A 72,089-nucleotide genomic window follows, 5' to 3' on the forward strand; every position below is an offset into this window, starting at 1 on the left:
GCCCGTTTAGTGTTTGTGTGAATTACTTGAAGCTTTGCTGGTGATGGTCGGCTCAGCGTGTCGTCACAAACTGTTTCTCTGTGCTGGGTTTTTAGGCCTGCAAGGGGGAGGGAGGCCAGTCGGCCAGTAATCACACAGACCCACAGGCCAGTCCTGCCAAGAGGAAACGCACTGCCAGCCCAGCGAAGGTACAGCCGAGAACATTAACACTATGACTCCACTGGAGGATACAAAGATGAGCGCTGGCTCAGACCTGTTCTTTCTGTCTCACCTCCAGAGTGTCGCCGACTCGTGGACAAACAGCACCAATCAACAGCAGATCCCCAGCTGGTACCTGACGCCACAGAAGCTTCAGGTGAGGAAATGACTCAAGTCTGTTTGATGTTCATGATCTGATGGTATTAGCTCCTCACAGACACTTTCCTGAAGGAGTCGGATCCGTTTTCATTCTCTGGTTTTGCCCCAAAGCTGGATTTTCATCTACTCCTACATTAAAATGCAGAACCAGGCTTCTTTGGAAACACACTGTAACGTGACCCTCCTCAGAAATTCATTTTCATCTGAATGACAAGATAAAATGTCATCGGATTAATTAGTTCCCTACTGAAGATACTGGGTCAGCCCGAGGTCTCTCTGATGTCAGGAGCCCAATTTGTTCCTGATGGATTATTGATTAAAGCACAGATTTCTTTTAGATTAATTCTTGGGGACATGTGATGAATCCTTATCTGTGTTTTTACATTCGTAAAGTGTTTTTTGAGCCAAAACAATTAATGAAAGAACAGAATTCATAATAAATCATCATATTTGTTTTGAGATTCAAATGATTGTTTCCATGTGCAGAGGCCTCTTTTAATGGTATTCTCCATGTTTTGGTTTTCCCTTACACAACACTTCCTCATCGCTAAACTTTTTATTTAGCTTTAACCACGATACCAGTAATAACAATTGAAAGATACATGTAAAAATACAAAAACCCTGTTTATGTAGACCGGAGAACTTAACATCAAATGACAACAAACCAGCTCCATTCAGCCTTTTAATGAGAATCATGATTCTTGTGAAACCTGCAGCTCCTGGATCACCTGCGGACCAACCGAGCGAACCTCAAGCCCCCCCAGGTGCAGATGCTGGAACAGCTGGAGAACCAGTTCTCTCTCATGCAGCAACACCAGCAGCAGCAGGTAAACACTCGCAGCACTGACGGTGCAGAACCACAGTGAGTGCAGAGTTTGATTCTTACCGTGTGACCTGAATCTCTCTCTCTCTCTCTCTCTCTCTCTCTCAGATGAGGCAGCAGGCGGCAGCGGGTGTCCAGCCGAGGCTCAGCCTCCCCAACGGTCCGTCGGCTGAGCCCTCTCACCACCATGCAGACCTCCCCCGCGCCTCCCCTCTCAATCACACCGCCCCCCGGCCCCCGGGTTCCACCCAGCCCACAGCCAACGGATCCTGTTCTTCGAGTCCGTCGGCGGGGCCGCTGGGACACCTGGACAAAAATCACACCCTGGGCCTGGGAGGTGGCGGCGCGAGCAACGGAAACGTGCCTTACCCGCAGCAGAACTCTCTACCTCACAACTGCACAGCCGCCAGTCACCCCAGCACCAGCAGCACTACCAGTAGTCCCAGTCATGCAGACGAGACATGGAGGAGCCAGCAGCGCAACACTACCACTCAGGTACCCGCGTGGTCCTTTGAGTTTTTATGCTGACGTGTCGTCTGTATGTTTTCTGTATAATATGAATAATTTCATGTGTCACCTTCTCTGATCAGGGGCTTCAAAAAGGTCCAGGTTCTCATTCGGCGGGTCCAAATGGAGAACCCCCTTTCTCTTCCTCCTCCTCCCCTCAGACCTCGTTCTCTTCCTCTGGCATTCTGAATCAGGTTGGACATTCCTCTGGGCTCTGCACTGCCTCCTCCTCAGCCTCATCGTTGTCCCCCACCTCCCCCCAGACCACACCCAACCACTTTTCCTCGCCTCCCCACTCCGCTACTACCTCAGGGGTCCACACCAAAGACACCACGCCTTCAGGGGGCAGCAACGGCAGCAGCAGCTCCGTTGCTACTTTGCCATCAGGTCCGGAGGCCGCCGTCAGGCATTCTGCAGGGACTCCCCTTAGTCCCAGCACCGCCCCCGCGCAGGGATTGACTAATCACGTCCAGCCGCGGGTGACGGACAGCTCCACCGGCCCGTCTCAGCCTGGCTCTCCTGCCCCCGGCGTGCTCAGTTCAGACAATCCTCAGCTCTCAGCCTTGCTAAAGGGAAAAGCCAATACTACCAGTAATGACGACAACAATAACTACAGTAACCACGGAGGGCCTTCCTCAGAGAAAATCAACAACGTCCACCCGGGTCTCCACGGTGCCGCCAAGAAGCCATCGGAGCCATCGGCGGCGTCCTCGCCACCGTCAGCCACTGCTACACCCTCTCCTCGCTCTGCAGACGCTCACGCCACCAACAGCCTCTCCTGCCTTAACAGCCCATCTGCCACTAACAGCCAGGGGCCCACGCTCAATGGGAAGGGGCTGGACGACTCCCAGAGCCCCATGAAGGTGGAGCCTCCTGGAGGAGCTCATAAACACAGCGCCCCCGCTGGTCTGGCACCCTGGTCCTCGTTCTCCATCTACCCCAGCTCCAGTGAAGTCCTCAAAGCCTGCAGGTAAGGTGTGTGTGTGACTCTGTGAGTGTGTGTGTGTGTGTGATTGTGTGAACGTGTGAGGTGGTGAATGCTGTGAAACTGGAACATCTTTTGAGATTGAGTGTTTTTCTTTTCTTTATTTAAAATCATTTAAAAAAAGTCGCCTGTAGTTTCTGCGGTTGTGACTTAAATATAAACCGACTCCAGCGAACAACCAATCAGAAGCTGTGTTACTGAGAGTGAAGGGACGCAGGCGTGTGTTCAGTCCGTGGTTGTTACGAAGCAGCAGAAACATTCAGATGTGAAATCACGAGTAGAAGTGAATAATGTGCTGCTTCTTTAGTTCAGCTGGAAAATGTCATGGCAGTGTGACCGTGTGCTCAGGGCTGGTGGTATTCTTCATCATCTTCATCATCTTCATCTTCTCGTTTGGATAAATGCATCACTAATGAAAATACTTTTCACGAGACCCGAGCTAATGATTCATTTGATCAGTTCATCTCTTTGTGTTTGAATCTTCTTGGATTTTCACTCCTGCGGCTCCTGTCGCCATCTTTCTTTCTCCCTGATTCAAATCTGTATCGTTGGCTTTTACTTTCACTTCATATTTCACAGAACACAGTTACATGCAGCCGAGTCATGAAACGGTCACATGATGGATTTTACTCCAAACGCCAAACTTCCCAAAATATAAAATGTAGTTTCAGTTGGAGTTCTGGTTTGAATAAGACGTGTTGATCAACGTTCTCCTGCTCATTCATTGGTCACAATCAGTAAAGACATCAGCTGTCTGGTTTGAAGAGGCTGCAGACATGAACTAGAAACAAGCGTCTCCTCCCTCCATCTGCAGGTTTGGAAGAAAGTCTTGTCCATTCATGCATCTATCATCAATCTCCTGCTTGTCTGGGTCCATTTCTCTATTAATGAAGATATTAGGAATCATTGTTGCACATAGTGAGGAAGATAAATAATTCAAGGTTTCCCTCCTGGTTCCCATTGATCTCTTTCATTCAATCAGTGAAAGTTAATGAACCTGCAGAAACTCCGATCAGAGCATTGTAGGTGGAGCGTTATGTTCCTGAAGCACTTGTTCCACGACGAAGCCTTTGAGTGGCTCTAAATGTTCCTGTCAGATTCACGACTAACGTTTGTCTCCAAGTTCTGTCTGAAAAGTCATTTATATCACGTGCTTGTTTCTGTAAAGAATCTCGTTCTGCCCTTGGAGCTGTTTCTCTCCGATTTTTACCTGAGTGAGTTTCTCCTCCGCTCACGCTGCAGGTACCTGGGGAAGAACGGCCTGTCGACGAGCAGCGTCCTCCTGGACAAGTGTCCCCCGCCGCGACCCCCTCGCCCGCCATCTCCTCCGCTGCCAAAGGACAAACTCAACCCTCCGACGCCCAGTATTTATGTACGTACAGCAAAGTGATCTGAAGGAGGAGGGAGTGGATTCTCCCACTGAGTCTGGAGTCGGTCTTAGTTCCCTGACCAATCCTGTGTCTCCTCTCTGACTTGCAGCTGGAAAACAAGAGGGACGCTTTCTTCCCGCCGCTCCATCAGTTTTGCACCAACTCCTCTAACCCAGTCACCGTCATCAGAGGCCTGGCCGGAGCTCTCAAACTGGGTGAGACACACACACACACACACACACACACACACACACACACACACACACACACACTCCACTCTGCTGAAGTGCGTCACAGACATTTCATTTTTATTGTTCTAGTTTAGTTTTTGAGTTTCTGTCACGACAGCAGCAGGATGTTACTCTCCTCACGTGGCTCTGTGGGCGTGTCTCTGTGCTTGTGTGTGTTCTGTGAATGAGTTTGACATGTATGACAACAGCACCACCTGCAAGTGGAAAACGTTACTGCACGTGTTTGCTGTAGAACTCGTGTGCTCTTCTATGACAGCGACCCTGTGCTCCTGTTACGTCTCCTGAGAGACTGGTCACTTGTTGCTTTGACTGTTTAGGAAGTTTTATTTCTTCAGTCACAGTTTCAGTTCTGTGAAGAAACACTTTGGTTTGTTACGTATGAAAATGAAACAGGTTTATTCAAATACTACTCACTCACTTGCAGACTTGGGCCTGTTCTCCACCAAGACTCTGGTGGAGGCCAACCCAGACCATCTGGTGGAGGTGCGGACCCAGTTAGCTCAGCCCACCGATGAGAACTGGGACCCCAGCGGCAGCAGGAAGATGTGGCGCTGCGAGAGCAGCCGCTCGCACACCACCATCATCAAATACGCCCAGTACCAGGCCTCGTCTTTCCAGGAGTCTCTGCGGGTCAGTGCGAAACGGACGCTCACACCACAGACGCTCATGTGCAGCCGGAGCTCTATTAAAACATTGTGATTTTTGTTTTAGGAGGAGAACGAGAAGAAGAAGGAGATGGAGGCAGAGGCAGGTTCCTCAGACAGGTGACATTTCTTTTCTCATTAGATGCGAGTTTTTCAGATTTTATTATTTTTTTCTCGCACTGACTTCATCGTTCTCTCATGATTCGTCAGTGCACTGCGGCGGCGGAAAGGTCAGTTCAAACACCTGAAGTTTGGCACCAACATCGACCTCTCGGACGATAAGAAGTGAGTGAAAGTATCAGCTGCGGAGCGAACACGTCTTTTTAAATGTTGTTTTTGAACGTAACTCACACGTCAACTGTCCCAGGTGGAAACAGCAGCTTCAGGAGCTGGCCAAGCTTCCGGCCTTCTCCCGGGTGGTGTCGGCCGGGAACCTGCTCAGCCACGTCGGACACACCATCCTGGGCATGAACACCGTGCAGCTCTACATGAAGGTGCCAGGGAGCCGGACGCCAGGTAACACAAACACACGGCAAACTACCACTGCTGTCGCTTTTTTCTTACTCTGTTAGTAAAGTCTCGTCTCTGCAGGTCATCAAGAGAACAACAACTTCTGCTCGGTCAACATCAACATCGGTCCTGGTGACTGTGAGTGGTTCGCTGTACCTGAACCTTACTGGGGCGTCATCAACGACTTCTGTGAAAAGTACGTCACCGATTACTTGAGTTTCTCAGCTGAACTTCGGAGGAGATACTGAAACCTGCGTCTCCTTTTTACAGGAACAACATCAACTTCCTGATGGGTTCCTGGTGGCCAAACCTGGAGGACCTGTACGAGTCCAACGTGCCTGTTTATCGCTTCATCCAGCGTCCAGGAGACCTGGTGTGGCTCAACACAGGCACCGTCCACTGGGTTCAGGCCATCGGCTGGTGCAACAACATCGCGTGGAACATCGGACCCCTCACAGGTGAGACAGAAGAGTTGGACATGAAGGGGGGGGGTGCTTGGTGCTGAGATAACGTGAACCCATGGATCTGACATCTTACAATCGCAGTTTAAGAGATAAGATTTTTAAAAGGTTCTCCAGAAGGTTTGGTCTGGTTTCATGTTGGGATTAAAATACTGATGAATATGGAAAGTAGCTTTAAAACACGAGACTCATGTTTGTGACCTGTATTATCAGACCTGAGGCGCTGAATTAAAACTCTGGAACCTGAGAGGTTCATTAAGAGCTGAAGCATTTAAAAAAAAATCTTCAATCAATGAAACGGCTGTGATCTGCTTCATCATCACTTTAAAACCTTCTCACAGACTGGTTAACAAACTGTCGGCCTCCTCAACACGAAGGATAAAAGAGTTTCTCTGGTTTCCCCTCAGCTCACCAGTACAAACTGGCAGTGGAGCGTTACGAGTGGAACAAACTGCAGAGCGTCAAATCCATCGTTCCCATGATCCACCTCTCCTGGAACATGGCCAGGAACATCAAAGTGTCCGACCACAGGCTGTTTGAGATGATCAAGTGAGAACAAACCTCCGTCATGACTCCTGTGTTGGTTTTTGTGTTGCTGCTGTGGACTCGCTCATGTTTTGTGTTTCTCTGCGTCAGGTATTGTTTGTTGCGGACTCTGAAGCAGTGTCAGATGCAGCGGGAACTGCTATTGGCTGCTGGGAAGGAGCTGGTGTGGCACGGGAGGACGGCGAACGAGCCGGCGCACTACTGCAGCATCTGCGAGGTATCGACCGAACGTTCTCTCAACCTTCACTCTGCTGCTGCGGCTCGTCGTCCTGTTTTAACTCTTCTGTCTCTCCGGCGCTCAGGTGGAGGTGTTCGACCTCCTGTTCGTCACCAGCGAGAGCAACAGTAGGAAAACATATGTGGTGCACTGCCAGGACTGCGCCCGCAGGGGGAGCTCTAACCTGGACAACTTCGTGGTGCTGGAGCAGTACAAGAACGAGGACCTCATGCAGGTTTACGACCAGTTCACACTCGTAAGTGTCCGACGCAAAAAACGACCCGAAGCACGAGTCAGACCCCAGAGCTCAGTTTGAATCAAGGACCGGATGAAGGAGGACGACATGACGCTCCAGCTTTCAATTCAACCGATAATTGATTTGATCGTTTGAGCTTCTAAATCTTATTCTCCAGTTTCTCTGATTCTCTCATGACAAAAGTAAAGTGAGTGTCTCCGGTGTGTGGACAACACACGAGGAGACCTTGTTGAGATCTTTGTGGGAAACAGGTTTTTAAGAAAAGAATGAACAGATGAATGAAAAGGTTGAATTGCTGCCTGATCATCCGTGTTGTCAGACGGGACATGGACCAAACTCATCAAACTGCACATTAATTAAAACGTTTCAAGTTCAAGTGTTTTTATCCATCGCGACTCCAAATGACGTCATTGGCTCAAGATGGCAGCGTTCCTGTCCACGATATGTTGGCCTCACGTGTGGCTGTCGTCTTAATTTACACCCAGTTTGTTCTTCTCTCCGCAGGCGAGTCCCCTCCCTTCTTCCTCTTGATGCTAAGAGGAGGAGCCACATCGGACTATTACCGGAACCATCTCCGGAAACTTTTCTTTGTCTCTGATATTCAGGAAGTTAAGCCGGCAGTCCTCCAACTGCGCTCTGTAGCTATCCCATAAGGCAGCTGCGTGAAAGCTGTGTGTCTATGCAACCTGCCCAGAGGGGTGTGTGTCTCCCCCCGGTGGCCTGGAGGGGGACAGCAGCTCCTTCTGTCATCATGACCAGACTGTTCTACTGCTGGACTTCATTAGAAAACACACACACACACACACACACACACACACACACACCAGAGGAAAAATGATGAAATAAAGTTTTGTACATATTAAGTTTCAACACAAAGACTACTGACATGATCATTTTCTTTTTCCAGTTTTGTAATTCTGTTTGTGGGTTTGACACCAGAGCTCAGCCCCCCCCCCCCCCTCATCAGACGAGTCATTAGCATAGCGGGTGTTTCTCTATGTCCGACCCCCCCCCCCAGTCAGGAAAACATTTAAAAACTCTTTTGTAATGTGAAAAGTTGAGTGACACATTTCTTTACAACATTTCCTCCACTTTTCTTTTCTGTTTTTGAATCAGTTGAACTTTCGTCTCGCTGAGCGCTTGGTTACTTCTGGGTGCGAGAGGAAATCACACGTAGACAAACAGCCAAGTCACAGATACAAAGGGTTGCACACAGAGAAAAGAGTGAACTTTCATTTGTGTTTTTTTTTATTTTGATGTAAATTTACACTATTTATAAATGCATATTTATTGCTTGAAAATATTTGTTGATGGAATGCTGTAATTTTTTCCAGAGTACCTGCCATTAAATTTGAAGGAGCTGTGTGATTTTAAACTCGGCCCCTCGTACGTTTTCTATATAAATAAACTGCTCAGTAAGCGTTGTACAGAGACTTTAACCTCGAAATGAGTTTATTGTTTGAAGGATGTTTTATGCGTCAATAAACAAAAACTGTCTTTATTTACATCTGCAGTTGGTTCCACTTATTCAGGAGGATTCTTTTCTTACACTTATTCTTTCACCTCCGCTCTGTTTGTTTTGGTTCTTTGTACGATTCCAAAAGAAATGAAGACAAGCGTCTTCAGATTTGATCGTATCACGTCTCGATTCTCTATATTTTTCAGCTAGTTATGATTTAATGGATTTTGAGTTGAGTGAAAATAGTAAAGTTTCAAATCTGAAATATTTTTTGTACTTTCACTCCTAAATGAATGAAATAAAACTGTAAATGAAGTTTTTTAGCTGCAGGGTATATTTACTGTTACTGTCTGACTCTGTCCTGAGTCCACAGCTCCTGACGGGCGACGCTTGTGCAGGAGGTCGGTGCAAAGCATTATGGGAGCATCATGTCACCACATCACTGAGAGGTCGTTGGGAGCAGGAAGAGGAGGAGGAGGGGGTCGTCTTCATCACCCTGGTGAAACCGGTGAGTTCCTGCTGTGACTGAGGTCACTGTTGATCTGTTCACTGTGACAACGACAAATAACGAAACAACCTGAATGTAAATTACAAGAAGGATTTATTTATAATTATTTACAAGTAAATAAGAGATTTCATAATTAGACTCCATTACAGAAACTACAGGTTAATGTGCACATGAGCAGTTGAATCCTTCATTCCTCCTCCGTCCTCTTCAATACGTTTTATTTTCCTTCAGGGTTTTAAAGACGGTATTGAATCCTACTCTCCAGCAGGAACACGAGTTTCTCTTGTGTTTGATTCAAGTGTTGAACAAACATCGTATTCTTCAGTGGCTCCGGCTCGTTCGGCTTCTTGGACGAATTGCCTGCATTTCTATTTATTCATTTATACACAAAAGAAGTGAATTATTACAACGTCAATGTTCTTCAAACAAGAAACAAACAACAACAACAACTGCGTCTAAATCCTGATCGGCCCGCGTCCACCACAGATTTTTAATTTCAGATCATTTACTTCAGAAACAAACCTCTGTTCCTCCTCCTGTAATGTGAGCTTCATCACAAAGAAATCAAGAATCTGCATCTTTCACAGACAAACTGGAAACTTCCTGTCTGTGGTTCTCAGTTGGTCGTCTCATTTGCAGCAGGCGAAGTTCTGACGCTGCCAAGTGGGTCGACCAGGAGAACTGTGAAAGCTCAGCTCGCTGCTCGTGTTGGGTTCAAAAGGAAACTTCCTGATTTGTCATCTTCTCCGTGCTCCCTGGTTTTCATGCACATCATTCAGAGGCGCTTGTTGTTCTGTGTCCTGAATTCACGCCGTGTGAAGTCTGAGACCTTCAGCACCACAAACACACAACGCCTCATTAAATGCCCCCATGATGCATCACGTCCGGCGGCTCCATGGGGAACTGTTTTTATCTGAATAAAAAAAAAAAAACAACATCTAGACCAAAGCAGCCGTGAGGAATCAAACACTGTTGTGAAGTTTCTGTCTGTGATCAGCAACGAGGTCTGATCCTCATGTGAGGTCATTAAACCGTGAGGCTCAGTTTTTAGGTTCAAACGACCTGACGAGGCTCCGATTTACTGGAGACGAGAAGAGGAACTGTGACAGTTTGTCGGTTTGTAAAAGAGGAACAGACGACGTTTCCTTCCTCCGTCAGTGAAAGGATGAAACTGACTCATTTAATAATTAGGAGATTTCATCAGATTGTGACGCCACAGTCTTCCATGTTTAGAACAAAGCAGCTGCACGTCCACTCGTCATGTTTCTCCTCCACTGTTTCCTGCGGCGTGGACGGACACTACTTTCTATTTTCAGGTTTTTTGCCACAAGTGGTTTCAAGTAAAGAACTAGAACATCAGCCAGTCGAGCGTGTTCCTCCGCCAACACCAAACAGATTCAACCAAGCCTGTTGACTAAGTTTCTCTTGAAACCGCTCACACACACACACACACACACACACACACACACTGAAAGAGACGGGAGCTGGAACCAAGAGTTTGAGACAGAGGCTGAACAGAGGAGCTGCAGCGATGGACAGGCTGATCTCTGCAAGTTAAACAGTTTTACAGTTTTCACACCGATTCTAAAAACCTGACGACGAGCGCAACGTTTCATTTAACGCTTCAACAAACATCCGTAATATGAAAATGAAGAAAGCCACAGTTTAAAACAGGCCCTGGTGTCCAGCTGTGTCTCCCTGAAAGGAAACATCTGTGTCACAAAGAAAAACAAATTAAAAGCATCAGGACGTCAGGACAGTGTTGGGTGATAACAGCCCCCCCCCACCTGAACCTCCTGTGACGCTCGGACACTGTCGTGAGCTGCACGAATAATAATCTGATAAAAACAGTGAGATGGTTTTGTTCTTTATCTCCGGATCATTGAACAACGTTTCCCTTCACTTGAGTCTCTTTCTGCCAAAGTTCCCTGACGGACGTGTTCCGTCGAGCTCGGTCAGACACAGACTGAGGCATCATTCATCTGATCACAACCGCAGGAGGCTGCACTTCAGTCAGAACACCTCCCGTTCATTCAGGACCAGGTTTCCATGGTTACCTCTGACTGAACATCCGACAGCGACAACAGGGAGGAGGTGACATTTCAGAAAACACCAAACCTGAAGAGGAATGTTTTCATGTGAGGGACAGACGCGTCCTTCAGACAAACACAGCTGGACACCAGGACCTGTTTTCATCCGTTCATCCATATTCAGGTTGATCATCTGAATTAGTGGAGAGGACAGAAAACCCCTCACAGTGTCTGCACGTGTCCTGTGGTCAGTGTCTGTGGTGCAGCAGATTGTCCGACTCGTTCACAACAACAGGAAACGATTTCCAGAAAAGTTCCAGAAAACATCTGGAGCTTGTGACTCGGACGTTGTCACATGCAGAACCTGCAGAACGTTTCAGGAACATGTTCTGACTTCAGCTCAGAGACTGGAACCAGTTTAACCAGGATCCAGCAGATGTCACTGTAGTTATTAAAGAGATGGATGCTAACTTGTGTTTGTAACACACACACACACACACACACACAGATCAAAGATGAAGGTGTGTTCCTCATGTCTTAGTCACTCTTGTGACTCAGCTCGTATTTATTCCGTTCATATTTGTTTTTACTCGTCGGTGACTCACCGTCGAGTTGACAGAGAAAACACATGCAAGTATTTTAGAACAGGAAGTGGACGTACAGAAAACCCCCGATGTTTTCGGTGGATGTGTGGAACGTGTGTTTTCAGCAGCGGAGAGGAAATCATGGTGATTTACGAAGGCGTTGGGTTTTTAGAGGAAAGTGACAGGACGTGAAAAACTCTAATCATATAAATATATATGATAATATTCCTCTAAGCAACATGGATTCATTTGATTTATTGTCTCTAGTACTTGTTGATTTAATGTGAACTAATGTGAATGTTTTATATATTTATTAGAGAATATTGATCCTGCAGGACCTGGATCATCATCATCATCATCATCACGAGTCCATCAGTCAAAGTCATGTCACGACTTTTATAACTAGAAGAGAGTTGATTATAAACTAGAGTTTCAAAATAATCAAATGTTCACGTGTCACAAATATCCAAATTAATTAATAGTGTTCAGTTTCACAATAAAACGTCTTGTGATTCAACAAACAGCAGAAGTATAAAATAAAGTTCTTCAGTAAAATATAATAAACACAAGTTGAGGAGGAAACAGTCAAACGCCCGATACGAGTATGAGAAATGAAATGATGAAATATATGTTTACGTTATAATTTTATACTTTATGGAATCTTAACGTGCAGCAGCTTCAGAGTGAAAACTTTACGTGAACTGAAGTGACACAAAACAACAGAAAGTGAAAGTACAAGTACTTTAAAGCTGTACATGTACTGCAGAGGAGTAATACTGATACAAACATGGCCTGCAGACTGTGTGTGTGTGTGTGTGTGTGTGTGTGTGTGTGTGTGTGTGTGTGTGTGTGTGTGTGTGTGTGTGTGTGTGTGTGTGTGTGTGTGTGTGTGTGTGTGTGTGTTCCTCGTTCCAACAGCAACAATCCTCCTCGTGGTAAAAGTCCCCTGGATTCCACCAGGATGAGTCTGAGGATCCAGAGCCGTGAGTCACAGGAAGTATTGAGTTAAATCAACCAGCGTCCCGTGATCTTGTTTGTGTGTGTGAGTGTGTGTGTGTGTCTGTGTGTGTCTGTGTGTTGCTGTGACAGCAGGGCTGTGGGTCCAGGTGGTGATTAGTCAAACTCTACACACCCACAGGTTCAGATCATTTCACTCGAACATTTCATACGACACAGTTTGTTCTCTATATTTAAAGAACACAGTGATCGTCCAGGTTCTCTGCGGACGCGTGAACGTTATGAAGATCTCCGTCACACCATCACAGTCCAGGATCTAAAAACCATTTTTAGTTTCAGACTCTTCAGTTGAGTCTGAACCCTAAAAATGAACGTGAGGTTCCTCAGACTCGGAGCAGGAGGAGAGAGAAGAACCACTGAACCTCTTCTCGGCATCGTTGCTGCTTTTATTAGTTTCTGTGTTTCTGTTGATGGAGATTCATTCGAGCTGCAGCTTCAAGTGCTGAACAACGTTAAAGTCGAGCGTGTGGTTCTCCAGGAGCGAGAAGTTCACGAGGATCTGCTCATCTGGACTCTTTGAATCCAAGTGGTTCCAGTCGGAACACGACTTCCTCTCGGAGTGATTGAAGCCGACTGACTTGCTCCGACGTCTCCTTCACGTTAACCCCCGATGTCCCGTCTCCTCCTCAGGTTCATCACAGAGACGCTCTGTCAAACTGGACATGATGAAGATCAGTGTGGTGCTGCCTCCTCTTCATCACACTTCATGGTGCGTTTGTTTCCTCTCGTAAATTAACCTTTCGAACACGAGGGTGAATCAGTGGGTGTGGAGCTCGGAGCTGAATCACACGTTAGAAATGTGCAGAGGGAAATTATTCAACTGCTCGTTCTCCTGGTCTCAAACAAAAAGACTTACTGCGACGTCCCAACACAACATATACCAAACTGTATACTATACCATATACTATACCGTATACTATACCAAACTATATACTATACCAAACTATATACTATACCAAACTATATACTGTACTATATACCAAACTATATACTATACCAAACTATATACTATACCAAACTATATACTATACTATATACCAAACTATATACTATACCAAACTATATACTATACTATATACCAAACTATATACTATACCAAACTATATACTATACCAAACTGTAAACTATACCAAACTATATACTATACCAAACTGTATACTATACCAAACTATATACCAAACTATATACTATACCATATACCAAACTATATACTATACCATATACTATACCATATACCAAACTATATACTATACCAAACTATATACTATACCATATACTATACCAAACTATATACTATACCATATACTATACCAAACTATATACCAAACTGTATACTATACCATATACCAAACTGTATACTATACCATATACCAAACTATATAATATACCAAACTATATACTATACCAAACTATTTACCAAACTATATACTATACCATATACCAAACTATATACTATACCAAACTATATACTATACCAAACTATATACCAAACTATATACTATACCATATACTATACCATATACCAAACTGTATACTATACCAAACTATATACCATACTGTATACCAAACTGTATACCAAACTATATACTATACCAAACTATATACTATACCAAACTATATACCAAACTGTATACTATACCAAACTGTATACCAAACTATATACCGTACCAAACTATACCGTACCAAACTATATACTAAACCAAACTATATACTATACCATACTATATACCAAACTATATACTATACTGTATACTATACCAAACTATATACTATACCAAAGTGTATACCAAACTATATACTATACCAAACTATATACTATACCAAACTATATACTATACCAAACTATATACCAAACTATATACTATACCAAACTATATACTATACCAAACTATATACCAAACTGTATACTATACCAAACTATATACCATACTGTATACTATACCAAACTGTATACCAAACTATATACTATACCAAACTATATACCAAACTATATACTATACCAAACTATACCGTACCAAACTATATACCAAACTATATACTATACCAAACTGTATACCAAACTATATACTATACCAAACTATACCGTACCAAACTATATACCAAACTATATACTATACCAAACTGTATACCAAACTATATACTATACCAAACTATACCGTACCAAACTATATACCAAACTATATACTATACCAAACTATACCGTACCAAACTATATACCAAACTATATACTATACCAAACTATATACCAAACTATATACCAAACTGTATACCAAACTATATACTATACCAAACTATATACTATACCAAACTATATACCAAACTATATACCAAACTGTATACCAAACTATATACTATACCATACTATATACCAAACCAAATCATAACATACATGTGTATCATCCCTTGTTTTAATCCTCATGTTCATATAATCAGTAAAGAACTGAAATGAGATTCACAGAAACGTTAAACTGCAGAAATGTTTGACCAGAAGAGACGATTTGTTTTCTGATCAGTTTGACATTTGTCCATTAGGTGAACTTCAGATCACGTTAGCTTCCTCCCACCTCCTCTTCTGTGAGGGACGGACGTCTCCTGATATTTGTCCTCTGATTGTTAAGTGAAGACGTGAGGACCCTCCTCTGCTGCTGGGATCAGAGCCACATGGTGGCAGTGTCCACAAATACTGTCCACACACCTCATACAGTGTGTGTCCAACGCTCGTCCTCACACCATGAAACTACGTCCCTGAACTGTCTCGTCTTCATCCTCCTGTTCTCACGTCTCAGACACTTGTGGAGCTCCAGTGTCCGAGCGACAGAGGTGATGAAGTAACAAAATACAAATACTTTGTACAGAAGTAGATTTTTCATTGATCTGTACTTGAGTATTCGTTCTTTTGAGGACTTATTACTTTTACTTTTATTTAACACAGACATCTGAACTTTCTTCTCTCATCTGTTTTTATTTTATTTTGCTGCATCGAGCGTCGAAACAGATTTCAACCTTAACCAAGGCAGACAAGACGATTCGTCTGTCAGGGGTGGAAGGACGCATTTGAAGGAGCCTTCAAAATGAGACAAAGTCCTCAAAATGAGACAAAGTCTTCAAATGAAGCCTCTGAAGGATTCGTCTCAGAGCTTCAAGTTGCTTTGCACAGAAACGACCTTCAGAGGAAACGTTTCACTCGGAGCCTGAACTTTACTCGTACTTCAGTAAACAGGGTGAATCAGTACTTTCACTGGTTATTACACAGTTTCTGTACTTTATGTAGTCACGTATATTCGACGTCGTGTATTTAAAGTCCATCCACCTGAGCAGCGTGGACGAGGGAGGAGACAAGTGTCTTCAAATCATGTCTGAGCTGTGATTGGCCGAAGAAAATGAACACATGATCATTTTCACTGATGGATGGATCTTTCTGTGTAGGAAGGACGAGTGTGTGTGCACGAGTGTGTGCGTGTGTGTGTGTGAGGCAGATACCCGAGGCTGAATCTGGGGTTGTGTTACTTCCTTTTACAAACATACCACAGTGTTTGGTCATCTCAAGTGCGTCGAACACTCATCGGATTATCTGGCTCGGGCCGCTCGGTGCTTTCCACCTTCTATCAGTCACTGGGCCTCGACTAACCAGCGGCTCTGCCCCGCTGCCTCTGCACTGACCGCAGCCTCCATGTGACAGATGTTGTTTGGAGGTGGACCAGCCGGCTCCCGGCTTCGACCTGCTGTTGTCCCGGTGCACAGTGACGCAGGTATTGCACAACATTTTCCTTGGTTATGACTGTGTGACATCACCAGCTCCTCTTAGCGCTCGCCGTTTCCCAGTTCCCCTGATGCGTGATGCGCTCACACTAACGATTGCACTGTTATGTGTAAACACGGCAAACAACCCAAAGGCGTGCACACACACACACACACACACACATACACACACACACACACACACAGACACACACACAGACCTTTGCTGCCTGTATACCCACGCAGGCACCTGCTGCACGTGACGTCATGTATGCGTCAGGTGAATGCATGTGCAGAGGCTGCTGCTGGCTGCGGGATGTTTGCATAATCAGCACGGCAGCACACCTCGGTCACAAGGTAAACTTTCCACTGTCCCTCGAAAAAAAGACACGTCCGCTTCACAGTCGAGTAGCCGGGGAACGGCCTACTTTCCCAGAGGAGGCGTGAGCGGCAGCAGAGGACAGTCAGGGTCCGAGTGTGTCTTCATTTGTTGCTTCTTTATTGTTGCTGTATTTGAGGCTCAGTCACCACTCGACTGAAAATGTGTTTCCATGATATTTATGTTGTAATCACGCACACAAACACAGACACACACACACACACACACACATACACAGTCTGGTCAACTCCCTCTAATGTGATATGAACATGGTTATTGATAAATCTAGATTCACATGCAGTAAGTATCAGTATAACGTGTATTTGTACATGTTGTACTTTGTAAAATGTTTTTTTTTTGTAACTTGATGTGTTTCTGTTTCTGTTAGATTTGAAAAGTTAAAGAGTTTTGTGTTATTTTGTGTAATTTGCCATCGTCTCTCCTCAGGCCTCACGTAGCTGCCAGAACGGAAACAAACGGTTTCATGCATTAAAACCACAATGAAGAGGCCACTGCAGCTCTTCAGAACCACAGCGGACAGGTGAGAGGAGGAAGTGTGTGTTTCAGTCCTGCGTGTTTCATGCATTATAAATAAAACCTGTATATTACCTGCAGCTTTCATGAGTTAATGCTAAAGACAGGATGTGAAGACGTTTAACAAACCCTGGTTCTGAAATGAATCCACTCTGGTCTGAAGGATTTATCTCATTGATCCTGTTTGAAGAACGACAGAGTGGTTCATGGTTAAAGGTTTGTTTTTCAGTGATGAGGTAGAGTCCAGCTCGTTTCTCCTCATTAATCCACATCGTCACGTCTGCTCAGAAGTTTTTATGCAGATTAAACAGGTGATTTAAAGAATTTAGAAGTTGTGGACATGAGACAGACTAAATGTTAAACTAAGATAATTATATAGATCTTTTATTCTCATTCTAAGTTTTGTGTTTCACCAGTTTAATGGAGGAGAAATCGAAAGTGGAATGTTTCCTAATGTTGTGATGTGTTGATCAGGACTTTAAATGAATCTTTGCTGCTTTGATTTTTCATTCATCATTAAGTCAAATCTCCGTTTGAATTCACAAACGTTGCTCCTCAGTGACGGAACATGTTGGTTGTGCAGTAATTTCACCGGGCAGATATTTATCCAGACAACAAAATGATTGAGTAGATTTTATAAATAATGAAATAAATAAATGTAAAATGTGGAAATCTACAAACTAAAACTACACAATTCAAATATGGTGAAAGTTTAAATATTGATAAAATATGTGAATTCATGTGAATATGAATGAATTCGGCCTCATGTATCTGCTCTGTTGTTCTGTGTCTCTGAAAGCGTTGAACTGAAATTCTCTCAACACAATTCATCTCTGACGTCGGAGTTTCAAGGACAAACATGTGGGTTCTCAGCTCGATGATAGGAAATGAAAGCTCCTGCTACATTTTCTATTTTCCCACATGTTCTCAGTTCTATTCACACACGAGACTCCACATGAATTCACACAACTTAGTCTGCAAAAAATACTTCAGTGCTCGATGAGCAGCTCAAATCAGGCAACTGCTCAGAGGAAGAGAACTCATTAACTCTGAGTCTCCTCATCTGATTAGTTTGATTAATTAGAAATGTGTCACAACTGAAGGACATCGGCTGTGACTCGTCCTCTGACCTCCATCTTTATCTCTTTAGTTTTCGGGGTCAGTGTCCGTTCTGAACCCGCCTGTTAGAAATCAGCTGTGTTCTTGTGCTGATGCTGGTTCTGGTTTCCTGCAGTGATGGAGCCGCAGTGAATAAAGAGCTGCTCACAAAACCTGAGCCCGAGAATCAGTCGTCGTCCTGAACCAGCATCTTGTTGACAACGTGTTGTCCAGATGGACGAAGACGCTTGTGTTGATAAGTCCGGAGGAAAAGGACGATTTCAAACGAAAACGTTTTTCTAGAAGTATTTTGGATGAAGCCTCTAAGTCACTGTGTCGTTGTGATGGACGATGTCACTTCAGCTCATAGATCCCGGTCGTCGCTGCTACAGAACATCGATCACGTGTTCACAAGTTTATTTTCACGTGTTCATATCACACTTCTCTCGATCTGTAGAAAAACACATGACAAGTGTGAAGCTGATTCTCAACATGTGAGATCCAGAAGCAGAAAGGTGAAGTGTGATATTCCATCAGATGCTATTTACGTACTGAAACTCGTGATCAGTAAAGTACCTTTACATCGATACTTCTACACATGTGACTGAGTTTTATCATTGATTGAGCGTCAGCGAGTAAAACACCAGAAATGAATCAAGTTGATCTGGATGTTTTTCTCTTTAATCCCACTAAACAATAGATTCACGATCTGCTCTGTAGTTTGATTATTGTCCTCCACACTGATGCAAACTGTCCGTCCACCTGCCTCAGAGACGTTTGTCACAGGGACTCTTCTGTCCTGCTGCTGTCAGTGATCATGAGGCCGAGGACGGCAGCGTCTAAATATAGACGGACAAATTAAATTCAAATGACTCAGACGCTCGATGACTGAGACGAGTGACTTATCCGTCCTCAGTCAGTCGGTCAGTGTTCTGCCTCTCGGCAAACATCCACGCTCGCTCGCCGGGACTCACTTATTCCGCTCGGGGTCACCTCTCCAACCCTCGGTCGGGTGGTTCGGCGGTGGTTGTCAGTAGCGAAGGCGGGGGAGGAGGATGGGTGGAGGGAGGGAGGAAAGGAGGGGGAGAGAAAAGGCAAAATCAGTTGGCGCAGGAGAGGAAGCTGTCATATCCAGGAGGAAGTGTGAGTCAGTGCCTCGTACATTCTTGGAGGCTGATTCAGCGCTGCACAGGAAGTGGGAAACGCTTACTGCTGAGCTTTAACACCGGGAGGGAGAGAACCTCGTCTGGAGCGGTGCAACTGGAAAAAGAGTCCCCCCGGCAAAAACAGCCAAACAAACATTCATGGTCACGGTTGTTTGTGTGTAATGGTCTGCATAGAAAACGGTGCAGGAGCTCGGAGGAGGAGGAAGAAGCTGAAAAGAGGAGAAAGACTCCAGGAGAGAGGAGCTGTCAGAGAGGGGGAGGAGGCCAAAGGGTCGCACTCTGGGTCTTCCTCTTTTTCTTTGGTCCCCAGAAATCTCCCCTTGAATCTCCCTCTGCCGTCACTTCTCAGATTTCACAGTTCCAGCCACTGCAACTTAACCCTGTCCTCGCCGGGCAACGATTTACAAAAGACATGTGAGAGCCCGACGTCACCCACAGGAAGGAGGAAGACACTTTTAGCTTTTAGACGTGTTTGAGTTGTGGCGTCACAAAGGGGGAGGTTTTCCAGGTCCGGGGGCCGTGGTGGGGGAGAGAGGATGTTCTCCCCCGTTCATAAACCCACGGACAGTCTGTCCCACCCAGACGCTCATGGTCACTGCCCCTGTCCTCGTGATAAAACACCAGCTTATCACCAGTTTCCATTCAGCTTCTAACGCTTACGTAACGTCAGCCCGGGGAGGAAGTGCTGTCCACTGTGAATGAAGAAGTGTGTGTGTGTGTGTGTGTGTGTGTGTGTGTGTGTGTGTGTGTGTGTGTGTGTGTGTGTGTGTGTGTGTGACGGAGGAAGAGGAGCGAGGCGACGGCTGGAGTGGAACAGGTTTCCACATGAGAGTAAACTCACCAAACGTGTACGACAGTGGAAAAAGCGTGCTCAGCTGATTAGTGCACGGACACACACACACACTCTCCATGACTTCAGAGGACATCACATTGACTTACATTGAATTCCTGGAAACTAATACTAATAATCCTAATATCTAAAATCTTTAACCAAACTTTAAACTTGAGTTCTGAGTCGCTCACACAGAGAAGCTTGTTGCTGCTGGACCTGTTCTAGTTTCAAATCTCTGGGGCTGCGTTTTATTCTGAAGGAGCAGAAACTGAGACGTTTGGAAACGATGACGGAGACACAACCTCTCGCTGTTTGGATCTTTTCCGTTCATGATTGGTCGGGTTCCTGTCACGTGACCCGGAACACAACATGGAGAATCCATCAGAAGAGTTACTGACCCTGTTGTCTCTGCTCACAGCTGCTGTTCACTTCAGCTCAGTGTTTTATTATTGGAGGAATCCGACGTTAGCGTCATGTGATCTGTGTTTTCAGGCGCGTTAGTACGAACGAGTTGAAACTGAGTCGGAGCCAAAACAAGATTGTTATTGTTTCTTTTGGGACGAAGCCCGAAACTTGATTCTAATCACAACGGAAACGTCACCTTACATTAGTCTGACCCGAAAATGTGATGATTCATGTTGGACTCTCCTCTGGTCCCCATAACGTAACACCTAGATCCACACACACACACACACACACACACACACACACACACACACACACACACACACACACACTCTGTGAGTCTGCTCACAGGACCATGTTTTATTGCACGAGGTTGTTGCTAGGAGACAAACTAATTCCAAACCTCGAGAAACAGAACGACTAAAGGAGAGAAAAGGGTGAGTGAAAGGGGGGGGAGGAACAGTGGGGGTGTGTGGGAGGTGGGGTTGGTTGGCGGGTGAGACAAGGATCGCTCGTCTTCGTCGCTCGTCTTCATCGCTCGTCTTCACCTCGCTGAAATGCAGCCGCCTCAGAGGAAGAGCACGACAGCTGAGGCCAAAAAGACTTTCAGGATTCATGGAGGACAATTGAATTGTGATCTGTTATATTTTGGACGTGTCCCTTCAGGACGACTGTGTCTCCAACACAAACTCACATTCAAGCTGAACGTCCTGAACTGAAGGACGAGCTCTGATTCAGCCGAACGCGTAGAAGACGAAGACGTCCACATGGATGGACGAGGAGATTCCAGATCTGTTGGTGACGCCGGTGTGGACGAGCTGTAAACCACAACACTGATCTTTACACAGCAGAGTGTAGACGTCATGTCCCGCCTCCTGCTGCTGCTCTGAGAGTCATGAAAGACAAACTCCGGAAAGATTTAGGTTTAATGTCTGAAACGCAAAAACTGGACGCGGGGTTCAAGCGTACAAACCCTGTGGTCACGATGCTGCGTTGGAACCAAATCAACGATCTATCCGCGTTAAGACGTGATTCCAGATTCTCGCTGACACGTCATCTCAAACACAACGAGCTGCGGAAACATTCATGCCAGGTTTCATTTCTTACAAGAAGCGTATTGTTCTTGAGTCTCTGTTGAGTCCAGACTGAAATAAATTCAAATATCGTGACGATTGAGACGATCCAGACGTTGTTACCTGAACCTCCAGGATAAACCTGACTGAGCAGCTGCCGCCCTTAAGCAAGGCACCTCGTCCCTGTCTGGTCCAGCTGGTCAGGGGACGCTGTGTGAGCACATGTCCCCCTCCCCTCTTCCTGTTGCTCCGTGTCAATCACTGACGGTCAGGTGCTTCTAATGTCATTACCGAGGTAGAGGAGGCCTCAACACACACACACACACACACACACACCCTCAGCCTCCTGTCATGTGCTCCTCATTTCCATCATGTCATCTCCGCTGGGCCACTTACTCCCCCGTCACCCCCCCCCCGCCTCACCTCTCTCACACTGTGAAATACTGAAGCTTCATTTCACAACCGAGTCGCCCTCGACGGCTCCGCCGCTGACACCGCCTGCTCCTCCAGCCCGTCGTGTCACATGCCGCGGTGGCGAGGGGTCAGCTGGCTGTCTGTCCATCTGTCTCGCCCTGACAGCGGACGGGCTGCATTTGTAGTTTTATGCGTCGTCAGGGTTTCCTGCAGCAGATCTGAGCAGAATGTCGATCTCACGCTGGAGTCAGTGTTCGTCTCCTCCGAGCTGTGAGCTCGCGGGGTCACACTCAGAGGTTTGCTGCAGGATGCTGGAAACTGAAACTTCACCTCTGACCTGCAGCAGAAAGAACTCGTATGTCCGAGTGTGAATCATCGACAGAGCAACTATTTCTAAAACTGAACCTGGTGTTGTTTTATTACTAAGATCTAGAGCTGCTTTCAGACCTGCACGGAAGTCTGAGCATGTTCCTCACATGTTCCTCACATGTTCCTCACATGTTCCACACATGTTCTGGAGGTTCTGTTTGTAAGAACATACAATGTGAGTCCGTGTGAGAAAACATCTGACGCGCCCTCGTCTGTTTTACATGAAACTAATGTGAAAAGTTTGTTTTGACTCGTTGATTTTGAAGAAGTCAGAAAACGCTCTCACATCTTGATAAATGAAACTCACAGGTTTGATGTGCAGTGATCGGAACCAGACACCGGGCGGACGCAGCGATGTGATGGAGGGTTCCTGCTGCTGAGTCACCAGGTCTGACGGAGGCGATGGGATGTGAACGTGCTGAGCTTTGTCTCGTGCACCAGCAGTTTGTGTTTCTGGTGAGTTGTGGTCGATCCTGTAATCACTGCTCCGTCCTGCTCCGTGAAGGATATCGTCTTCCAGCTGGTGCTGAGTCAGCTTTTACACCAGTGTCATGATTCAGCGTGCGTCACCGAACATCACGCTCTGCTCCTTGCAGCGGCCGTCCATGATGGTTACTCAGACGTGGATCAGCTCCAGGCTTTTTATCAAGGTTGATACCTCTTCGTCTCGTTGTCCTCCGTCTCTTACGTCTCTTTTCTTTTCTTTGTGTTTCAGGATGCAGGTCTGCTCCATCTACCATCTGATGAGAAACACGATGCAGTGGAAACCTCGGTGTGAGTCCTCCTCTGGTCAAACACATGATTCATTAGATGATCGACTGAAACGTGTATTTTTTATTGACAGAACAATAATAATCACAGCGTCCAGGTGAAAAGTAACTTCCTCTTTCTTAACGAATCGACAAGATGATGATTTGTCTTTAAACTGATTCACTGGAAACAAATCACTTAGACAATCTGACTGTCCTTCATCGATTCTGTGAAGAATCAAACATTTCCACCATCTTGATTCTCAGACATATTTGCACAGTTACACACTTTCTTCAGCAGATTCAAGATAAAATCAAAATAAAATACTGAGTCATGTTTATATCAGTGAAGAAGTACGTGTGTGGGAGAAGCAGCTCTTTAAACATGCGCTCCAACTCTTCAGGCTCAAAAGTGCCTGAACTCTGTGAGACTGAATTTATCAACGTGACGAGTTTGAAACTTTTCAATAAGACCGACAGAAACAGTAGAAGATGTCAAAGGACCTGAAAGTGAAGAACCGTCTCCAGGACGTAGGCGGACATGTTTCCTAGTCAACGATCGAGAGCAGAGAAACGTTCAGGAGCCGAACCTCAGAGGATTCAGATTCAACACAGGTGAAGCTCAGAAACAGGAGCGTCAGTTCTGCAGGTCACAGACAGAAGCAGGTGGAGGTCTGGAACTCACACAAACAAACGAGTCTTCATCTGTCAGCGGAGCTGCTTCTGCTCGGGCGTGTTGCTGCCAATAAACCTGACACGCTGACATTTATTGAAGGTTTCACTGCAGCTGGAAGCAACAGAACAATAAAGAGGAACAGAAGCTCGCAGCTGATGTTCGATAGGACGAAGAACAAACCAGAGAAAGTCTGAACATTTGGACTTTCCACAGTTTGTCCGTCCCACTTGATATCACAGCAGGAGACTCGGAACAACACAGGAAGCTGAGGAGCGTTCAGCTGAGGAGCGTTCAGCTGAGGAGCGTTCAGCTGAGGAGCAGCAGGATGTGACATGTTAATCCAGCTCTGCTTTTATTTACCAACATCTTCGTCAGCGTCTTCTTCTGTCGTGTGTGAGAGACGTAGTCAACACGTCCACTCGCTGTGAAGCCTGTATCACAGTTAAAGTACGAGACTTGTTGAGGTTTTTTGTTGAGGTACTTTGTTGAGGTACTTTGTTGAGGTACTTTTGAGTTTTTTTCTATAAACTCAGAAACGTGGAGCCGCTGATGAAGAGGAACATTCTTCCTCCTTCTTCCATGTTGCTGCTGGACTCCCACGTCTCGCTGACGGGGGGGAAGCCCTGCTGCTGAGGTCAGAGCCTGACGTCCAGATGACTGATTACGGCCGTGACGCAGGAAGGACAGTGGGGGTGTGTTTATAGTGCCGGCTGATGACATCACAGACAACACCTTCAAACCACAGCACCTTCACCTTCCACCCCGTCCTCGTGGAAAGTGTTTACATGAAGTGACGGAGGCAGATCTTCATCTCTCCCCTCGTCTCTGTTTCTTCATCGCTCTTTTCCTCTGCGTTCTGCCTGTGCACGCCGTCCTCGCACCGCGCACGTCATCAACAGCTTATCAAAGCAACAATAAGCCGCCCACACTCACCCCCCCCCCCCCTCATCACATCAGCAGCCACTGGCATTGTTGGGATTCTCTCAGAGGATTCAGTCAGTGTCACAGGGTTTTTACAGCTGGACCTGAGGGTTTGAGTTGTGAGACACGGCCGCAGTTAAAGTGAGTGTTTAACAACCGGTCTGCAGGATCGAACCGCTGCTGTCACACGTCACTGTCTGTGAAATAAAGACAGCTTCAAGTCCAGAGTTCAGAAACATGATGAAATCTTCAGCTGTCTGTCTGATGTGGTTTCAGCTGCTCCTGTGAACATCGGACCATCTGCACATTTGATCAGCCAGGTTTCGTTTTCTCTCGTCCTTTCTGATGTAACGATCTCTGGCTCCGTGCCTGCGTGGGTCACGGTTAGGGTGAACGCAACACGTATGTAGAGGTGACGTGTCATCGCTGACATGCAACACGAGTGGTCAAGAAAAGAATCTTGTTGTTTTTCTACCTGGAATGAATTCATGTTCATTTCATTGTTGAAATGAAAGTCGGCAGTGGTGAAGGGAAGTATTCAAACATTTTACTTCAATCAAAGTACAAATACAGTAAAGTAAAAGTACCAGATCCACTTTTGTACTTGAGTAAAAGTACTCACTTTATTATTTACTTTATAAAAGTAGAAGAACTTGTAAAGTGCGAGGAAATGACTTCTCAACTCTCACTGGAGGAGAGAGAGGATGTCAAGCATCAGGAGTGGCAGGAGGAAAAGGAGGAGGAGAAGCAAGAGGAGAAAGAGGGGGAGGAAGAGCAGGAGAAGCAGAAGAAGGAGGAGGAGTCCCTCTCTGATGCTCTCCCTGCTCCAGAACCTGTGGAGACCGAGGTGTCTCAGACAGACAGTGTCTGGGACTGAGGAGGAGGAAGCAATAAGACACTGCATCTAACAACTGATTCACAGCTGATACTTGTTCACCTGTGCTCCTCCTGCATGAAATCAAGTCTGAGAGGAGGAAATGAAAATGTTATATAACGTATGTGTGATGTTATGTATATATGTAATATGATGTTCACAAATATTAAACATTGTATTATCTCATCCATATATTTTGCTTCATTTAGTAACAGTTCATTGGTTTTTCAGTCAGGTTCTCAACCTAAACTTATCTTAACATAAACCTGAACTTCAACCCAACCTCACAGACTTAGGTCCTCACAAAAGCAGCAATACCTGGACTACACACACACACACACACACACACACACACACACACACACACACACACACACACACACACACACACACACACACACACACCTGCTGCGTCTCCTCTTCACGTGCGTGTTGATGCTGAGCTCGTTTCAATCACCCCTTTTATTTGGTCCATGTTTCCATTAACATGAATGCGTCTCATGTTATTGTTCTGCATGTGTCAGATAATGAGACTCTGAGTCTTTTCAAAAGAGCCTGACTCTGTGGTTCTGGAGGAAGTTCAAGTTAACGACCTCCGCTCTTCTTGTTATCGTTCCACAAACATGCGAATGATCGCAGTAACTTTGTACGTTCTTATTTTCTGTCACATCTCTCCAAGTGACTCCAGTTTGTTTGTTACAGTCGTATTTATTAATGTGCACTGTCCCTTTTAAGTGAACAGACAAATACAATAACACAATATAACGATGATAAAACACAAAGGAAACAGATGCAGAACAAAGTCATTATCCGTTAATAACAAATTTATCATGTTACAGAAATGTTTTTCTAAAGAAACATTTAATTTATCTCTGAAGGTGTTTCATTATTTTTGAAATGACATTTCATTTTATTTATATTAATTCTGGTGGATGTCGTCGAAGCAGCAACACACATTTTTGTGTTTTAATTTGATAACACACAGAATATTATTATAATTATAATTATTATTATCTGTGATATTTACAGTTGATGTCTGTTGATGTGGAAAATCTTCATCTTCATCAGTTGCAGTGTGATCATCAAACCATTTCACTCTCTTCACTGTGTGTTTGTTTTTTAACCATTGAAATCTTTTTACCTTGAGGCTCCTTTCACATTTTTTCATGTTTATATCAACACAATCCTCACATGAGTGTGTGTGTGTCTGTGTGTGTGTGTGTCTGTGTGTGTGCTGTAATTGTTCCTTCCTAAATTACCGTCAAAATTTGCTCTTTGCGTTTCCTCAGAGGAACTTTTCACAGAAGCGGCTCACGTGCAGTTTCTTGTTCATACGATTAATGTCACTCACAAATATGTGAGTCCTGCAGGATTCTCACTGGGACATGTGAGGTGCTTCCTGGGATAGGACAGGAAGAGGAAACGATGTTGTGCTGCACATTTCACTTCACGTGTTGCACTAATTCTGGACGGTTGGTTATTCAAAGAGTGATCTGTCAAATTTACAGAAAAAAGGAAAAACAACGTCCTAAAAACAAAAGATGTTTAATTTACTGATTTTGAAAGCGGAAGCAAAGAGTATTGAGATTTTTCCTTTTCTATTCTACATTTCAATTATCACAACTAATCATCTATTAATTCACTAATTGATTAATCAACTTAAATGCTTCATCTTTGCTGATGTGAGCTTGTTTTTGCCTTATTTGTGAGATTCACATTAGAAAACTGGAATGACCAGCAGTCCCCCACGGGGGTGGAAACATCTGTGTGAGACGAGAAACAATCAAAGTGACCGAACACATTGAACCTTGATGACTGAATCAAATGTGGTCTCTTGTTGTGAGGCGGCTCGGTGTCTCTTCTCCTCTGAGCCGTGAGACTCATTATTCTGTATTTTCACCGGCTCCTGATGTGACAGGACTCGGGCAGCTCTGCCGACTCTCTGCTCAGTTCACCTCCGTCTGTCTCAGCTGTGCAATGGAGACATTTCTCTGTTTCTTCTCCGGCTCAGAGTCTTCACAGTCAGTTCACCTGCTTCACCACCACCAGGCTGCTGCAGCTGTACGCACGTCCCTCAGTGTGTGTGTGTGTGTGTGGGTGGTTGAGGATGAGCGGAAATAATTAGACCAACAATTACACTTTAATCTTATCAGAGTGAATCTGCGGCTCCGAGTTTTTTCCTCAAACGCTTCGTGAAGTGAAAACAAACTGGTGGATGTAGATTTTATTTTTCGGTCGGTGGATTTTGTGGTGTAAGGTGTCAGAACGCAGGCAGCGAAGTCTCTAAATACACAGCTTGTGTGAAATGTTTTGGTATAATCCCAAGTGTGTGTGTGTGTGTGTGTGTTGACTGCAGGGGAGACAGTGCTGTCCCACTAATAAGCCGGCGCTCTGACAGCGGCCTGACAACCTCCTGACAGACAACGACCGGCTTTTGTGCTGAGCTACTAGAATATTCCTGGCATCTCTTGCTCGGGGTCAACTCCTGGGACGCAGAGGCAACACTGAATCAATTAAGATTTTGCAGATTCCAGATTCCTCAGAAATGTTTTTCCTCTCTCTCTCTCTCTCTCTCTCTCTCTCTCTGACAAACGACAGCACGACTCACTAAGTGGAATCAGCGTGAAATATTTTCTTTTTTATTGAATAGTCAGGGTCAGACATTTGAGAAACATTAACACAACAGATGAACACTCACCATATTTCAGCGCTGCAGGTTTTTATACGACAGCCGCTTATATCGCTAGCCAGAAACCCAGCAGACAATGTAGCTGTAGAATTGAACCACACAGAAATCTACATTGTATGCCAGGTTCAGGACAAAGCAAAGGTGCGTCGTCTCCGAGGCTTTTTCGAACGTCGTGCATCAATAAGCCTTTTCCTCTTAACGCTCATTTATAGTTTCGATTCAACAGCGTAAACCAAGGACATTAAAACAAAGAGGAGCTCACAGAGCAGGAGGGAGAAACAGAGAATTAAAAGAAGAATGGCAGAAGAGGAAGGAGTGAAACACACACACACACACGTACAAAAAAAACCTTGACAAGGGCCCCTTGTGGAGTTGTGACACAGAGAACATCCTGTCTGTGGGGTCACAGGATCTAGCCCCCCTGACATCGCAGCCAATCAGGGGAAAGGAATGTGCCACCAGCCAATGGGAGAGGGACGGGCACGTTTGCCCGGGAAGTAGGCCGAGCCGTCGGAGACCCAGTAGCCAGATGTAGCTGCTGATTGCTACACAGGATCTACACTGCCTACTGAGCAACCGACAGCAGCCAGAGGAAGAATGTGGGCCGCACGGGTCCGTCGAGCCTGAGGAGGTGCAGAGTCCGTCTGAGGAGAGAGAGAGAGAGGAGAGAAGTCACTCCATCAGAGAGAGAGAGAGAGGGGGAATAGCATTAAGGGTAAAGAGGGAGAGAGAGAGAGAGAATGGAGGTGTCAGTGGTGTAGACAGGAGGATGAGAGGACAGAGGAGATCAAGCAGAAGGAGAGGAGCAGCCTGAGGGAGGGGAAGGATATGGGAGATTATCTGCTGACGAACATCTCCCAGCTTGGCATTATCAGTTGCAGATTCCTGTCATTCTTTCCCATTACCCCGAGGCGCGACCGGCTGCAGCCACCGCCATGCCGGCTCCAACACTTAGCCCGACACATAATGGGAGCACTGACCCAGTCCTAATAAATGACGACCTAGTTACAGGTGATGGGAGGAGGAGGAGGAGGAGGAGCGTGGCTGATCTCCCTCTTCGTCCTCTGTGGTTGAGAGTCGTGCTCCGCATACCTGAGGCCTCATGACCATATTGATCTCTGACCAGCTGATGGTCACTTGACTCCAATTTCATTTTATTAAAGGAAATGTGCTGACCCCCCCCCTCACATTCCAGCTCTCTGTCACCATCACTGCTCTCTCTCTCTCTCTCTCTCTCTCTCTCTCTCTCTCTCTCTTTCCTGTTTGTCTCGTCCTCCATCACTTCTCTTTCACTCTAAGCTGCAGTTCTGCGACACGTGTATTTTTTCACCGACGCCACCTGCAGACTCGGGGCTCAGGTTCGTGTCGTCCTCAAATAGACGTCGTCATGCGTCGTGTTCTTGGAGGAAAAAGGGAGAGATGGGAGGAGGGAGGTGTGAGAGGTGAATATAACAGATGTTACCTCTCCTGCAGGAGAAGACTTGAGAAACACTCGGATGTGGGATCGTGCTTCTGGAAAACTCGGAGCAGAATTCATCCCCTGAAAAACATGAAGAAGAAACAACTGGTCAGAGACTCGGAGGATTAATAGAAACTTCAATTCTTCTGTTGCTTTATGAAGAGAAGAAGAAGAAAGGCTGCATGTAAAGGCTGTCAGCAGCACTTTAAGTACAAGTGTGATATTAACAGGTCCAGACCAGAGAGGCTGAGTAAGCTCACAGCGCTCGAGATAAGGCGATAAGCTCGTCTATGTCTTATCTCCGTCTTTTTTTCCACGCTTTGGTGATGCTGCCGCCGCCACGAGGCAGAGAGGTCAAATGTACATAAACCAGTCGGATTCTTTTTCCACTGAGACTGAAGCCTCGCGACAGGACGAGGTCAAACGGGGGAACTGAAACTCTGTCACAGCTTCGTTTCACTGGGGCGACACCGGCTCGCACGTTTTTAAATACACTGCAGAACCGCGGCGCTGCGGAAAAACAGCGAATTCAACTGAAAGACCGAAGCAGAAGCTGGAGGTTAAAGGAGAAAGAAGAGATAGAGGATGGAGGCGTCCTGCATGTGACAAGTGAAGCTCATCGACACACCGCTGCAGAGGAAGCGTCCCCTCAGGTCAACTCACAGAGTCAGCAAGTGCATCAGGAATCGAACATTTTACACCGAGAGCAGAAGGGGGACAAACGTGAGGGAGGGCCAGGAGGCCTGAGGATGGGTGAGGCGGCGTGAGGAGGGGTGAGGTCAGGCGTGCCATTCCATTCCTGCCTGCACTGGGCAAGTCTATTCCTAGAGTGTGGTGCATGGCAGTTGATGTGGGTTTCCTCTGAGCTGCCTGGAAGATGACTGGGCCTGACCACATCCACATTCACACACACACACATGCACACACACACACACACACACGCACACACATGCACACACACACGCACACACACACGCACACAACATCGATGTGCTTAAACACTAGTTCGGAAGGAAGCAAAGAGGAACTGAATCATTACCCTGCCTTAGCCTCAAGTAGGGGGTGACCACTGTACAAGTGTGTGTGTGTGCGTGTGTGTGTGCGTGCGTGTGTGCGTGCGTGTGTGTGTGTATACACACAAGTTGCACTTCTGCAGTAAGCGACATTGGTTCATTGCCTGTGTGCATGTGCTGTTTGTTGCTCAAGTATGTGTGGGCATGTGTGTGTGTGTGTGTGGGAGTGTAGGATGTGTGAGCTGGGTGTGGATGCATTCCCTCTCCCCCTACATCAGAGAGTGTGTGTGTGTGTGTGTGTGTGTGTGAGTGAGTGTGTGTGTGTGTGTGTGTCTGACGCTGCAGCTTTTCATCGACACTTATTCTTCCAAAAACCCAAAAGTTGGAAACATAGCCGTGTTTTTGATATTTTGCAGAAGAAGAGTTCGGCACGAAAATCAATTTGGTAGAAAATCAAATATTCTCCAAACTTTCTCCAACAGAAAGTTCCATCAGCGGAGTCGGTGGACGTGCACACGGTTCAAACTGATGTAGTTCATGTTTTGTTTTCATGAGATGAACACTGACAGTCACAGATTGGACCAATCAGTACGGCTCGCCCTGACTGGGAGAGGAAGAGTCTGCAACACGAGACAGGACCACGATACAGTCCACGAGGCCGGCAGCCAATCAGATATCAGTTCCCAGCTCCCCAGGTTCCATCAGAGCCCAGCCGGGGAGTCTGATTGGTTGTGATGGGCGAGTGAAGGCGTCCAACCAAAGAGAGGAGGCCAACCGCTCCGATTCTGTAGAGACGGAGGCTATGGAAGCTCCATCTCTTCTGCCACCTCTGTTCACTCTCCAAAGACGTTCCCCATCCCAGAATATCCCCTCGCTGTCCAGCAGACGTCCTCTGCCAGACACACTGTTCTCTCCCTTTTCTTCCTCCCGCTCCTTCACTTTCTGCCCTCATTATAAACCGAGGACATGAAACATACATGTAAAGCAAACGTTCCTTCGGGAGCTGCTGGGTGTCCGTCAGTCGGAGCCTTCAGACACGAGCCCCGGCCTCGAACACCCCGGCCTGTACCCCGGCTCCAGCCCCAGGCCTGCAGAGAGGGAGAGGGGTGTCTGCAGGCTCTTCCAGGGGGCTGGACTGATGGGAAAGAGCTGGCAAGGTGACCAAGGAAAGCTAACTCCCTCCTCAGGCTGCTTTATGAAGGCCTGGCAAACGTGCAGAGAGCGAAGAAAGGAGGCAGCAGAAGAGAGAGGGGGGGGGGGGAACAGAAATATAAACTAAAAGGAGGGATAGAGGGATAGTCCGTCTTCTGAAATCAGAGTAAAGGCAGCAGTTGCGTGTCCCCGTCCCGTCCCGGCCTTTGTGGGGTCACAGGGTTTAAGCAGAACTAGAACTGGACCCGGCAAACAGCCATAAATCTGCTTCATTAGTGCCAACCCAAGGCAACGCAGAGGCTATAATGTTATAATGTCAGCTCTGTCTGAGAGCGCTGCGACCTGGCCACCGATACCTGAACGCCTCCACCCTGAATACCAACACGCTCATTGATAAATACTCCGGAGGGCGAGGGGGACACCTCGGTGACGGGGCCGTGTTACTGCTGAATGTGGTGAAACTGACATCGTCGATCAGGAGCTTGATTCTTGATGGAATAATCCCACTGATCCGCAGGGAATCGGTCCAGTGTAGTTCAGTGAAACAGCGACGCGGCCGCTGCTCCTCATTGACTCACTGCCGCCACTTTGAATAATCAGCCCGGCTGAGTCACTGTGTTAACTGATTACCTTTGGAAAACAAAAGGAACACCTTAAAAACGCAGCTCTGCGGTGCCTTGCCCATTGATCCTGGTTTTCCATGACGTGCATCCGTCTCCACAGCCTCTTCCACGTGCACGCACACATGCACTGCCACTTTTTGGAATTCACAGTGGGGCCCAGGTAGGGGAAGCTTTGCCCATATATGAGCAAAGGAGGAAACAGGCCAGGTGTGTGTGGTTAGTTCACCGTTGGAACGAGCGCTCTTAAGTACACACACACACACACACACACACACTCACACACACTCACACACTCTCTCTTCTTCTGTTGTACACGCAAAACAAATTGCATTTAGCGCGGTGACGTCTGAGTTATGGCGCTGAGCTCTTAACTCCACAATCTGCCTGTGAATGACAGACTTGTGAGAGCGAGTTGTTGCTGTGTAAACAAAGACGAGTCATGCGAGAAAGGGAAAGTGGGGGAAAGAGAAGAAGGAATGAGTCAAGTGATGGTTGAGATTGTTCTTGTTTAACACGGTTTTAGTTTTGTCGTGTCAGAATAGAGACGATGTGTCACAACCTCCTGACACCAGCGTGTGTGTGTGTGTGTGTGTGTGTCAGAACGCGGCCCCGCCATGGTGACTTACTCCCTCAACCTTCCCCTGAATCATCTGCATCTGTCACCTCTCGTCACGTCCAGCTCTCATAGGTCATGTCACCCCGGCCATGTCTTCACGCCACACACACACACACACACACACACACACTGTTACACGCTGGAGGAGCCGCTGCACGACTGAAAATCAAACAACTGAACCTAAAGCTGAAGTTTCACGTATAATCTGTTTCATTAAATAATCATCGCATCAGTCAGAGTAATGGGTTTAATGAGCTGGAACACCTGCACGGGCAACAACGCATCAGTCGACTGCTGCTGACGGTTCGATTTCTTCTTCACCACGATACAAAAGCAACTTTATTAAAAACAGCTGTTCGATCGTCGTAACTTTGATTTGAAGAGAAATTAACGATTCTCTCTCGAACGACACAAATCGCTTATTCTCTCCAGGCCGCAGGAGGTCGAGACAGAGGTCAGTGATGTCATCACACGTCAGACGTGTCCCAGATGACTTTGTTCCAGCTTCGCTGCACGTTCTGATTATTAATCTGAATAATTGCATTAAAAAATAAAACAACTGTAACTTCTCCCTCCTGGGGGTGTTTGTCTGCAGGAGTGCGGTCGATCTGCTCAGCTGCTTCCTGCCAAGTAGGACAGGGCAGGGTTCACTCTGTGGGCGCAGTGATAAGGCAGAGGCCAGATTCCACGCTAAACTTCGCCAGGGAATTTAATCTCCCTCATCAAGATACCTGCGACGCATCTCACCGCCAATCTCTTCGCTATCGCTCGCTCACTCACTCACACCGGAAACGCTGCCTTGATAAGCGCTCTGAGATCCAACACGACAGTTTATGGGCCGGCACCTTATCGCCACTCCTCACTCTCTCTCTGTACCACACACACACACACACACACACCTCCTGCTGTCATAAACTACAGGGTGAAGTCCTGCAGCAGTGGCCCACGCTGATCTGGAGGAGCAGCAATAATCTGTGGTGGGGCTGAAGGAGTGGCCGTCGTTGTGTTGCAGTACAACAAAGAGATAGAGCAGGGTGTGTGTTTGTGTGCGGCTATAGGCTGGGCTGCTGGCAGGCACTGACATGGTGTGTATGACCACACACACACACACACACACACACACACACACACACACACACACACACACACGGCCCAGAGAGATCATGATGCAGAAGAAGCTGTTGAAACATCTCAGCATCCACAGAAGTTTACAAAACATGAATGGCTGCAGGAAAGAGACTCAAGTTTATGAGGATGATTCAACGAGTGTTATTGCGTCTCGTCGGCGACATGCCCTCTTATTATGTGAGCGTTAGAGTAATGATGGCTGGAGCGAGCAGCGGCGTCTTAGTCACAGAGAGTGGGAGATCATTTAAAGCACAACAGCTGGGCAGAGAGCCACACACACACACACACACACACACACACACACACACACACACACACACACACACACACACACACACACACCACTGTTCAGCCTGTGACTAAGCCCCCCTTAGACAAACACATGTAACCCAGAACCACAAGCACTGATTCACACAACCCAACACTCTCTCTGTGTCACACACACACACACACACAATCACACTCACACACCCACCCACACACACCGATTCACAGGTGGTAACCTGGCGACAGCGGAGGGCAGGACGATTCTAAACCTCAGGTCCCGGCTCCGCTGTCATCACTCGTCACTCGCCTCTCAGCCAATCACATCATCCGCCTGTCATGTCCATTCATAAAGACGCCACACTGCTCTGTCCGTGCTGTAAGATACTGTATAACACACACACACACACACACACACACACACGCACACGCACGCTGGGTTCATTCATGCCCGGAGCAGGAGGAGTGGACTGTGCTATCTGAGTCAGATGAAGGGAAAGAGACGCAGCATGACTGAGCCTCGGAGAGGAAGTGCTGCTTCTGTATTTTATCACATGGCTTCAGCTCAGACTCTCAGGTGAACGATCAGCAGTGATCGTGTCACACGCTGCATTAAGTGAAGTAAGTGAAGCCTGCAGTGACACACACACACACACACACACACACACACACACACACACACACACACACACACACACACACACACACTCTGAGTTTCAGGCATTTCCTCAGTTTCTCCTGACTTCTGAACAAAGTCTGAGTTTCCTCCTGTTCCTCCTCTCGGCCTATTAAGGATCTGGGAGCAGTTTCTCAACCTTAACTTGTAACATATGATATCCATCAACAGCAGCAGCTCCACTGCAGGAGAGTCTTTCCCCTTCTCTCCCTCCCTCCTTCTTCCTCCCCTTCTTTTTTCACTTACCCGTCTGGGTGAGAGTAGTGTTTCCTCCCCGGCGCTGAGTTTGGAATGAGGGAACCCCCTCCCTGAAAAAGCTGAATTTCTCTTTCACTGCTCTTTCTTTAAAGTTTCTCCTCCTCCTCTTCCTCCTCCTCCTCCTCCATTCCTGGGTGTCCTTTGCTCTGTCCCTGCTTCACAGACAGATCCCAGGCTCCCTTCACTTTGACTCGGTCCAAACGAGAGTGAAAGAGAGAGTGAAGGAGTGAAAGAGAGAGAGACTATTGGGTAACAACCTCTCACCCGTGTCACTGTCCACAGTCACACTCAGCTGGTTGGAGCTGAACGATTTCATCCTTACATGTCTCCTCATCTCGTTCCCTGTCTTTCCTCCTCCCGTTGCATTCTTCTGAGTGTAATCAGTAACAGGCTTAAAGTGACAGCAGCAGCTCTCTCTCTCTCTCTCTCTCTCCCCCTCACACACACACTTTCTCTCTCAGACAGTGTGTGTGTGGCTCCCTCTGGGCTAAAGGTGCTTTCCCAGAGCTCTGGAGACACTACAGCCTTTAAACTCCCTGTCAGCTCCACCGCTAACGTTGCTCTATCACATGTTTCACAGCAGTCTCCCTCTCTCTCTCTCTCCCTCTCTCTCTCTCTCACCCTTCACCCACCCTCCCTTTCTCTCCCTCAGCCCCTGCGACTGACACCGTCCGACATGCTCTCTCACTCACACACACACCCGGCACCAACCGCCTCACTCTCTTATAGTGTGGCAGTTAGAGAGGGGGCCGAGCCTGTCGGAGCGGAGGGCAGTGTCCTGTTACACAGCTCTATTGAGGTTAGAGAGAGGACATCCATTCAGAAAAAAAAGAGAGGAGGGAAGAGGGAGGAGGAACAGCAGAAGGGGGAGCCTCTCTCTCTCTCTCACTGTGTGTGTGTGTGTGTGTGTGTGTGTGTGTGTGTGTGTGTGTGTGTGTGTGTGTGTGTTAGAGCCCGGGTCTTCAAAAGCAGGAAACTCCCCGGCCCAGAGAGTTGGGGCGTCTGCAGAAAAGGACCCCGGCTCTAAATTAGGGAAAGGAGGCAGAGACATGTGGGGCCACACACTCACTCATTATATTAACGTGAATTTGTTAATCTAAACCTCAACTTATCCAGAACCTGACCTTCACATTCAAATTTAATAATTTACATTAACAGTTTTTAAATATTCATTTAGTTTTTACTCTTTTCTCGTCCGTAAAACTTTTTCTTTTTGTGCTCTGATGTTTTCTTCAGATTTCTTTTAACTGAAGCAGAAAATGTTTCTAATTCTTAAGTTTGAACTTGTAAACAGAACTGTGTTTTAAATATAATATTATTATAATATCTTTAGATTATTATTATTGTTGTTGTTATTATTTTGTCCCCATGATCACAACATGAGTAATACCTGGACCACACTCACTCACTCACTCACTCGCTCACACACTCGCTCGCTCACTCACTCGCTCACTCACTCGCTCACACACTCACTCACACACTCGCTCACACACTCACTCGCTCACACACTCACTCACTCACTCACTCACACACTCACTCACTCACTCACTCACTCACTCACTCACTCACTCACTCACTCACTCGCTCACTCACTCACTCACTCACTCACTCGCTCACACCAAACATCCTCTTGTCTCAGCTGCTTCATCATTTATAGAGCGACACGTTGTCCCTTGACAAATGAGATGAGAAATCATAAAGATATATAAATATACACATGTTTGTATTAATGTTTGACAGAGTCCCTGCTGCCTCACGTGATGAACACGAGGAACAGACATTAACCCTGCGGAGACCACAGCCGCCGAGCGTGGACATGGTGAAAGTGATGGCGGTCGTCACCATCTGTCGACCTCTACTCCTGACCTCGATCTGCCCTCGCCCTCGCGTCACCGCCCTTTCCTCCGCCCCTCTCCTCCGCCCCTCTCCTCCTGGACCTACATCCTGCTATTTTACTCCACTTCTCGTCTTTGCCACGACATCTCTGCCAACCACACCTATCTACGCTCCCGTGCTGGCCCAGCCCGCCATTCCCAGCCTCCTCCCTCCCACTCCCTGCCGGTGTTTGGGCTGAGGGTGGGCTGGGGTTTCTGAATGGAGTCTTAAGCGTCAGGAAATAGCATAGTTGGTTTGTTACTCACAGGAGGCCATGTGACTCATCAAAGGCCACGCTACACCCAAGCTACGCTCCCGTTCCACACACACTCAAACTGACACACACACAGACAACCACCTTTGTCTCACTCCGTTCCTTTTAAATAACCTCAGTGAGTCACGCCAGCAGTCGGGTGAAGTGACTTTTGACCTAAATACAAACGCGTCCCTTCGGTCAGAGGCTCGGCACCTTTTTGGCCTGTGGACCCTCAATCTGAAGTAACTGGAGACCTGAAGGTTTTGTGAGTCCGAGGAGCGTTTCTCACTTCTCACGTTGCCTCATCCGAGTATTTTTACCTCCAGCGAGGAGCTTCCAGATGGAACTCGTGTGCGGTAGCGTACCCGGTATGCTCGGCGTGCAAGTGGTCATGAGAACATCAGCTAGGAGGCGGCGACATGAACGCAAATATCAACGTCACTGTCGGTGTCCAGAGGCCACGGTTGAGCAAGTTAGCAGGTGACGTTACACAGGAGATGCAAAGGAATAATGACGGAGGGAAGAATCACAATATGTTATTTCAAATCCGATGAAAACTGAACTTCTTCCCCTTTTTCTAAGAACCTCAGAAAACACGTCACAACTCAGGACCTCAGGTTCGAGAGGACGATGGCGTTCAGACTCTTTCTGTGAACACGGTTGAAAACCCTGTTTTCCACGCAACATGTTTACGTGTCCGCAGAAACCACTGAACCAATGTGCACCAGACTGATGAAGATCACGTGACTGAAAGCTCCAGATCAGCTCCCAACTGTCTCCTGTGGTGAGACGGTTCCGTCTCTCGTTAAAACATCTGTTGAAATCTCGACTTTCCCTCTTTCTGACTGTGTCCCACCGTGTTTACATCTGGACACTGACTTCCACTGTGGCCGGCAGCCCCGACATGTCGGGCGTCAGCCTCTGTGGTTGCCTGTGTGTGGAGGGTGAGCGAGTGGGCGTAGGTGAATCACAGCCTGTCGTGTGTCGGCTCGGTGAATGTGTTTCTGTGTGTTGCTCATTGTGTTCAATGGGCTCCGCCGAGCCCCCGGCAGCAGCGCAGGATGACTCAGGGGGCGAGAGCAGCTAAATGACTCCAGACCTGCCGACGATCGCCGGCGTTAACCTGCAGGAGCCTGAGAGAGCGTCCACATTAGAGGACTGCCCTCCCGTCGGGCTGAGCGGCTGCTCTCTCACCTCCGGTTTCGTGCTCTGAAATAACGCAGCGCTCTGTGTCGCTTTTTCTTCAGGTCGCTCTGAAAACAGATTTTATTCCTGCGTGGAGCTTTTTTTCAATTCAACCATTTCATTCGGCCGCTCGCTGCCAAGAGCAGCAATCTGACAGATTATTCTCGATCTTGTTATTCAGCTGCTCTGGAAGCCAGAGGCAATGAGTCACTGGGAAAGAAATGATTATTTTTTTCTTAACAAGTTTCATGTTGGAATGAACCGAGAGCAGCAGCGTGACCTCGTGGATTCATCTTCATTCAACCAGGAAACAAATCAACAAAATCAGAGCTGACAGAAAAAGTCAGTGTCGGAGAAACTGTGTGTTAATTGTTTGTTGAACTGATGGATGATGATTTTATAATAAAACTATTTAATGATTCAGGTGATGACGCTTTAGTTTTTTTTAAACTGCTGAGGTTTTTAAAAATGCAGAGTTCTCAGCATGTGAGCGTCAGTTTGTCTCTCAGGGTAAAGTTTCACAGTAAGTGAAAGGTTTGCCATTTTAGAATGTGACTCAGTCTATTGTGGGCACAAACTGAGCACCGCCTGCTCGCTTTCTCTGGGTGGATACAAGGGCGGAGATGTTTCAACACACGCACGGCACAGGCGGGGGCCTTTCCTTCATGTAACGCTCACACACACACACACACACGCGCACACACACATGCACACACACAATGGAGATTGCAGTGGAAAGGAAGCTCGGGATTCCTGAGATTCCTGTGGAAAAAAAAAGGTGTGAACTCAGGCAGCCGAGCAGCCTGGGAATTCTGGTGGGTCGGCTCGAGAGGCAGTTTAATGGCTGACCAGAGTTACGAGTGACACACACACACACACACACACACATGTTTAAAACACCAGGAGAGAGCAGAGGACGCAGAGAAACTGAGACACAGACTCTTCAGATATTAATCCTCCACATCATTTACATTCATCTGCAACACGTCGTCTGATGAGGCTAAATTTAAAGACTGACACCAGACGACAAAAGAGGAGAAATCACTCGAGGAACTTTTAGAGAAACGCAATCAACACGTTACAAAATGCAGTTTTCCTTTCCCACGTTATTCTCTGAGTTTCACTGCATTAGTTCTGCCCGAGTAAACGTGGTCAGGAGAGATAGCGATGGAGATGTGGAGGAGGGGCAGTGACAGCAGCCGCAGTGTTTTCATGTAACACTGGAGGAAAGTTTTGAAATGTCACCGAGCAGAAAAAGTCAAATTCCAGTAAGAGAGAAAAGGAAAATGTTTCTGTCAGTCGTGCAGCCGTCGTCCACGGACACAATCTCTTCAGACACGAGAGAGAATGTAAATGTGTTGGAAGGTGTTGATGCAACGTTTCTGAGCAGCTGCAGATCGCAAACACGTCACAGAACTTTTATCCACGACACAAACATCACAGAGGGAAGCACAGATGACTTCTTAGTGCTTTATCTTATTATTATTATCATTATTATTATTATAATTCTTTTTATCAAATGGCTCTTTGTTTTATAAAGTCTGCGTTAAAGTGTGAATTCTGTTTATGGAGTAAAACTGTAATTCTCTGAATGTTGCTCAAATTTAATTTAATTTAAATTCATTTATAAAGAAAAAAGAATGAAACAGTTATTGAGTAATATTAATGTTATGATGATGCTATTGATAAATAAATGGTTGATTTGTGAAAAGAAAGGAAATAAAGAAAGATCTGTATGTAAGGCATGTTATTTATATGAAAGGGGAAGGTTTATAAATATAAAATATAGATAATTTAATATAAGATGAGTGTAGTATAGTATAGTTTTATTTTGTAAATTAGTTTTTGGATTTAACTGAAATGAACAAAAATAAACAAAATAAATTTAACATGTTTCCCAACAAGTTTTTCCGTTTTTTACAAAAGTTAATAAAGAAATTGTTAAAACAGTGACATCAACAATATTTTCAGCATTTTGACATTTTCAATTTAAAATTCCAGATACAATATAATAATATAAACCAACAACACACACACACACACACACACACACACACACACACACACACACACACACACACACACACACACACACACATGCACCTGTCTCTGCCAAGATTGAAACTCTCAGCGAGTGATGGACAAGAACAGACGTAACAGTGACGTCATTTCATTCACTAAAATGGCACACACACACACACACACACACACACACACACACTGACAAACAGACACACACCCAGACACACAAAGAAATAAATTGCAACCAATCAAGGGCAGGAGGTGGAGCATGGCCGATGCCCACTCGCCCGTGGTTCTAAGAGGAAGTGTGTGTGTGTGTGTGTGTGTGTGTGTGTGTGTGTGTGTGTGTGTGTGTGTGTGTGTGTGTGTGTGTGTGTGTGTGTGTGTGTGTGTGTGTGTGCGTGTGCGTGTGCGTGTAATGGTTGACCCTGACTATATTAGGCGTGTCTGTGTCTAACCACGGGGACGGTGAGCACACAGATACAACTGTGATGTCACAGTCACGCTGTGGAGGCATGACTCCGTCTTATCTCAGTCCGGTCCTACTCTCTCCTGTGCCCTGCAGTAACGTGTGTGTGTGTGTGTGTGTGTGTGTGTGTGTGTGTGTGTGTGTGTGTGTGTTGCTCTGTGATAACCCTGGACTCTCAGTGACACACAGGGACGCCTCGGCAGCTCTGGTGACAGACGAGCACCTCTGAGCTCATCCAGAGCAGCTTGAGTTACATTCTGCTGATGCTCGAGCTTCTAATTACATCACACACATTCTGCTGTGACGTGACGTGTTTCATCTCCATGAAGCCGTCGCTGTCGTAACCGGAATATTGGTAACAAAGGTACCAGAGGATAATTGCAGTTTTTAATTATCTTGTCCAACTGCTTTCACTACATTCTACAAACGCTGCCACGATTTCACATTTCAGCTTCCAGACCGTGTTTGTTTGCACCTGCTCAAGTCGGACTGGATTTCACCATCGTCCTCCTTAATCTGGATTAACTCTGTGAGCACCGCGTGGTCAGTGAATGATCGTGATTTATTATTATTATTATCACTAATCTGCACCTTTATTATTCAAATAAAACTACAAGAATACAAAGTAAAGATGTGACTCACTGACCCTGTTCCAGTATTTATATCATTCAACTCAAATTGAAGAACCTAAAAACATTTAACTAATAAACATTTAAACTAAATTAACTCAAGGTGACACAACTGTCAATCAAGTGAAATCCACACCCACACAGTCCTGATGCTTTGAACTTAATTTAGACTAAACCTCCAAACTTTAGTTTAACGTTGAAACTTTTGATTTAGTTCAATACAGACAAATTAAAAAATAATTTTAATGTCATTAATAAACAGTTTTTATTGTTGATGTTTGAGCTAAAGAATAAAACCCATCATGTGTCGTATGTTACTGACCACGGCCGTTAAATACATGTTACTGAGCAAAACATACAAATACTCTTATTTCCTTTCATGGATTTTATTTAATTTGATCTACATTTTAAAATATTCTATTGTAAATTGTTTTATTTTATTTGTTTCATTTCTTATTGTAATTCCATCTTTTCTTTGCGAATGTAAAGTCCTTCTGACTGCCTCTATTCACATGTACAATATAAATAAAGTTACCTCATTAAGTACTTGTGTATTGAAGTACAGCTACAGCTATCAACACTAAAGTACTTTAATAAACTAAAACAGGTGATAAACCTGACGTACTCTAAATTAAATGCATGAGTGAAAACACAACAATGCTCCTGAGAGAGTAAAATAAATAAAATGTATGATCACATGATAACGAGACGTGTGTTAGAGTGACATCACTGTGGCTCCTTTAAAGGAAACCAGCGCTGCTCCATCCTGTCGTCCCTGTGACTCTCTCCTCCCTCCTTTCCTCCCCGTCCTCCCCCTTTCCTCTTCCTCTTCCCTTCAGAGGTGTCAGAGGAAAAACATCCACGACTCTCTCTCTCTCTCTCTCTCTCTCTCTCTCTCTCTCTCTCTCTCTCTCTCTCTCTCCACCACAACCACACAACGTGGGCTATATGTGACGGTGGTGACTGAGCTGCAGGTCCAGAGGAGCTGTGAGCTGCCAAGACGGCGAGGGGTCACCGAGTGGAGAAAGTGTGTGTGTGTGTGTGTGTGTGTGTGTGTGTGTGTGTGTGTGTGTGAGGACGCCTGTGTCACACATGAGCTCCCCCACCGGCTGGAGGTCGTCTGAGCAGCGACACCAGCCGCAGACGCCCTCGTCCTGACGTTAGCAGGGCGGAGAGGCTTCTTGTGACCACCCACTCCACCCCCACTGCTCTGATCAGCATTTCCTGTTCTCACTTCCTCCTCCGCCGCCCCCCCCCCCCGCCCCACGTCTGCCTTCCTCTCCGCCCGTCCCACCTCCACCTCCACACGCCTGAGTTTTTCCTCCAGCATTTCCCCACCACACCCCCACCACCCAGTGGCTCCAGTCCCCACACCCCAGACTGGTGGACTCCCTCCGGGCTTCCTGGAGAACCACCTTCCATTATCAGAGCGGGCGGCCCGGCCCAGAAACCCCGCTGCTGCTCCTCCATCTCTCAGAGCGCAGTTTAATATCCGCTGGAATAAAAAACTTTAAACCAGCTCAGTCACACTGTGATTAATGTTCGACTGTCGACAACCGAACCTCTGGAGGCAGCGGTGAGTATTATGAGCTTCACACATCTGGGACAAGAGTCCGTCTTGTGTTTACGAGCCCACTGTTTGTCCACGCTCTTGATTTTCAACCATAACCATCAAAAACATGATTTTTAAAAGAGACCATTTAAAAGAGGTTCGTTACTGAACCAGTTCAATAAACTTTCTTAACTTAAGTTTTAACTCAAGTCTTAACCTTCAGCTTTGGCGTCACTCTGAAGAACTCTTCTTGATCAGCACCTTTACTCTTCTGTGTAGTTTCTTTTCTTCACACAAACACAAACACTGACACTTGTTGTCGAAGCTCCAGATGAAATTCTGACTGATCTCCATTCACAGCTGTGCATCAACGTGTTGCACCTCTTCACTTCACCTGGCAACCGAAGCCTGCTCAAACCTGATTGGTCGAACTAGAAACAGAAACCAGAAGCTTCTCCTCCCCCAACGACAGATTCTGTTTATTCGAGTATTTGTTTATAGAGACTGAAACGGATCGTTCAAGGGAAATCTGGTTCTTGTGTTAAATTCTTTAAACCAGGAGTCAGTTTATTCATTCATTCATAATTAGGATGTTTACACGTAGATTACTACGGTTTAAATTTGAGCTGGAAGGATTTGTTGATTCGTCAATAGATGTTTTTTCTATTCTGAAACCTGATGAATCCTTGAAGGTTGTGATCATTACAATCTGAATTAACACAATCTGTGTGCAGTGAGGTGTTTGCAGCTGACGCAGGATTACCAACCCAAACTTTAAGTTTCCTTCTCAGCCACAAAAGTTCAGAGTCGGACATTTTGCACCATTTTCTGACACCACTGACCTACTAATCAACAAACTCCCAAAGGATGAACTCAATATTTATTAAATATATATAAAGTTTAATATATCTGATCGCAGCCCTCAAGAACCTGTATTTCTTAAACTCTCTCTCTCTCTCTCTCTCTCTCTCTCTCTCTCTGCGGTTTCTCCACTTTTCTCCCCTCAAGGGTTTTCTTGCTCGTTTTTTCCTCTAATCGAGAAGAGTTGTCGTTGAGTCCCGAGGGAAACTGTGATTTGTGAATATGGCCTATATGCCAAAGATCCCGCTCAAACAGAAACATGTACACATCACATGCTTTTTAAAAAAAAATTCAGAAACCATTTTGCAGTGAATTGAGCAAACGTGTCTTTTCTCCACACGAGGAAACAAACTCAATCAGCAACAACCGTGCACGGGCGAGGGAGGAATGTGTGCGTGTCGGTTGTGGATGTGCAGCGTGCCGCTCTGTTTTCTCAGCTCCTTCCTTCGGTGTGAGAGAGCGAGTGGTTCCAGCAGATGGGTCTGATGCAGCCATCTGTCTCACCAGTGCAAGAAAACAAGGAGCCAGGCCGAGATTCTGGTGTGGCTCCCAATCACAGATCATCCCACACAGCAACACCGACCTTTAAATCATTGTCAAACTCGTCTCTACTTTCTAACCACGTCTGCATCTCAGCAAGTGTCTTTCACTTCCTGAGACTTGTTTCCACCTCTGTCTCTCCCTCTCTGCAGGTTCAGCTCCTTCCTCCTCCTCCTCCTCCTCCTCCTCCTCCTCCTCCTCCTCACCCTGAGTCTCCAGGAACAATCCTCTGCTCATAATAAGCTGTTGTCTTCAGATGCTGGCAGGGAGAGCTCTATCGCACTGTGTGTGTTTCTTCCCTCCGCGGTCTCTTGTCTGGGGGCTCCGCAGCAGGACTGACTCACAGCCCCGGCCCACTCTTCCCTCCCACTCCTCCCTCCCACTCAGCCCAGCCGTACCCCAGCGTGGGAGGCAACCCAGGACCAGAGCCTCCGGCTGGGCACACACACACAGACACACACAGACACACACAGACACACACACACACACACACACCAGTATGGGCCCACGGCTCTGGAGCTTTGGCTTTCATTCCCCTCACCCACACAGAAACAAAAACACACACACACACACACACACACACACTGCCTGCCCACATGCAGTACCCACAATGTTTTTTGGAGCACCTCTTTAATGATGTCATGTGCCGTACATTTGAAGGGAGCAGGGAAACACGTGGGAGTGTGTGGGCTGTGTGCTGTTTGTGACTGAATTCTGCTGCTAGTTTGTTTCTTTGGTTTACATGTGTGTAATGTGTGTACACACACACACACACACACACACACACACACACACACACACTGTTGGCTCGACGTGGTCACAGCTGATTGTTCTTTAAATCACAGATACAGAGGAGGATGAGTGTGATGAGCTCTCCTCAGATATACTGGATGCACTGGGTTGGAACGACAAATGTCTCGAAGCAAATAAATAGCCTGTGACAAAGAGACTCTGGTTTCCTCTGCCAGGGCTTCACCAACCAGTTCATGCTCTTTCTGCATTTCTGCACAAATCTGAGAGAATGTGTGATTCTTACCAGCAGGACAGGAGCCATCAGCCGCCAGTCTTTGCTGCCGATTCACTGATGTGCACCGTGGAGAGTTCAGGCTGTGAAAAACAGGAGGCAGAGGAGCACGTCACTCACACGGTTCTGAGCCTCGTCAAACATTCTCCTCAGGGACACCTCCATCCACACAACGCTCCTCACAAGAAGACTGACGGACTCGCACAGTGTCACACGTCGTGGGATGCCTGCAGTGCGAAGAGGAGTAATATTCAGAAGGGCCAGATTGCTCATTAGAATATCTCACATTTGTGTGTGGGCGAGCGTTTAGCGGTCTCTCTCCCTGTCGTCCTGATTGTGTTCCAGAAACACTGTTGTCTGTCCAACACCAACCGGGATTCTAACCTCAGTCTGTCCGTTTCAAAAAACCAAATCCAACACTCCGTCTCTCCGTCCAAGCACAGAAGACGAGGACGAGCACTGTCAACTTTTTTTAATGAGCTCATCAGCTGATGCTCAGGCTGCTCCTGCATCACGTTCACATCACAGTCGAAAGACACGGCTTCATTTTAATGAGCATCAGGGGGCAGATCTGATGGTTCTGAACATTTTCAGATGGATTAAATATTAAATATTCCCCTGCACCACATCAATGATTATTATTAATACTATTATTATTACTGTTGTTGTTATTTTAGATTATGTGCAAGAATCCAAAGTAAGAACATTTGACCCTGAACATATTAACATATTTCTTTCTGACTTTTTAAAATCAAAAAATCCCTTTTAATCAAAGCCAGAATGTACAGAGTTATTCTGTATAAACACCTCGGGGGAAACACAAATACTAACATCACGAGCTTTCCAACGTGATTAATACCAGACTCTGAAAAAATCTAACAAATAAAAATGGTTTTAATTTAAAACAAAAATGTGAAACTGGGGTTTTGACATTAATGGTCTGAATTAATAACCAGTGAAATTCACGTGTCACAAGTGCCCCCTGTTGGATACAGCGAAGTGAGGGCGCATGGTTTTAATTATAAATCATGATAAAGAAAATCCAACAGTTAAATCTACATGATTCATAGTTTCTAATGTTGAATTTGAATGGATCCACTTCACTGTTGGATCAGAGATGCTTCAGTTCACGGATTTCTTAGAAAGTCAATGAAATTACAATAGATCTCTCTCTCTCTCTCTCTTCGTGTATTTCTGTGTCTCTCTCCCCCTCTCTCTCCCTCTGCTCCCCCCTGTCTGTCCCGGAGTCACGGGGTCTCCCCCCGGGGTAAACGCATTCCAAAATACAAGAATTTCCTCCAGCCTCACTCACATACCTCCTCCTCCCTCCCTCCCTCTCTCTCTCTCTCACACACACACACATGCACATACACATGCACGCGCTGTGCACAATGGTCTTGCCAGATCCAGGAGACCACACACTGTTGCAGTGCCATGTTCAACAGTCCCACCACACACTGCTGCTGCACGACCACACAAACGACGCGTCTCACACAACTCACACACAACCGTCACAATAAAACACGCACATTTATAATAAAGGCAAATTTACACAACTGCAAAAAGTACTGTTAAAAAAATTATAAGTAAAATAAGATGGAGAAGCTCGTGCGTAAAAGTCCTTTTCTCGGATAAATTACGCGTAATGATTGAAACTCTGAATCGATCTAACGAGCAGCGGTGGTTGTACCTGTGAGTCTGTTGCAGCTGCAGCCGAAGTTGCAGAAGAAGAGAAGAACGAGCCCGGGCTGCAGACACCTTCCTCCCGCAGGAAACACACCAGCACCGGAAAGCACCCGCAGCAGCGAGGGCTCGACGCAAAGTGTCCGGAAAACACGCGTCTGTGGCGGCGGACAGAGGAGGAGGAGGACGGAGCGACTCCTCGAGTGTGTGTCTGTGTGCATCTGTTCTTATTCTGGATCTCTCTCTCTCTCTCTCTCTCTTCCTCTCTCTCCTCCTCTCTCTCTCTCTGTTCTGTCTCTCTGCCCTCGCGGCTTCTCTCTCTCGGAAACGCCACCGACTGACTCCGACGCTTCGCAGGAGTCGGCATCATCTGTCCCCGCACCCCGGCCGAGAATCGACCTCAGCACCGCAAGAAATCCCCCCGCATCCCTCCCCTCGGGCCCCGGGACCGTCCCCGACATCACCAGAGGTGCTTCTGAAGAACAGAAGCGAAAAAAGAAGGGGAAGAAGAAAGAGGAAATTTCTGTAGTAGAGTCTCAGACTAATAATAAAAAAACCCACATGCACTGTAATATTAATCCTTTAGATTAGAATATTCAAATATCAAGTATTCAAATAGAAGAAAAAACCCTGCAGGGGTAACTACATTTATAAAAGTAACAAATAAACAGGTGTTTAAAATAACATTTCTATATCTTCATCAGAATTAGATGCACGTTCCCGAGGGTTGTGCGCAGAACTGGTTCGAGAACTATTTCCCAGGAGCCTCCAGGGGTCCGTCAGAGATCCAGGTGTGGAGGCCGCGTGCAGCAAAACCGAGCACATGGTGAGTTTCTCTTAAATTCGGTGAATGTCGTAGTTTCTCTGTCTCAGATTATGTCTGCGTCCTTTTACTTGAGGATTTCATGGAGTGCACGTTTCCGTTGATCAGACGCCTCCGAGCTTTTAAGACGGTGAGAAATGTCAGCGTTTGGCATTATCGTGAAAACCTTTTAAAGGCGGCTTCTTCTCTTTCTTTTGTGCCATTTGCTCAAACGCCGCGTCTCCACAAATTAACCAAAGAGCAGAAATCTTTGACGAGACACTTCTACAACAATTTACTTCAGCAAAGGCAAATCCCCGCATAAATTATACGTTTTCACTTTGAATCAATTGTGAGACGTTTTAAAATCATGACTCGCCTGACACTCATTCTTTCTGTCCCTGTGGGGAAATACACCTGCAGTTGGGATTGTACCAGTTAAATTTATGCGTCTACATTTATAAAATAAAAACCCTGTTAAATGTGCGAGATGTTGCTCACCTGGCGCGCCGCGCTCTCTCGCCTCATCATACTCTCAGTTTGAGATCTGGGAAATCAGCGAGCGCTCTGGCTGCTTGTTTTCTCGCTGGCACAGGTCGAGGAGGTCTCTAAACCACACCGACAACATTACCAGCACCATCACTGGCCTTCGTATCGAGAAAATTCCCTGAATAAATTACTGTGCCCACTCTTTCTCTTATGAGAACAGTCATGACCTCGGTTTCTGGAACTCAGGATGGGTTTTTCTTCAGCGTAAACTTCCCAGAAATATTTTGTATTAACTGTTTTTTTGTGTGTGTGTGTGTTTGTGTGTGTAAACCTTGTGACAAAATTAATTTAACCCTTCACATGACATCAGAAGCTGCTCTGTAGGATTTCACCTTGACTCACGCATTATTTCTTTATGTCTAAGGAACTTTTCTCACATGAATTTGATTAAATCTGTTTCTTTGCTCGGTTGTTTTTTAAAAAGAATTGTGACCAATCGTTTCTACTCGTCGACTCAAGAGAGAAGAAGAAACGAAAATCATTCCCCAAAGAATCTGCTGCTCGAGTTTCTTAATTTCATCTTTAAATTAACCATTAAAAGAAGAATCTCATAACTGAGGCAGATAATGAAGATACTGATTTACTGTGTGAGAACACAGACTAATAATAACCGGATGAATATGAGATCGATTGTGAAAAAAATATAGGATTTCATTATATTTCACAGAAACTCAACAATGATCTCAGAACTTCAGTCCACAACATCCGTGGCTGCAGGACGAGTGGAGACAGAAGCGTCTTTCCCCTTCATGTTTTCCATCCTGCTTATTCTGTATTGATCTGACCTGGAGTCAGGAATATCGATCCCAGGTCAACACAGATGCACCAGCTCCCCGCCACACACACACACACACACACACACACGCCACCAGCAGGACATCAGAGGTTGACCACTGAACCCTCCTCTGTCGGCCCCTCCACGCAGACGACAAACACCAGATGAAATCTCAACTCTGAGAGATACTGAGCTGGCTTTGAAGTCCGATTCTCGCCGATCGCAGAGGTCTGTGCGTCAGAACGTTTCATAAGGTTCATGAGCAGAAAACGAGAGTTTCTCTGGAGGAACATCGTCTCGGTTTGATTCCGGAGACGCTGCAGAGTTCGACACGAGCTGAAATCTCAGCTCGCTCTCCAGTTCACAAAGTGGCACTCGAGAGCGTTGAAGAGGGAAAAGACTTTATCTCAAACGCTCTAATCCTCTTTCCAAGATTTGGCCTATTTGCATTTTATTTATTTTTTCCTACGATTCTATTTGACGACTGTGTCCTGGTCGATCTTTTACACGTGAAGTCGCCCGATGAGCCTCAACGTTCTCGTCGTTCTTTCAGAATTTTTGTCACTTGCAGAACAACTGGTGGTTTCAGGAACTCAACCCTAAAGAAATGGTGAATGGTGTCCCACAGTGAGGCCGCAGCACCTTCACCAGTGTGTTTCTGTGCTGGTATGTTCCAGGCCCAGTGTGTGTCTGTGTGTCTATGTGTGTGTGTCTATATGTGTGTGTGTGTGTGTGTGGAGGCAGAGGTGTAGTGTGTGTTTTCACTGTCTCCTCCCTGGGAATTCCCCTCAGTTCCAGGCTCTAACAGCCTGTTAGAGCCGCAGCTGTATGCACATATGTGTGTGTGTGTGTGTGTGTGTGTGGATGTATACACACTTTAGAGTTCAGTTATTCGCATTTCAGTGTGCGTGTGCATGCGTTAATGTGAGCGTGCATGTGTATATCTGTGTGTGTGTGTGTGTGTTTGCTCCCTGATTCCCAGGGTTCTGCAGAGTTAAACCCTCTTAAATGTCCCCCTGGCTTTTGTCCTCACGTTTCAGCTGAATTTCCCTGCATTCATCCCACCATTCAGACTCTGTGTGTTCGAGCACTCAGGAATGCACTGGGTTTGACAGGCGCCCGAACTGTGTGTGTGTGTGTGTGTGTGCATGTACATGCGCGTAAATGAGCATACAACAGAAAGAAAGACAGAGAGGTTCACTAAGGGGGAGTAGATTTTTTTTTTCCTGTTTTTTTTCCTTCCACCCTCTTTTGATGCCAAGGTGCTCGGTCGGACTCGGAATCACACAATCACCTCACCTTGCACACACATACGTTTCACCTTTCTACACACACACACACACACACACACACACTCAACACCCACACACACTTCAAGTCACATGTGCTCTCACTCAAAGAGAGCTCTGCACCCACTCACCCTGACACCCACACAACCACCCACACACTCACGTGCACTGCCAAATAGCTCACACTCTTTACCCTCCCACCCTACCCACTCTCCACCCACCATCACCACCACCACTGAGCGCACACATAGACTGCATGTACACACACACACACACACACACACACACACATGCACACACACATGCACAGTTTCACACTAAGTGCAGGGCATGCACATGATCTGGTTTCCTCTGTGACCCGCAGTGATAAAATAAACACAAATACGTGATAATCACATTCCAGACATTTCTTTCCTGCAGGTGGGAAGTTTCAACTGGTTTCCTGCAAGAGTTGGTTCAACTGTGTGTGTGTGTGTGTGTGTGTGTGTGTGTGTGTGTGTGTGTGTGTGTGTGTGTGTGTGTGTGTGATGTGTGTGTGCAACCCCAGAGAGAAAAAAGGAGAAAGAGAGAAGGAACAAAGAGATCTGGATCCTGCAAATATCCTACCACCAGTATCACAACTCAACACACACACACACATGGAAACACACACGCAGACTCACAAAGAGTCAGATGTGAATAATTCTCACGACATCTGTGGCATCAATCTGATCATGGAACATTTAAACCAAAGGTCCAGACGATGCACCCCCCCCCCCCCCCCCCCCAGCAGATTTAAAGATTTAAAGATGAAGTGAATAACGGAGCCAGTGAGTGAAGACACACAAACGAACACAGCAGCAGTTTTAAAAAAAACACGTCCTGAGTGGAGACGAGTGCGTCCTCCCTCGTTCGATGTCTGACTCTGTGTTTCGGTGGAAATAGAGAGGCAGCAGATGAGAGTGTGGTGAGAGAGCAGATGTAGACGGGACCTACCTGAGCACATGGTCGCATGGAACACTCACTTCCTCAGTCAACACGCTTTGTTTCTCCTCCTCCTCCTCCTCTTCCTCTCTGCTGCTGCTGCTGCATGCCTCTCTTCCATCTGTCTGTCTCTCTGCCTCTCTTCTTCTCTTTCTCCCCCTTCCTCCCTCGCCCTCTCTCTATCTCACTCCCCCTCTCTCTCTCTCTCTCTCTCTCTCTCTCTCTCACTCCCTCCTCCCTCTCACGCTCTACAAGTCCTCTTCTCCTCTCGTTCAAACTTCTCCACTGTTTTTCCTGGAGGAAGAAATTGTCCCTTGCTCCTCACTCGCTTAATAAAGTTGTGAGAGTGATCCATGGAGGCAGTCTGAGCTAGAATGTCTCTCTCCTCCCCCCGTACCGCATGGCATGTGTGTATCTGTGAGTGTGTGTCTACTTTTATATGACTGTGTGTGTGTTGTTTCCTCGCTTCCATTCACCTCGACACATCTTCACGGTTTCTTAATTTGTCTTCTTCTCATTTCTCTCCTTTCTCCTCATATTTGCCTCATTCACACACACACACACACACACACACACACACACACACACACACACACACACACACACACATTTATGCAAATGTCCTTTATGTCCATTAACAACACCCTGTTGTGTGTTTTTTTCCCCGCATGGCACAATACGCCTTGATAATGAAATCCAGCCTCTGCAGTTCACATCTGTATATTTCTATAACACCTGCACGTGTTCGAACCGGAGCCGCTCATACAGAGGAGGATGAGGCCGACGGAGCGAGAGACTGTGAAAGACGAACAAATGGAGGCCGAAGGACAGAGATGGAGAATTTGTCGTCCTTGTGCAGACCACAGCTCGTCCGTGCACCCGTTACAACACCACGCACTCAGTGTGTCTTTACGTTTATATACACATTCATTCTGGATTCTTTGTTTGTCGGATCTGTTAAATAAAAGAATCTGGAAATACTAAAATGGTAAAAAAACAAAAAAAAACTAGAAATGTCCTGACATGTCTTTGCAGAATCAAGAGGAAAAATAATTGCACCACAGATTGAGTTGAACGCTCGGTGTTCAGAAAGTGCCTCGTCACTGTGGCACACACTGCAGAGCTGTGCACAGCTCAGGACTTTGACTCCACAGACCAGAGTTCACGTCCTGCTTCTCACATGTTGTCATGTCCAGGCCACAAAAACACTTTGGGGGATGAAAACACTGAGCTTCGGCTTCAATATGGAAAAAGAATCTCGGCCGCTTCCTTGTCAGCGTCCTTTGAGTTTGTCAGGACAGAAACATAGAAATCCTCACGGAGCTTTATTCGCCACGATCGACAGGAAGCTCGACAGTGAAAATCTTTAGCGTGAACAGTTTTGTCACTTTGCAGAAACGTCCTCGATCGAAACCAACAGAAGCTCTTCGTTCTTTCGATTCAGCTTCTACCTGCCTGCTGAGAGACAGAGCCTCCTGCTCAGCAGCTCACCTGAGCTGAACTTCATCCTCACATCCAGATTACACATTAACAATCAAGTCCCTGAAGCCGTGTGTCGTTCAGCAGCAGAACCAAAACAACACGCAACTGATTTCTACCGATCCCATTAATGACCCAAAGAAGAATCAATCCCGAGTCAGAGAAACGCTTCTAGTTTAAAAACTGCACAATAATTATACACTGTTCTACCTCCATGTTATAAATATTCTATTCATTTCTAATCTTTTAAACCTTTGCACATTGGACTTGTTTTTTGTCAGATTAATGTTTGTGTCGTTAATATTTTCAGAGCCTGTTTTCAGTCAGTGCCAGTCTTCACATGAGACACAAGCAGCAGGAGCCATCTTTCTTTTTCCAATGTGCTAAATCTCATCGTACAGAATCAGGCATATCGAAAAAATTCACCTCTGCAATGTTCAGAATTTCATGTTCTTCAGTCACGTGACTTTGAAAAGTTCTAATCCCAGAACTTTTCTTCTGCAGGTCAAAGCTCCGCATGTCTTTGTTTCCATCACAGGTCTTTTTTTTTTCCTTCAGCAGTTGATTCGTCTGTTTCCAGTGATTCCACCCTCATTCGTTTTCTCACCTCTGCCAAGAATGTTGTGTTTACGTTCAAGATTACACACAAACAGAGATTTCTATGAAGCTCGGTGGAGGAACGTCTGATGGTTCAGGGAAGAACTCATTGTGAGATTGAAAGTTTTTGACTCAGAAAAGAATCGATCTTGAAGAAGAAAGCAGGAAACACTGAGAGGACTGATAGAGTTTAAAGGACCTCGGTAGAGGAATGAGCACGCTCTTATTCTTTTATTCTTTTCCTCTAAAGCAACAGAACGCTCCTCTGCCGTGTGGACGGTGAAGTCCACAGACTGTGACCCGACAGTTTCCGTCCGCTGGACGCAGAGAAACATAGAAAACACGTGTGTTGACGTTGCAATCAGAAATTCCAGCAGCGGCCTCACCACAGCTCAGTGGTCTGTGTCCATAATCTGCCGTTGTCTTTTCCATCCCCGTCCAAATATTATCCCATGTTTCCACCGGCTCCACAATATTATGGGAGGGAAGTGGGCGGGGCATCGGGGCGCTGTGACATGTGAATGTGTACATTTAGAAGAAAACTACTTTTTCTTGACACAAATTGCGGCCGATGTGACGTCTCGTCAGACGGAACTTCCTGCGGTAATGTCACATAATGACACTGACACACCTCTCCGACCATCTCTCTCTCTCCCTCCCTCTCTCTCTCTCTGTGTGTGTGAGGAAGAAACTGAGCAGGTTGATTCGGAGCAGTTAATGTACCCACAAGGCACTGCTGCCTGTCGATTCCCGCCCACCCCCGCCAACAATCAAGTGATTTCATCTTTGCTTTTGTGCGGCAGAATAGAAACTCTTCAGGAACAGCCTTTCTGCTGAACGACCATCCTGCGTGCCCACCTCCTCTCTGCATCCGCCCTGCTTCACCCCGGCCAGCTGTGCATGTGCATGTGCGTGTGTGCATGTGTGTGTGTGTGTGTGTGTGTGTGTGCGTGGGAGAGTGAGGGTGAAGGAGGACCACTCTGCGTGGGCTGAGCAGAGCTCGGGCTCTCACTGCTGTGTGTTAATAGGCCTTTTTCTCCCCTCAGCGGGACGCAGAGAGCTGTCATTTACATGGAGGTAATGGAGTGATGGAGAAGTGGATGGAATATGTGTGGGCGAACAATGATGAGGCCTCGCACCTCTTTCTCTCTCTCTCTTTCTGTCTCCTTCGCTCAGTTTGTCCTCGTTGTCTTTCTTCACTCTCTCTCCTTCCTCCTCGACTCAAACCCGACTCTCCCTTTCTCTCCCGTCGAGAGGCTGTTGTGTGTTGTCGTCGACAGGCAGAATAAACTCCAGCGGCAGGAAGCAAACACTGAAAAATCCTTGAAAGCGTTTTGGACGTGAACATTGTCTCTTTGTCTAAAGTCTGATCCTGCACGAAGCAGATGAATCTGCAGAGACGGAGAATTAATAGAAGCGTGTGTGTGTGTGTGTGTGTGTGTGTGTGTGTTTGCTGATTCTTTCTCCACAAATTAACAATCGTTTGGTTATCAGAGATTCTCGTGTCTTGGCGGCGGCAGCGTGTCGGTGGCTGAGCTTGAGCGCCGTCCAAACACATGGGAGAATGAATTCACTCAGTGGGAGAGTAAAACGCTCCGTGTGGAGGGGGAGGCAGTCGTCCAGCCAAGCTGCTTCCATGAATCTAGCTGTTAAATGAATTTCAGTGAAAGGGTCCAATCGCTTCTCTGCCAGTTGTGTTAGAAGTTACACTGAGAATTGAACAATCAGTAGAAATGTAATATCGTGTCATCGGCTTCTGTTGAATCCAAATAAATGTTTGTCTTTCATTTTCCCCTTTTGCACGGATTCAAAGCTTGAGATGGAAAATCAAATCACTGTCAATGGTAGAACTCGGAATAATCAGGTTTCAACACTACATGAAATCAAAACCTCAGCACAGCCTCATTTTGTTTCAACTGTCTCACCGTGATTTCAGATTTGTAACGTCTCCTCCATGTCGGCATCACATTTTGTCCTTATTTTCCTCGGCACTAGTTCTGTGTGTTAATCATAATTACTTCGTCTCCCTCGTGTGCACAAAGAATGAAGGGACGAGAATCTGCGTCGTCTGAGAGGATGATTCTCAGTTTATCTCCTACGGAAAATAACGACCTCCACTCTTTTGAGTGGAAACTAAGCCACGTTCCTTTTCTCTTCTTCTTCAGAGAAATCAGATGCTGTTTTTTTTTCTGAGGGTTTCTGTGGTACTTCGCCCGTTGGTGCCGAGGTGTTGCACAGACGAGATGTTTGATGATGGGATTGTCCGTGGGACAGTGGGAAGGCTGCGGACAGTAAATGACACAGAATGTTAATTTCCTCTATCGTTTAACATCAGTGTTCGACTGAGAGAATTTCCCTAAAAGTGAAACGTAACCAAGTGACTCCTCAGTGACATGAAGCGTCTACCTAATTAATATTCACATCTATAAACAACATTCATCACAACCAGATGACCAAAGATAAAAACTAGTGCAAACAAAAGGAAGGAAGTTATGAAAGACCTTGTATGGTACATTACATAAATAGTAAATGATAAAATAACTTGTAGTTCACATTAAAAACCCTTTTTCTTTGTTTTTAAAACCTTTTTTCTGTTTCTTTTAAGGAGCTTGTGTGTGAGTTTGTGTTCTTTCTTTATTTTTTTTACCAGTTTGATGAAAAGTACTGAACAAATTACCAGTAAACCTGGTGAGAGGATGTGAAATGTGTCAGAGAACAATCATCACATTTTTGCTTCAGATCTGAATAAACTGTCAAGAAATGAGGCCGAAAACTTTTCTTAAAAATCAGACGTGTGTCGAGAGCTAATGTCTGTGAGGAGCTGAACTTGATCCGGATTCTGAATCTGGATTTGTTTTCAGTCAAAGCACAGGAACACATTTATCTTTCACCTATATCATATTTTGATATTTCTCTCCGATGCAGTCTCAAGCAGTGATGCAACATGGAGTGTTTTAGATTCAATATTCTGGACGATCTTTGCATCACTGAGAGAAAAAGTTTAGATATTTGATATGAAAATATTGATGATAATATATTAAAATTCAGAGAGAAACAAAAAAAAAAAAAGGTGATGATTCCACATGAAGGTGTAATGAGAGGGGGCAGCAGAGTGTGTAGTTTATTATCAGGAGAAACACACACACACACACACACACCTCCTCTCCTGAGAGTAGGGTGGTCCCAGAAACTTGTCACTGACAGGAAACACTCACCACAAACAAACGTATTCTCCCTCCCAGAGCAAACACACACACACACACACACACACACACAGAACCTTTCACCTGATCTCCACCGTTGTAACAACCGTGCATCAGACGCCTCATCGATCAGCGACGGGGAAAACGAATTCTGAATGTGAGAAGACAAATCTAAAATAACATTTGTGTGTGCACGTGCATGTACGCATGTGTGTGTGTGTGATTTCCCTTCACCTCAGACAAAGGGAAGTCCCCTCGGTTTCTTGGCTGTGCCGGGGACTCTCTGCTGGAGTCCGGGCCTCAGCTCACACTTTCACTCTGACGGCTGGAAACTCTGCTCTCCGTCTCCTCCTCGTCCGGACCTTTGATGAGTCCGCGACAGTTTCGTCTCTGTCACATGTGGCTCCGCAAACACAAACACTGCGTCTCAGCCTTGTGGTTGTTTGGCATAATTTCATCATTTACACGGTGGCTTCGTTTCAGGCCATTTATTCCAAATCCTGTTGGCTTTCCATCAGGGGGGTTACCAGCCGCCGCGGTGAACATGAAGCCGCTCTCGTGGTTGTCGCTTTGCTTGTTGTCGTTGTCATGACTACACAACAGTCTGAGTGACTGCTGGACGCAGCAGAAATAAAACTGGGCCGAGAAAATTAAAAAATATTCTGTCAATCACAGAGTTAAAAACTCTGCAGCACAAACTGGAAATTGTTCGGCGAAACTTTTAAAGTGAAATAAAATGTAGAAGAAGTTTTTGTGTCAGTGCCGAGAGTTTGTCAAAAGAAAACATACAAGTGCAGTTTTAAATATCAGTTAGAAGCAAAATGGGAATCGTGTATTATTATCGTTATTTTACCACTTTATTTTCTTAATGCTACGATTTTACTCTGCACAATTTTACCCTTTAAATTTTCCCTAAGACTCCATCGCAGAGTTCAGCCGTTAGTTTCATGTCAAACACTTTTCATACATGTTAGAGAAGCTTAAAGTTCTGAACTGTTTCATAAACAAAATGATTTGCTCATTTTTCTCATCTGTTGAAATTTCCCATAAAAAAACAAGAATATAAGAATTACTTCATACAAAGGCAACTTTTTAAATGTAATTAGTACAAATCTATGTATTAAAATTTAAACTTATTGAATCAAGAACCTTTTCTCATTCAAACCTGACGCGTTGTCTCATGTGCGATTTAAACATGTTCATTAAAATGTGTAAGAACAACTGAACATACGTTGTGTATGTTGTTGACATGTTTACATTATTCAAAGTGTTTCCAACATGTTCAAACTCAGTTCTGTTTCATTTGGTCTTTTTATGGACACTTGACGTCACATGACGTGTGGAATCTTCTCGGTCGTAAATGATTAATTCATATTTAATACATGACCTCATCATGATTTATCTGTAAAGACGGACACTGACGTCTCACTGCTTCACGACGTCAAACTAAATCTTTGGATTTTTGATTCAGAGGCTGAAGTTAAACCAACAACACAAGAAATGAAATGATCAAGAAGCTTCAAATGAAAAGAAAGGTCCAGTTAAAACCTGCAGAGGGGAAATGAAGTCCTACGTCTGCTGTAAATATCAAATGTTTGATTCCGTGAGGATGAACATGAAATAAATCAATAATAACCACGAATATGTTGAGAAGATGTTTGTGATCGATCATGAAGGTGGAGACGAAGTGGACGTTAAACAAGATGCTTGAAATAACAGATATTTAGAGCATTTTATTTTTCCATCCTGTCTGAGGTGTGTCTGTCTCATTAGCGAGGACATCACCTGTCCCGTCACATGTCCCGTCACCTGTCCCATCACATGTCCCGTCACCTGTCCCATCACATGTCCCATCACCTGTCCCATCACCTGTCCCGTCACCTGTCCCATCACATGTCCCGTCACCTGTCCCATCACATGTCCCATCACCTGTCCCGTCACTTGTCCCGTCACATGTCCCGTCACCTGTCCCGTCACCTGTCCCATCACATGTCCCATCGCAGCGCTGTGTGTCGCCCTTTGTGCGACAGTGTTTGTGTGTTTGAGTCGGACAAACACACGATTGCATGTGTGCAGGTGGACAGGTGTGTTTGTGTTGCTGTTGTTGGAATTCCCCGACCTGCGTCCTGACAGCTGCCCAGGATGCAACAGTTTTTAATCTGGAGCAGAGACGTAACTGTCTTTTCAACAGTAACTGATAAACCACCGCAAAATTCCCATCAGTTGAAACAACAGTTTCAAATTTAAATGATAAAGATTTGAAATAGAAATTAAAACATTAGCCCGAGACAGACAGAAGAATGAAGCGTGGGCTGGTGAAGGGTTCATTTCATATTAATGAAACGTCGTTTGTTGGTTTAATTCACCAGCAACTCGTCAACAACGTGAACTGAAGCTTTCATTGTCACCTCCTCTTGTAATAACACAACATGTTGTTGAGTTGTGTGTCTGCAGAATCTACGAAGCTGATTTCTGACGTCACATGTGAAGAACATGTGTCTCGTACTCCTCGAGTTGTAAAGTCGTCATTCCGACCTCAGTGTGTTGATGTGTTGTATTTATACAATATTGTTATATATTATACTTATTATAGAAATGTGTTATTCAGAGAAATAATTTAATGTTAATGATAAAAATGTTTGTATTGTCTAAGAGCTGCTTGTGAACTTGGTTGATAATCGATGATGTCAGCAACATTTCTCAAACTGTGTGTGTGAGCACGTAATGATGATGATGATGATTATTTTTATTTGGTTGTTTGATCTGATGCATCTTGGGTGAATTTAATAATTAAACCGGTCATGAACCCCCGAACGATCTGTCTGTAACATCCACTGGCCGCAGCTGGAGATGTGCAGGAAGCTCTGACGACAGTTGGTCTGTCCAAGAGTCTTTTATTTATTTTTAGTTTGTTGTATTGAATGGTCATAACCTGACGCACCAGATGGATTGTTACCCAGAAACCATCTGGGAAGGCTTCATTGGAAACTGTTTGGAGAAGGCCAGGCGCTTTCAGAAGATACTTGGACGAACCATCCGTCCGTCTCACGGTGGCTGGAGCCAGTTGGGAGACGAGCGAAAGCATCTTTCCCATCGGGAGGAGGCTCCAGTGGCGTTAGCTCTTCTGATAAATTACACAGTTCTGATGCAGCGGAGCCGCGTCTCCGTGTCGTCACACCTACGACACGTCTGAAGCTGCCAGAAGCTCCTCCCTCACTGGATGCTGATTGGTCCAAACCACCGGCTGAGCCACAAGCTGAAACCTTCAAGAAGCTCCAGAGAACTTGATCCTGTGGTTCGGATTCAAACCACTTCAGGCAATGACGCAGCAATTCTGGTCTTTTTGTGGCAGAGACAAAATGGATGTGAGACGGAAGTGGCACAAATGTCCCGAAAGATACTGGACAAGGTTTAAAGTGGACGTGTGGTCCTGGTGGCTCATGTTCTAAATACGTAACAAGGCACCTTTGGTTGACATGACGATCAGGCAGATCTGTGGACCAGACCACTCAGGCTGGAGGACAATGTGGACAGAGACTCCTGTTCGGGATCGGGATACTTTTACTTCCAGAAGATAGTTTGTGATGTCAGGAGAAGAGAAGACGTTTGTCACGTAGGACTGATTCCTCCGTGTTTACCCTCCTCCACCATCAGACACAGATCCAGGGTCTGAAATCTAAACTCAGTCGTTTCTAAAAAAAAAAAAAAGTATTTTGTACTTCATGAAAACCGACGACAACGCAGGACATCACAGTCATAAGACGCTGAGACTCTCAACACGAGTTATGAGACAAATCTGAATATATTTCTCAGAAAACCGCTCATAGCAGAAGTAGACGTGAAGCTGAGGTGCAACATCTCATCACCCTGAGCGCTTCAGCTCTTCTGCCTTTTCCTTCCTCGAAGCCATAAAAGGACAATTGTTACCCCGACGAACATGTTGCGTGTGCTCCTCCGCTGCTGAGGAGACGGAGATGAGCACATATCGTGAGTCTGTTGCTCCTGCGTGAAGACGGAGCAGGAAGAGAAATCTACACATACGTGTTGATGGGAAACACAAATGATTTCCACCTCAAACAGTGAAACCAGCTCCTCTCAGTTCACAAGTTTCCTTCACCTCCATCCTGAGACTTGTTCTGAGGACGACTGGACCTTTTTTCTCTCCATGCACAAGAAAAGAGCTTCAACTCTGTTTCATGTAGACGTGTCACCTGTGACCGAACTAACCTCCATCATGTATATTAGCTTGAATTCATAAGAGACCCGAGGACGCTCTGCATGTGTCGGTGGGGAATTCGAAGAGTAAAGCATGAAGCCTACATGCACGGACACACCTTTTTATATTCATATTACATTTGACCACAAACCCCTGAAACGCTCGCCGGCTCTTAGGTGGTTTTTCTAACGTCCTGTGATCGTGTCAGAAGACGTGAGCTCAGTTCTTCAGCTGAAACGTTTGAAAACCGGATAGAAAAATATAAAGAGGCATAAACACAGGTAAGACTGTGAGAGATGGAGGGGAGAACACACACACACACACACACACACATCCCCAGGGCTACATATTACACAGTACCATGTTGGATTCTTCTCCTCCTCCCCGTGTACTTAACCTTGTATCTCACCTGTGTGTTTTCTGTGAGTCAACACAGACAACAGGCAGAGAAATCCCTGCCTCGGCGGCCAGATGCTTCAGGGTTCAGCCGCTCTGTGGACGTGCACGGAGGAGGCAGCGGACTCAGGAGACGACTTCTCCCTGGAAATGAGGCATCGTCCACCTTTGTGTGTCAGCTCTGCCTCCTCTCCCCAGCTGCTTCTACACCTACGTCGTCCTCCACCCTCGTCCCGTTGCTCTCCTCCTCTTCCTCCTCTTCTTCCTCCTCCTCCTCCTCCCTCCTTCCTCTCCACTTCACAGCAAAGAGTGAAAACACACCAACACAGCGTCTTTTGAATGTGGTGCAAATTTAAGAGCGAAGTGAATTTGAGCTTTTGGAGGTTTTTAGTTTCAAATCCCTTTTCGATTTTTTTCTTTTAAGATTACGTAACGTTACGTAATTCCATCTGTAACTGTCAGAACGTTTGAGAGGAGCCTGACCTTCTGCTGGCTGAAGTGTTCCTCCACAAAACTTCGATTTTAGCTCCTCTGACAATTTACCAATAAAAACAGCATCAAGCCCAACGAGCGTCGCTGAGACTCGGTTTTCTACCTGTTCACTGAACACAGCACGGCATCGAGATGTTCGGACCGTGTCACGTCGAACGCGTCGGAGGAAATATATCAGAGACACGAGACGACGACTGACTGATTTCCGTTGTGCTTCTGTGTCGTCTCTGGAAAGCTTTCTGGGAAACAAGAGCTCAGAGAGGAGGAATCCCCTGTTCTCTGAATCTATTCATTCCACTTTCTCCTTATCTTTCTCTCTGCTGTACACACACACACACACACACACACACACACACACACAACTCTCCCCTTTGCCAACCACACCCAGCGTTTCAGTCCCGTCATTTCTGCAGAGTGTTCACAATCAGTGCACGATTGTTGGAGCGGCCACTGTTGTACCTGAATACCCGGAGACCAATTCACCTCCAGAGTTCAATGCCACTTCTCTTAACAGCAAATCATAATGAAAATTGTAGGTTTGGGATTCAGAAAATAAAAGAAAGGACGGGAGGAAAAAAGTGAGGAGCGCTGTTTGGTTTCCAGGCAACAGTTAACGCTGGGTGCAGCAAGAGCTGCAGGGTGGGTTCCTGAGTTCCCATGTTTCTGCCTTCGTCTCCACATTCTCTTCCTGAGGAATTTGACCCGCCTGACCTCCCTGAATACGTCTGGATTTACCCTCCCCTCCGACTCACAATCACAGCCCACTGTAATCGAAAGCCTTTATGAGAGCAAAATCTCCCTCCCTCTCCTTTGCCTCTTCATCGCTGGGGTAGCCTTGGCCACGAAGCCGTGTGCATCGCGGCCGACACGCACGTCGACTTTAATGGCTCTTTTTAATCGAACATTTTGCGTCCAGTGTTTCCTGCTGATTTACTGCAGCTAACTGTACGTAGCTGCAGTTCAAACACAGACCCTGACGAGCCAGAGATGGTTTTTGATTCCGAGGCCGACGCGTCGCCGGAAAAACTAAAAATCTTTCCTCTGCTGAAATCTATGAATATTCTAATTTCAAGACTTGATTTCACTTTACAGCAACAATCCCGAGAACTGGAAACACACGTGAACGCATTTAAATCAACACAAAGTCAAGGTGAACTTTAGTGTCAGTCCGAGTTCTTGAGCTCTATGTGCAAATATAACATAGATAATAGACGTACAGAATGAAACAGTGCACGTCATATTAATGATATTGATGTGTATGTGCACGTACACTTATGTAACATACAGCAGCTGAAGCTCAGAGATCGAGCGTCGAAGGTGGTGACTGTGATTGATGGATAAGATGGCAAAGTGTCCGTGCTGTCATATCTGTCCGTGTGAGAGTCTGAGAGAAAGAAGAGTGTGTTTGTGCAGCGTCCCTGCAACGGGGTGAAAGACGGAGGTGTACGAGGGACGAGCAGACGGAAGGCCGTCTGAGAGCACGGTACACACTCCATCTGGACACGCTCACTGTGAGAACCAGCGTGAAAGGAGAAGAAAGAGACACAGAGGGAGAAACATGACGATCAGGAATGTTAAAAATCAAACCTGTACATTCCCCATCACTTGTCCTCTCGGCTGATGTTTTTCATTTTATTCAAAACTCGGTTAATATTCGTTCAGACACATATTATACATATATATATATTTATTTATATATATATGTATATATACACATACAGGTTGTTTATCTGCTGCTGATGGAGGGAGAGTGACATCCGGCCATATTCTGTCATTTTGTCCAATAAGTGAAAAAAACAGGTTTCAAACTCATTTCATTTTCAAGAAAACAGAATAATGTTTAAATTATTTCTTCAATGTGAAATAGACGACGTACAGAAAAGCACATGTTCGGTGTCATCAATATATTCTGAAGCTTCACAGACTCAGTTTTTATCTTTTTTAAATACTGCAATATAAATAAAGTTCATCATCATTATTGTGAAGACTGCAGTGACACGCACAATGTTAAAGACAGGGATGAGAATAATTCCTGGATCCACAACAAACTCTATTGGATTCTGTTCTTTACGTCCTCCACCAAGTTTTTTATTTATTTATTATTTATTAGTTCGTAATTTTGCTCACAAACAAACAAACCAACGACAAAACCTGAAGGATTCTGTGCCTCGACGTCGGATCAAAGTTGAAAATGTTTTGAATAATCTAAGAAACCTCGAAAATAAAAACAGGGAACGAAAAATGTGGTGAACATATTTGTGATCATGTTAATTTGGGTTTTGAGAACACAAAGCGTCCACATATGTAATAGCTGTTTGCTTATAAACCGACTACACCCACACTAAAATCGTATAACCTCAAATCATGGCCAACTCACACACTCACTCACACACACACACACTCACACACGTTATTGCAGAGGTGTTGAGAGAGTTGACCTGTGGCCTTATAATCAGCGCTCAGTGTGCTCCACTGTGTTATATAAGGGAGCAGCGAGTGCTAGTCAGATCCTCCTACAGATGCCTGAGCAGTCACGACTAACGCGGATGTTCTCCATCCATCCACTCAGGCTGCCGAACGCAGACTTCACCCCAGCCTCTGCTCCTCAGTCCCACACACACACACACACACACACACACACACACACACACACACACACACATATAATTAACATACACGTGTATTTGGTGTAAAATAAAACCCTGCACTTATTTACAAGGTGCAAAAGTTTCTTCCAAATAAGTGTTAATGATGTTGGATGCATGAGTTTGGGACGGAGGGTACGAGGGGGTGAACGAACGAAGAAGTTCAAAACGCAGAAAGATCTAAACTCACCCGCCCCCCCCCCCCCCCCCTGAACTTCAGTGGACAAAAACCCACGGTGCTAAATGTTCCTGCTTTGCGATGCACACGATATGATCGACTGCAGCTCAATCTACAAATCCCTGACGTCCCGCATCACTTTAGATGTATTTTTCCGGTCTCGGGGAAAAGGCTTACTTCACGGTGGATCTGAAGCAGCCTTTGGGACCTCAGCACCTCGGGCACCGAGAAGCCTGTAGCTGAGAATAGCAGGCGGATCCTGCCCACCATCTGATGTTCTCATGCTCGCCGTCTGCAGGGACTCACATGAACCTTGATGAATAAATATGAAGATAACCTGCACCTTTGCTGCACTTTTTCTCTTCCCATTCCCCATATGGTTCTGCTGAGGAGAAGGAGAAAATCACACATTTCAAAAGAACCTCTGGGCCATTGTGTGTGTGTGTGTGTGTGTGTGTGTGTGTGTGTACACCACGAGCTGGTTTCGAGCACACACGTGTGTTTGTTTGTGTGCGTGTGCACGTAGCTGTTTCTTTTTGTGAGCCACCATCTGAATGTGTGCATACACATTATTGTGTAGTGTGGTTGTGTGTGGGCGGCGCTGTGTAGGAGTGTGCAGTAGCTTCTTGACAGAGCCTCCAGTAGCATGTATTTGTGAATCTTTTGTTTTATTCTCCTTCGCCCGCTCAGCTCCGCAGTAATCACACCTAGCTGTGCCGCTCGAGTGCTGCTGCTGCTGCCCTTGAATGAAGGACCCTTCAAACACTCATTTTCACAAATCACCCTCGGTCGTCAGAGATGAACACTGACGGCAGTGATGGGCAGTTTTGAAACTTTCAAAATTAAAAAATGTAAATAGGAAACAGTGTCTTCTTCCAACACAAATCAGTGCAGCTCAGAAACAAACAAGCACAAATATTCAAGCGGAACCTGCTGCGTGCATGAAATCTGTTATGAATGTGAAAATACGTTGATATCACTTCCTGGGCACCGCTCGCATTCTGGTTCAGTAGGAAAGAAGCGTAGGTGGGGGATCGATCCTTTCAGGGCCACGGCGTACCTTGTTTTCAACAGGTCGTCGGTGACGGGTGGGGGGGTGGGGATCCGTGCACGTCCGAGCTCTTCACAGGAAACGACAGAAAAACACATCTCTCACCAGCTTTTCATTATGTTTTAAAAACTGATACTGATCAGTGGGTAGTGTTCTTCAGTCACAGCTTGATTCCCATTTACGCAGGCCTTGCATCATTTCCTGTTGGTACAAAATGTTATAAAGTCTGTGCTTCACTCACATTTACTGATGAAAGCTCTGGTGGCGTTTCAGGAGACGATCATGAGCAGCAGCAGCAGCAGAGCACGACGAGCTCAACGTGGTTCACGTCTTTAACTGGAGATTTCTCTTCCTGATGGATTTTATTTGTTCCTCATAATGACTCTTCATGCTGAGATCCTCCGACGCTCGATGAACGTGCTGCTTGAGTTTCTTAAATCCGCATCTAAAAAGATACTACGACTATTCTTATTAATAGTAATGATAATAATGATAATCGTTAAACATTTCATTCAAGCCAACAAGCAGCAAACAGCTCCTATGATTCACAATCATTGATATTCACTCACCCCTGGAATATTAATGCAGCAACGAATCAACTGATCAGTTCTGATCGTCAGAGGTTTCAGCTTCCACTCGTCTTTTCTGTCCGATCTAAAATCTGAATCTACTTGAAAATTACAGAAGAAGACATTTGAAGACGTCATGATCCCAAAGCACTTGTGTCTTTGTGTCTTTCAGGGCGAGTGAGGTCATAAAATCCATCATGATGAAAATAGTTAAGATACCATGAGATGAACTGAGGAACTCCTACAGTTCAGTTTACCATAATGACGAGAATCTTTAAAATCATCCCAGAAAACCTGCATGAGGGGGAAACATGAAGTTTGTTCTGTATGTGTGTATCATAGAACTGTGAGTGTGTGTCTGTGTGTGTGTGTGTAGAAAGCAGCTCATAAATACAGCTGAGACTGATGCATGTGCTGCCTCACGTAGAGAGACGTGAAGTCAATGATGTGTCTTCTAATAATGGAGGTTTGTTTCTGCCTCATTTGTGCGTCCGAAACGTCCACGATCTCACATCGTCTCTCAGCTTAGACAAACATTTTATTGTAGAGTCGTTCTTGTGACATGTACGAGAGACGATACGGAACGTGAAGAAAGGAGCTCAGGAAATGTGACAAAACATGCAGAGGGAAAACAAAAGCTCAGAGGAACTGTGAAAACGACGACTGGATTGGCGAGCTCAAGGCCGTCCATACACAGCAGCCGTATGACTGCGTAGGCGGCCGAGCTGAGGAGCGTTGGTAGGCAGGGGGGGGGGGGGGTCGGGATACTGCATGTCACCTACCTCTGTCACCTGGACCCCCGGGGACCCACGGCAGACAGGGTGCGCCACAGGGGGGAGGGGGGCGGTGATGTCTCCGAGCAGAGCAGCAGCTGCTGCAGCTCAGGTTGGTGATGAAGTGAAGCCAATAAGACAAACACTCTGCTTCTGTATCTTAGTTTTCATTCACAGTCCGCTGGATTAAAAAGGACAAAACTTCTTTCAAAACGTGCAGCAGCTAAATCAGAAGGACAGATACACCTTCATCACCTTCACACCACCAAGAAAACAAGTTTATAGTGCGTCCATCTGTACGCTACACGTCCACCTTAAAAACTGAACAACAGCAAATAATGTTGTGACATCATTATCAATCAACAGCACTTCATTAAAACAAGACGGAGGGAAGATGGTGCCGCTGAGGAGGAGGAAGATGGCAGCAGAGGAGGAAACATGACAAACAGATGAAAAGCTCACTGTGGGGGTTTTCTAGCAGAAAGGGTTAAAACGGAGAGACGGAGCTGAGGGTATGAGTCTGAACTTGAGGACGCAGAGCGGTTGCTTGGTATGAAGTGATGATATCTGCAATTCATTTGCGGTATGTCAGGTATATCTGTGGGCGAGCAGTTTGGCCATAGGGTATGTCCCATTCTTTTGCCGTGTGTCAGGCGTTTGTGTGTGTGTGTGTTTGTGTGCACGAGGATCTGCATGCTGTGGATTCCTGGTGTGCAGGTTGCATGTGGGCGCAGACAGAGAGCACCTGGCTGAGAGGTGAGTCACAGACGCAGGTAATCGCTCTGACATTTAATTCTAAATAAGTAGTCGGAAGATAATGGCACCTATTGGCATTAGCAGATTTGCGTGTACACACTTAACTGCATGCAAAACACAAACGCACAAACACACACACACACACACACACAAAGCCCTCCCAAAACACTTAGCAGTGTAAAACCTGTGCTTAAGACCCTGACTCATACGCATTAAGCGGAGAATGCGGAGGAGGGAGAAGTGTATTGAGGCCCCAGACAAGATGACAGTCAAAAGGACACTTAGGCAGCCAAACAGTGGCAGCGCTAACAGGAGGCAGCCGGCAGGATGAAGGGAGCAGGATGGAGAGGGTGAGGAGGTGACTAATGCAGGAGATGCTGATTACCTTCCTTGAAAACTCGAGTCTGAGAGTTCGAGAGAAATGGAAAGTGAGCACATTGAAAAGTCTCAGAGAAGCTGCTTCAGTTTGGAGGAGCAGGGGAATATTCTCAGTCGTCAAAGAGTTTCCGGTCGCTCGCTCTGACTCCAATTCATGTTCACGTCAAGATGCAGTAAATTTAAGTGGGGTTTTTGTATTTGCATGTGCAATAATAATAATACACTCCTGTGTGTGTGTGTGTGCGTGTGTGCAGAGCTCATCAGCATGTTTAAGGTCACGTCTGATGTCACAGTGTTTCCCCTCAGTTAAGGGTTTGACTGCCGAATGCGGTTTGTCCCTGACTCACTGTGGTTTTCCTTTTGTGTGTGTGTGTGTGTGTGTGAGAGAGTGAGAGAGAGAGGTAGAGAGTGTGTATGACCAAAAGAGAGAGAGAGAGAGACTTCATGTCGTGAGTCAGACGCGTCGCAGTCGTAAATGTCGGGCTAAATGTTGGGACTCTGGGTCAATGTCCCCACCGCAGAGATCACATTGCTCCCTCGTTCTGCTGCTGAGATTCTTTCTTCTGCTGGTGCCCACACACACAGTCACACACACAGACACACACACAGTCACACACACAGACACACACACAGACACACACAGACACACACAGACACACACAGTCACACACAGTCACACACACAGACACTCACACACACACTAAATAACACAAAGTACAAAAAGCCCTCGTTTATTTAACCTCTGTCAGAGTTTTGATGTTTCTGACACACTGTAAAACGCCCAAGTGGTTTTGGGAAATTCTGCCTTTGAATTTTTTGCTCTTTTGTTCTGTCCCCCCCCCCCCCCCCCCCCCCCCCCAGAACAGTTTGCTGATTGTCAGACGACAATGACTTTATAAGTGAGCGTGTATTAAAGAGAGAGAGAGAGAGTGAGAGAGAGAAATGCATGTTTGATAAAGAAATAATCAGCAGGCGACCAGTGCGGCACAAAAGCCCTTGAAATTTCGCTTGTTGCTCCGGTAACGGCAGGGACGGATTCAGGTGAGAACCAGTAAGTGCACACGAGGCGTACCTGTGGTTTTTCTTTTTGTGTTTGAGTTCAGCCGTGGATTCGTCGTAGACAACTGGATGCAACAGGTCCTGATCACCGTCTCTGTCCTTCGCTCGCTTGCATTTGTTTCTGCACATCAGCCCGTCGAGCCTTTCACCGCTGCAGAAAGCTCGGCCTAATTCCTTTCACTCTCTTAATTGTGGTTAGCCCTCGCCGCTGTGCATTTCTCCTGTGCAACTTTTATTTTCATCCTAATTTTCTAAGGCAGCGTAGCATTAGCGGCCTTTGCTGTCAACACGTCTTTTATTTATTTGGGGATGGAGCGGGGGCTTTCTTTGCCGCCACCATTAGCACATCCTTGTGTCCCCATTAAACACGATGCTTTTCATCGGATTGAAAACCGACAGAGCTTTTCACCAGGTTGTCACGCCCTCGTTATTGTGCCGCGATTTGACAATGAAAAAGAAAAATCTTTAAAGCTGACAGTGTTCAGACGTGGACGCTTTGGAAACAATGTTTCAATTTTACTTTCAAATGAATATGTTTTTTGTTTTTTTCCGCCTGTTTGAGTGGTGGAGGTGAAAGCCATTATAAGATGTGTCGGCGGAGAGAGGAGGGAGAGAATGAGTGAGAGGGGGGAGAGTGGCTCTGTGGCGTTGGATGAGTGGGCTGCCGTGCATTCTTTTAGCCTTATTCACTGAGTAAGCGTGGGCGGCTAATTCGTGTTTGCATTCAGCAGGTTTACCTAGGGGGGAAATGTTTTATTATATGCTGTCTTTGAAATCGATGACTAATTGTTCCTCTTTTTTCTCTCCCTCTCTCCAGCCGCTCCTCTCACGTCTATCCCTCTCCCTCCTGCTCTGTTTCCTCCCTCGTTCTTTGCCTCGACACTTCTGTCCCCCCCCCCCTCATGTCTCTCAACACCGTCCCCTTCTGGACTCGCATCTGAGGGTTTGGGTGAAAGTCTCTCGGAAAGGAACGACGAGGTCTGTGAGGCTGTAACATGCAGCGACAGTGAGGTTTGATACTCGGGGGGGGGCTGCTTTATTCCATCATCTGAAGAACACAAAGAGCACAGGAGAGCGACGCGGCCTTGGGGACGCAGAAGAAAAGAGGGATACATTTAGATCTTAAGAAACTGAGGGAGACTGTGATTGAGAGGCATTATGACAGACGGAGAAAAAACAAGGAGAGAGAGAGAAGTGCATTTTCTGGACGTGAGTCACTTCTGAGTGAAAGCTTTGTAATTTAAGCCACACACAGTGAGGGGGGGAGGGGAGGGGAGAGGGGGGATGAGGGGAAAAAGCATGTCGGCATTATCCATCACACAAATCACCAGCTTTAACCACAGCACAGTAGGTGGGTTCAATTTAGTCGGTGGGTGTAGCTGATTTACCAATATTCTTCTGAGACTCACAATAAGTACACGCTAACAACAAGTACAGGTAACAACACAAACTCACTTTTAAGTGTGTGTGGTCCACACTTTGTTAGGTAAACACACACTTCACCACATCGTCGTGATTCACTTTGTTTCCTGGTCGTAAACATTGTGGATCGGAGTGAATAAATAATAATCTCACCACGTGCAAATATACACTGAACGAAAAAGAGACTCGCTGAACGTCTGAGAATCTTTTGTCTCTGGAGACAGTGGACAACAAGCAGAATCATCGTTTTTCATTTGAGACACATGAAGACATGAGGCAGGAGGACAGCGGTTTATCTTGATGAGCTAAAAGTGATTCAGTGCAGCGATTAATCAATTAAAGATGGCGCCGCTTTTCTTCTTCACTCACATGGATGGACAGCTGTGTGCTCATGACTGCCACCGGTGGATACTAAGGGAAGAACATAAACTGTGAAGAATCAGATTAAGGTTTTTTTTTTTGCTGATGGAGATTTTTTTTCGTTCACACGATAGAAGATTTTGTTTTTGCAGTTTTATGAAACACGGAGAGACAGTTCATCTTATGCACTATCATCATGCAGAGGAAGTATTTTATTTACATATGATATAATATTACAACAGCAAACTAACTTCACTGCTGATAAGATAAGACTTTAGATATCCTGCTCATTCAGAGCGAGTGATGCGAGACTGATGCTGTTTTCATGTTTTTCTGTTGTCACAGTCAATCACTGGTCTCAGATTCTGATCTGAGACCCCCCCCCCGTCACAGCGCCACCTGTAGCTGAG

At 45.9% G+C, this 72,089-nt stretch overlaps 1 protein-coding gene and 4 long non-coding RNA genes across 5 annotated transcripts in view; 2 read left to right on the forward strand and 3 right to left on the reverse strand.

The window, feature by feature from the left end:
- kdm6a (lysine (K)-specific demethylase 6A) overlaps positions 1 to 8,432 on the forward strand; it is a 29,120-nt gene extending 20,688 nt beyond the window's left edge. Inside the window, exons 14-30 of the mRNA XM_069533324.1 lie at positions 96 to 188; positions 278 to 355; positions 1,074 to 1,184; positions 1,289 to 1,675; positions 1,771 to 2,657; positions 3,915 to 4,044; positions 4,152 to 4,257; positions 4,718 to 4,923; positions 5,005 to 5,057; positions 5,148 to 5,222; positions 5,305 to 5,453; positions 5,529 to 5,643; positions 5,718 to 5,905; positions 6,316 to 6,457; positions 6,545 to 6,671; positions 6,757 to 6,927; positions 7,432 to 8,432. Of these exons, the coding sequence (XP_069389425.1) occupies positions 96 to 188; positions 278 to 355; positions 1,074 to 1,184; positions 1,289 to 1,675; positions 1,771 to 2,657; positions 3,915 to 4,044; positions 4,152 to 4,257; positions 4,718 to 4,923; positions 5,005 to 5,057; positions 5,148 to 5,222; positions 5,305 to 5,453; positions 5,529 to 5,643; positions 5,718 to 5,905; positions 6,316 to 6,457; positions 6,545 to 6,671; positions 6,757 to 6,927; positions 7,432 to 7,458 (3,045 nt within the window). The 3' untranslated portion in view covers positions 7,459 to 8,432. The remainder of the gene's footprint in view (positions 1 to 95; positions 189 to 277; positions 356 to 1,073; positions 1,185 to 1,288; positions 1,676 to 1,770; positions 2,658 to 3,914; positions 4,045 to 4,151; positions 4,258 to 4,717; positions 4,924 to 5,004; positions 5,058 to 5,147; positions 5,223 to 5,304; positions 5,454 to 5,528; positions 5,644 to 5,717; positions 5,906 to 6,315; positions 6,458 to 6,544; positions 6,672 to 6,756; positions 6,928 to 7,431) is intronic.
- A 538-nt stretch (positions 8,433 to 8,970) lies between these two features.
- On the reverse strand, positions 8,971 to 9,976 carry LOC138411888 (uncharacterized). Its single transcript, XR_011244377.1, has 2 exons — positions 9,417 to 9,976; positions 8,971 to 9,262 (listed from the first exon to the last, which is right to left on the reverse strand). It is a non-coding gene; the product is annotated as an uncharacterized lncRNA (long non-coding RNA).
- A 4,989-nt stretch (positions 9,977 to 14,965) lies between these two features.
- LOC138411926 (uncharacterized) lies at positions 14,966 to 24,226 on the forward strand. The gene is made up of 4 exons (XR_011244415.1): positions 14,966 to 16,274; positions 17,090 to 17,183; positions 22,843 to 22,989; positions 23,249 to 24,226. It is a non-coding gene; the product is annotated as an uncharacterized lncRNA (long non-coding RNA).
- Positions 24,227 to 28,361: 4,135 nt separating this feature from the next.
- LOC138411890 (uncharacterized) lies at positions 28,362 to 37,048 on the reverse strand. The gene is made up of 2 exons (XR_011244379.1): positions 35,620 to 37,048; positions 28,362 to 29,982 (listed from the first exon to the last, which is right to left on the reverse strand). It is a non-coding gene; the product is annotated as an uncharacterized lncRNA (long non-coding RNA).
- Positions 37,049 to 41,275: 4,227 nt separating this feature from the next.
- Positions 41,276 to 48,183, reverse strand: LOC138411889 (uncharacterized). The gene is made up of 2 exons (XR_011244378.1): positions 47,735 to 48,183; positions 41,276 to 46,271 (listed from the first exon to the last, which is right to left on the reverse strand). It is a non-coding gene; the product is annotated as an uncharacterized lncRNA (long non-coding RNA).
- Between the last annotated feature and the right edge of the window lie 23,906 nt (positions 48,184 to 72,089).

This window comes from Paralichthys olivaceus, chromosome 10 (assembly GCF_024713975.1).
Source record: "Paralichthys olivaceus isolate ysfri-2021 chromosome 10, ASM2471397v2, whole genome shotgun sequence".
NCBI classification, from domain to species: domain Eukaryota; kingdom Metazoa; phylum Chordata; class Actinopteri; order Pleuronectiformes; family Paralichthyidae; genus Paralichthys; species Paralichthys olivaceus.